Source organism: Taudactylus pleione, unplaced genomic scaffold (assembly GCF_031769625.1).
Source record: "Taudactylus pleione unplaced genomic scaffold, aTauple2 ptg000092l, whole genome shotgun sequence".
Lineage (NCBI taxonomy): Eukaryota > Metazoa > Chordata > Amphibia > Anura > Myobatrachidae > Taudactylus > Taudactylus pleione.
In genome coordinates, this window is record NW_028284494.1 from 17,064,524 (window position 1) to 17,136,612 (window position 72,089).

The 72,089-nt window shown below is 42.5% G+C and overlaps 1 protein-coding gene across 1 annotated transcript; it reads left to right on the top strand.

The window, feature by feature from the left end:
- The first annotated feature begins 16,354 nt into the window (after positions 1–16,354).
- Positions 16,355–28,054, top strand: LOC148527191 (C-C motif chemokine 27-like). The gene is made up of 3 exons (XM_088469499.1): positions 16,355–16,432; positions 24,411–24,537; positions 27,142–28,054. The coding sequence occupies exons 1-3, from the start codon at positions 16,366–16,368 to the stop codon at positions 27,305–27,307; spliced, it is 360 nt and encodes a 119-aa protein (XP_088325625.1). The 5' UTR covers positions 16,355–16,365; the 3' UTR covers positions 27,308–28,054.
- Positions 28,055–72,089: the final 44,035 nt, after the last annotated feature.

Genomic DNA, 72,089 nt, shown 5'->3' on the forward strand with positions numbered 1-72,089 from the left:
CCAAAGCACAAAAAGATATTATTCACCAAAAGCAGATAGTTACACACTGTCATCTAAATACAATTAGCGCAAAAGATTATACATAACACCAGGTCCCAGACGATCAATCCTGATGTCTGCGGTCATTCTATGGGTATGACTGAGGTCTACCCCATTTGTGCAATACTATATACTCTTACAAGAAAATGGCAACACAATAGAGACAGACAAACACTGTTTCATTGGTTCTTGCTCCTGAATGATCTTCTTATTGGACAATTCATATGGTATCATTAGGGGATGGCTTGATCTTGTAGCTGTTCCTTTATGTAGTCTTCCTTCCTAGAAACAAGTCTAAACTGGCTAGTTTACATTACATTACAGAGTACATTTCAATGCCTACCTCTCTATGATTCATATTTTGGGAACACACGATGCGTCTTCCTCGTTGTCAGAACCGGAAGCCTGCAAAGAAACAGAGCATCAGTTTGATACTAAACATCGAGTGTTTACATTGTTCTATACCTTAGATATCAAATACATGCATTTTGTATTCTAACTTATATCTTTAATATAAACCATATTGTGCAGGAACCTTTTATAAGTGTAAATATATGTATATGATTGTAGTTGCTAATGTGTGTCTGTATTTAAAACTAAGTGAATGCTCAACAATGTGTATATACCTCAGTAAGCTCACATGCCTCCAAGGGTACTTAAATAAGTATATATACAATTATCAATGTGTGTATATTTATGATTATATGTAAATATGTGTCTATGTTTGTGCGTTTATGTAATTCCGTGTATTTTGTGATGAATTAATATATTTTATCCATTTTTGACATATTTTAAAACTACAGTGCGAGGTGTAAATGGGAGTCCACTTCTTATTTCTAAACAGGGGGGAAGAGAGAGCCACGGCTGCTTGAAGGTGCCACATTCTAATTAACTAATTCAATGGTTTTCCTCTACCTATTCAGTCTAAATGCCAGTTCCTTTAGACCAGACTAGTATTGAACAAAGAGGCACCCAATTGCCAATGACTTGCAGGTTCTTGACAATAACCCTTCATTTTACATTTAGATTGCTTACTTTGAGCATACTGGTTTCTGTACATTTTTAATTAGTTTTGTTACAGGCAAATGGTATTAGTATGTAAAGTTTCTACAAACACCCACAGACACAAAGACCTGTTTTTCCAGGCTCTGATCAAACCCTATAGCGATACCAAATAATTGCGCTGACACAGAATCGTCAGATCAAAATTACAAGTGATCATATCCAATTATTTGGTTTCGACACGCCCCTCACCGCGTCATCAGCAGCGTCCGTAACCACACCATCAGCAGACCATACAGGGATGGCAGGGGAAAGTAACCATGGCAATGGCAATAACAAATGATGCAATCAGCATCGACGGCGCCGTCACTGTGTCAGGTGAACATATATTGCCATAGTAACAACATAACCCTAGCTATAGACACGAACTGTGTCAGCGGAGTGAAAAAATAGTTTTTATAGTGATCAATATAGTGTCTGTCTGGCGCCACTCATCCCTACAACCAACATAGAGAGGGAAATGGATAAACCAAACAAAACAATCATATAACAATAAAGAATAATCACAGTAACAGCACAAATAGATCCAAGATCCACAAGCATTTTGAAAATGAAAAATCACAGATAATAACAGCAATGAAAATTAAAAAAAAACAAAAATAAATATCAGAATAAAGAAGCAAACCAACATGCAATCAATAAAAAATTAGAATCACGGGGGCGTGGCTACGGAGAGCATGCTGTAACATGCATTTGGCTGAGCTCTCCAGACCACTATATCCTAACTATTTATCCTGATCGCTCCCCCGGGATTTAAAACCAGCGTGGGGCCAGCAGAAGGTGTGTTGAAGGCAGTGAGCGGTGTTTGTGGGGACAGGTCGGCTGACTTACCCGGCAAGAGGCTGCAGCAGTGAGACGGGGCCGGATCGCATGCAACGCTGGCGCCATCTTTTTCTGACTGAGCGGTGTCTGCACAGCGGCTCCTCAGAGTCGGGAGGGAACACATCCAGGCGGCCATCGGCAGAGTGGTGACACATCCTATGGCCTCCCAGCGTGGCAGATGGTGAGACTAACTCTCCTGACAGTGTGAGGGCTCAGTTCGGCTCTCCATACTGCAGGGCTGTGGGTGCCATAACCGCAGGGTGACTCATATGCGGCCCCAGTTCATAGTTCTGCACCCTGTCTCCTGGTGGCAGTTACTACCATTATAAACACAGTGCCTGTGTGTGCCTCATATATACAGGGCTGTATATATGGGTCCAAGCGCCCCTGGCAACGTAATGGACTGGCACCCTCATAATTTCGGAATTACACTATACAATAAATAAGTACTTATAATGTCTCCCCAGCAAGTCCCCTTCGGTCTACCCAGCCAGCCCACATGTTTCATCAGCCAGCACCTCCGTCTGTCTCTCCAGCCATCCCCATTCTGTCTCCCCAGCCATCCTACTTCTGTTTCCCCAGCTACCCCTTCTGTCTCCCCAGCTACCCCCCTTGGCCGGCGCCCCTGGCAAGTGCCATCCTGGCCAATGGGTAGATACGCCCCTGCATATATAGAATATTATAAAGCAGGATGAGGTGATACATATATTTATACCTGTATAATACAGTGCTCTGCCATATTCTACAATAAACAGCTCCTCCCATCTATATTCTCATGATGGGGAAGAATTCAGCTGCTGCAGCTAAACTGGAAAAGTTCTCCAGAGTACCTCCTGCCCAATCCACTTCTGCTACACAGGGAGACAAATCCTCTCCTACATCCCCTGCAGAAAAAGTAACCTCAGTTGAGCCATCTGATGCTGCGCTTCAACGTGTTCTTGAGGCGGTGATGGCTTGTGAGACTAGGTTGTCAGAGAAGATCGGGAAAGTACAGTCTGACCTCTCAATTATACACCATGACCTGCAGTGTGTGCGTGAGAGATAGTTGGTGAGGTGGAGACTCGCACTTCCAATTTGGAGGACAGAGTGTCACCTTTGAGCGTCCGCGTTGACTCTATGGATTCCCAGCTTGTCTCTATACAGAGGAAAATGTCCGACATGGAGGGACACCTAAGGCGTAATAATGTCCGTTTTGTGGGGTTGCCAGAGAAGGAGGAGGGAATCAATCCTGAAAAATTTCTGGAAAAATGGCTGTCTGACACATTCGGATCTACCTCTTTCTCATCTTATTTCACAATTGGGAGAGCTCATCGGGTGCCATCTAGACCCCTGCCACCTGGGGCGCTGCCACGTACTCTAATAGCGAAGTTCTTACACTTCCGTGACCAAGACTCTGTTCTTCAACTGGCCAGCACTAGCAGCCTCTTACAATGGAACGGGACTCGTGTCTCCGTATTTCCGTATTTTGCTGTGGAAGTACAAAAAGATAGGGCCCAATTTCTTCTGATTAAACGGCGGTTACGTGATCTTAATATTTCATACACCATGATATACCCATCCAAGCTTCGTGTCATTGCTGATGGTGAGACCAAATTCTTCACGACTCCAAGGGAAGCGGCACTGTGTCTGGACCGCCGCAGACCAGCCAGGGAAGCACTGGCTAATGATTGATATCCTGGTATCTTATTTTGAGTTTCACCAATTATATGTGGTTATAAGACTATTGTATAATGCACTCCCACTGCAGTGTCTATGGTTCATGCTATAACGATATTGATATGATGTTAACAAATCGTTATACTTACATAAGGGCCTGTTGCTGCTAACATTATATATCCACAGATTTATCCACAATTAGGTATTGTGTTTCCGTGATTGTATTATTCTGTCCCATATGGGTAAATTGATGGGTGTTTTCTTTCTTTTGTTCTCTGCTGGCTAGACGTTGGATGATATATACTATATTTTCTTTAAGATGTGTTTATATTCCCGAGGGAAAAACTCTGTGTTCGGAGGCCTCTATGTGTTTTGTTCTTTAGCCATTATATTTTTTGCTCCATCTATTGTTTGATAAGCAAGGTAATATACTCTGTATTGCCTAGTTTAGTTTTGTAGTGTAGGATAGGAGTGTTCAGGTACAAGGTATGCCTAGGTTGGGTCTGGTATACAGGGTGGGGGGTGTTATAGGGGATGGGCCCATGCTAGTTGTATGGGATAGTTTGTTTATTTTTTTTTTCATTTCAATAGTAGTGGTTTCTCTCTATTCTGTGTGGTGTCACATACTCATTCTTCATATGGTTTCATGGATGTTTAAATAGTTTTATAACTATTTGAAAGACAGCTTCACACATTATTAATGTTCTCACTTGGAACGTGAGTGGCTTGAACGATAAGGATAAGAGATCGCTTGTGCTCAGACAGGTAAAAAAATATGCTTCAGATATAATTTGTCTAACGGAGACTCATTTGACGGGTGGGAAATTGATGTCGTTAAAGAAGCCATGGATAGGATGGACATATCACTCCTCACATACTTCAGCATCATGAGGTGTGTCTATTCTAGTGCGGAAATCTGTCCAGTTCCTTCTGGAAAAGGTGCAGTGTGATGCATGGGGTAGATACGTGTTCTTAAAATGTTAAATTAATTCTATATCTTTATTATTATTGGCGGTATATATCCCACCACCGTACTCCCATGATGTTCTCAAAAAGGTCACCAAATTCTTGGCCATATTCCTGGGAACACCTGCTCTATGCGTGGGTGACTTTAATAACATATTAGACCCTCCGTTAGACAGACATAGAATGTCTGCTCCAGCTACACAAGGGAGGGGAACATGTTTCTCGAATATGGTTGGAGGAATGGGCGTAGTTGATGCCTGGAGGGTGAGGTATCCCTCTGCGAGACAATATTCCTGCTTCTCATACACACATTCAACATTTTCCAGGATTGATCTGGCTTTAGCTACACCAGATTTGTTGCCAAGAATCCAGAAGATAACATATGAGACCAGGGGGATTTCTGACCACTCCCCAATAACAATCAGTCTAGACTTAGAGGGTCAGAGGGGCTAACAATTTTGGAAATTTAATCAGTTTTGGCTGTCACGCATGGGCACTGGAGCGAAGTTGGAGGCGGAGTGGAAATAATTTTTTGAATTAAACAGTGGTACTGTATCTGTTGCAGTTTTATGGGACACCTTTAAGTAATTTCTCAGAGGCTCTCTTATTCGAAGAGTTGCTGGTTTGAAGTTTTCCTATAAAAAAGTTGCAATGGATTTGGAGGCTTCATGTAAATCCTTGGAGTTAGCCTATATTGCTGACGGTTCAGAATTAAATAAAAAAGCAGGGTGGGATGCCCAAAATTTGTGGAAGGATTGTTTGATGGACAAGGCCCCAATATAAGTTTCTTTTTAATTCACACTTGCAATATGCATCAGGTGATAGACCCGATTCTTATCTAGCTAACTTGGCCGAATTGAACAAAAGTCACCCAATACAGTGATAAAATTAGTTGGGTCAGATAATGTTGAATATGTGCGCACCCCAGATATTGTGGAGGAATTTGTTAAATATTACCGTGACTTTTACAAATCTAGGTTGGTCCATTCCCAACTGGAGGTGCGTGAATTTCTGTCTGCTGTATCACTCCCGAGGCAAGGGATTCTCTTGACTCCCTATTGACATTAGAGGAAGTAGAGGTGGCCCTAAAATCATTCCCAAATGGTAAAGCCCCTGGCTTAGATGGGGTCCCCCTGGAGTTATACAAAAAACATAAAAAAACATTTGTACCTCAACTATTGGAGCTATTTAATCAAATTTATGTAAACAATATGTTGCCAAATTCTATGTCTGAGGCACTGATAGTTGTCTTACCTAAATCAGGTAAAGATCTTACCAGGAGTGAATCATACAGACCTATATCTCTTCTCACTACAGATGTAAAAATGCTTGCAAAAATATTAGCCTCCAGGATTAACCGGGTCATAACCCAATTGATTCACCCTGATCAGACAGGCTTTATGCCCGGTAAGTCCACGGCAATAAATTTATGGCGGTTATTCAAACACTTACAGATAAAACATGGGGACCCACAAACCTCTATTATCGTGTCACTGGATGCTGCCAAGGCATTCGATTCGATTGAATGGGTATTTCTCTGGGAGACTATGGAATGTTTTGGTATTGGCCCGGATTTTATTAAGTGGATAAAGCTTTTATATACGGACCCTGTGGTGAGGATGTCGGTGAACGGATTTATTTCCACATCCTTTTCTCTGTATAGGGGAATAAGGCAGGGATGTCCGCTGTCACCCGTCCTGTTTGCTATGGCCATTGAGCCCTTGGCTTGCATGATTAGAACTCACGCTGACATACATGGGTTTCAGCTAAGATCAAGGGTAGATAAAATTGCGCTGTATGCGGATGACATACTACTTTTTGTCATGCACTTTGATACCTCTATGCCTAAGGCTCTAGAGGTTATTGATTTATTTGGAAAATATTCTGGTTTATTAATTCATTGGGATAAATCATGTATCCTTCCCTTCAGGGGGACCTGCCCTGACGTTCCTGTTATAAATCTTCCTTTAAAATGGGTGAATTCATTTAAATATTTAGGAATATGGATCTCTAATACCCCTCAACAATATTTGTCACTGAACTTACTGCCACAAATTGCTTATCTTAAGTCTCGTGTCCCAATATGGAGTAGACTGCCACTAACTTTAACGGGAAGAGTGAACCTTGTTAAAATGGTTCTCCAACCTAAAATCCTGTACATTCTTTATCACTCTTTGGTGTATATCCCTCAGAATTTTTTTAAACAGATTGATGGCCTTTTATCCTCTCTACTCTGGGCCAACAAAAGAGTCAGGATCAAATTAGATACTTTAACTAGGCCTCGTGATTCTGGTGGCCTGGCATTACCCTTTTTAAAATTGTATTATTTTACTGCACAATTGACACATGTATGGGAATGGATTAATAACAAAACTGATAATTCCTTGCCTTCCCTTGCCCTGGCTCACTACAAGACAGGCCTATCTCCACTGCGACTATTGCTGAGTTATAAAATACATATAGTTAATATGCCCTTAATTAGGCAGGCCATCACTATTTGGAGACTGGTTTCACACCTATTACAAGCGGAGGGCATAGATCCAGATACTCCTCTTGCTCATGCTAATTGTCTCAGGGAGCTCTCTGCTCTTCAGGTTGGTGAGGCCTGGGGCCAGTGGGGTATAGTGTCTATTGGGCAGATATTTCAGGCAGAAACGTTAAAGTCCTTTCACCAGTTGGGTCTAGAGTTTGACGTCCCCAACCATTTCTTCTTTAGATACCTCCAGCTTAGACATGCCATCAATGCCCAGTTCTCTGAAGTTCCTCTATTTCTACAGGAGTCTCCCATTAAAACTTTATTGCAATCTGCTGGTTCTGGCACTTAATATCTGGGATTTACTCTAACTAGTTGAACAAGCATCATAAGTCTGAGTTATTATCTTTAAAACTGCAATGGGAAAATGATATTGGAGTAATGGAGGAGGAAGATTGGACAGAAGCTCTTGTCAGCCCACGTTTTGCTACCTTGTCCATTAGATACCAGCAGATACAATACTTTATAATACACAGAGTATAATGACACCCGCCCGATTAATGAGAATAGGGGGCAGGACGGACACAAAATGTCCTAAATGTAACTCATCTGAGGGGAACTTTTGGCATTTAATATGGTCATGTCTTCTGGTGAATTCCTTTTGGCAGGGGGTACTCCGTGTTATTATCGCTACGGGTATACCTCAAGATATCCTTACCCCTACGACATGCATTTTGGCTGTGAGTAATGCAGACACAATCGATAAAGATGCCATACGATACACTACTAATCTCTGTACGCTTGCCAAAGTCTGTATAGCAAGGGAGTGGATGGCGACTTCCGGGCCAAACCTGGAAACATGGTTATCCTTGGTTGGGGTGGTTGCTGCACATGAAAAGTATGTTTATACCGCCAGAAACGCAGTGCAGAAATACTATGCTACCTGGGAAAGATGGCTCGATTCTCCACATAGTTGCTCAAGGATGGCTGTGCCTAACCTGTTCAATGCTTAGTTCCAAGGAGTTACGTTATCAAAATACACGAATATTGATGTGTGAAAAGGCATCGCCATATACTTATATGTCAATCTAATATACTTGCTGTTTGCAATTCATGTGAAGGAAGGAATATAATACATTTGTTATTTAAATGTTAGTTTTTTTATTGTATTATTTACAATGTTTCTAAAATGTACATTTAGTAAGCATTTAAAAATCAATAAAAAAATTATTGGATTAAAAAAAAAATTAGAATCACACTCGTCGTGTTCTATATTAACGGATAGTTAATTTCCACTTCATCATAGAAAAACACTGTATTCATTAAGGCCAGCTGGACTCAAGGTACCTAAGTTGTAAATATGTTCACTCTCCTTTTGCAGCAATTTTTGCCCCGATACCCCCCTCTTTTGAGGGGTCTGATTTGGTCAAAGGGCATGAATCAAAAAACATTAATGCAGTGTCCATATTTAACAAAATGCCTTGCTACTGGTGGTGTGCTTTTATCTACTAAGGTCAATGCCTTCTTTATCAAGGAGCGATGCATCGCTATGCGTTCTTTAAGCATGCATGTTGTTTTCCCGGCATATAGCTTGTGGCAGGGGCACATGATCAGATACACGATGAATCTGCTTTCACATGTCATCCAATGGCGAAGTCAAAATATGCAGCCATTAGCTGGATGTACAAAATTATCCCCGGTTACAAGGTACCGACAGTAAACACATCTGCCACACTGGAAGGAACCAGGTCTTAAAGTAAGCCAATTGTCTGTGATTGCCACAGGGCTTACGTCTGCATTAGTTATCTGGTCTCTAAGGTTGCTGCTGCGTTTATAGGCAAAAAGGGGTTTATTACAACAAGAGTCCTTTAGCACCAGATCCGTACTAATCACATGCCAGTGTTTTAATATTGATTCTCTCATTCTATGTGAGGAAATTGAGTATGTAGTTGGAAACACCATACGATCCAGTTTCGAATTGACCTTACTAGAATGAAGAAGGGTTTCCGTATATAGTCGTAGTAATCTTTGGATTGCTTCATCCACTTCCATATGACAATATCCTCGTTGAACAAAGTCCGCACCCATTTTTTTTTAAAGCCAATGGTAACTTGTTCCTATCAGAGGTAATTTGAGTCACCCTCAATAGCTGAGAAAACAGTAAGCCCCGTTTAAGAGGTCTAGGATGAACACTCTCTGCGAGCAACACCGAATTTAGATCCGTTGGCTTCTTGAAGATCTCGGTTTCAAAACAATCATCGTGGATGATATAGTCACATCCAAAAAACTGATTGCATGTGGGCTGCTACTGTAAGTGACCTTGATGGTGCTGGTCAAATTATTCAAAAAAGAAACAAATTCAAACAAGGATGTTTCATCACCAGCCCAAACAAAAAAAATATCATCAATAAAGCGTGAATAAAGTGCAATATACTGTGAAAATAATCTGTTGCTTAAAATGTGTGATAACTAATAAATGTGCATATATAAATTAGCATAACTTGGTGCCATGTTTGACCCCATAGCGGTGCCTTGTAACTGTTAATAAAACAAATTTTCAAATAAGAAATAATTTTTGTGCAAAATGATATCAATCAACAAAAGAAAAAATTTAGTCGGTGGTCCTACGTAACTATGGTTGTCAGAAAACATCTTCCTGATAGCTACTAAGCCTTCCTCATTATTAATGTTACTATATAAGCTGACAATGTCCATCGTCACCAATAAACAACCAGTGGGCGGGGTACCAAAACCTTTAAGTTTATGTAAAAAGTCTGTTGTGTCTTTTAAGATGCATGAGATATTATTACCACTGGCTGAAGAAAGAAGTCAACAATTTGAGAGAGCGTTTGGCATAACGACCCCCGGGAAGAAATAATCGGTCTGCCCGGGGGTCTGACCAAGGATTTGTGCACTTTCAGGAGGATATAGAATAAGGGAATAACTGGGTATTCCTGAGAAAGGAATTTAGCTGTCTGCTCGTCAATCCAGTTATTGGAAAGACCTATATTGATTATAGAATCAATTTCTTGTTTGAATGCAGAGGTGGGGTCAAACATCAATTTTTTGTAACATGAGGGATCAGACAACTGCCTATTGACCTCATCTAAATAATCACTTCTATCCATCACCACTGTTCCCCCGCCTTTGTCGGCGGGACAGATAATGATGGAAGTATTCTCCTTAAGGTTTTTAATGGCCTTGCCCTCATCCCTAGACATGTTATGAAAATACATCTTCTGCTTTTTCATAAAAGGAATGATATCTTGTCTTACCAACCTCATAAAGGTGTCAATAGATGGGTTGGTATAGGGGGGATCAAATGTACTAGGAACATGAAACTTACTTTTCTTATATTGATCATTGGGGTTTTTTGAAAAATAAACTTTCAATTTAAGTTTTCTGAAAAATTTATAAAGTTCAATCTCGCAATCGAATGGTCTCTGTGTGTTTGCACAAAAGAGAGGCCCTTTGAAAGGACTGTCATCTCAATAGGAGTCAAAGTTTGCTTAGAAATATTATAAGCTGTTATCTCATCCAGCCCATTTGTATCACTTCCTTTCCAAGGTCTATTCCTCTTTCTGCCCCTTCTACCCTCCCTTTTTTGATTCTGGTTCTGGCCAGTGTACCCACCTTCAAAAAATGTTGGCTCCTGGGCCCTGAATGGTCAGAGTCTGATGTCTGGGAGTCAATATCTGTGTATGACCTCTCAACTCTCCTTTTACCAGCCTGACCAGTGTTCCACTGGTGTTTACCACCCTGGAAGAAAACCCAGGGGTACACCCTTAGATCTTTGTAATCCTCCTTCACCTTTCTACACTTATTTTTCTTGAAGGTGAGTAAATCAGTTTTAAATGTTGTTATATTATTCTCTAACTTACCCAACCAATCACATGTATCATCCAATTTAAGTACATCAAGCCTTTTCTTTTCACAAATGTCAATCTCTTTCTCTATATTAGCAATATCAGTGTTAACCTGCTGAATGACCAGCACCATCAAATCAAGACTATATTGGTTGAGAATGTGACACCACTGTTTACAAAAGTCTTTATTATTCCGTCCAATCGTTGGTTGATTTTTTAATACGAAAGGCTCTGGGAATTATTTTTTCTTTATGATATTGAGATAAAGTAAGACAATGTAAATTCAGTTCAACTTGTCTTCTTTTCAATTTGATTTAATCCGAAAATATTTAATTAGGACTGTCAACATCAAAATTTAATGAGTCAGTGTTAGTAAATAGGAGTTTGGTGATATCTTTTTCAAGGAACCTCTTAGTGCCACCTAGATCACCCCCATCCAAATCCATGTTGTTTTAGTAAAGAATCTCCACAAATAACACCCCAAAAATATATATACTCTTCATGTCTGTACCCTATATTTATAGGGATCAGTCATTATTGTCCGCTATTTTTGAAGTTGGAAAATGGAAAATAACAGTGCTGTGAAACACCTGAAACTTGTGGTGGATTAAAAAGGTTTATATGATAACTATAAAATAGTGTATGGTTATGAATAAAGATGAATGAAATATGTATATACATGTATAGACATATAAAAAAATGATGGATGAAAAAATGTTAACCATTAAATATGAATATGTATATGTGTGAATGAAGAATGATAATACAGCTATGTCAGTCAAAATGAGACCTATTTATTAGTATAAAATGAATAATAAAAAAACAAGACAGACATCATTGGCCAATGATAATACATGGAAAATATACAATATAAGATATAAATGTAAAAAAATATATATATTAAAAATTAAAAATATAACAATTTAATATTTTAATATTTTATATAACAATATAACATAAAAAATACATATATATGTCTCCAACTTATGTCAATCAATGAGAAAAAGTTATGCATTTGAAAGCACCACAATGTTAGGAAAAAGCCTGGTATTGCCTGAATACCTGGGTCATGTAGTTTGGAGTTAACCCGATATGATCTATGCAGCTAGGCAAAAGCTTGAGACAGGCTCCATGCACTGCTAGCACAAAAATGGGGTCTGCTGTGCCGCACGGTATCTGGCACACTGATCAGTGCAGTGCTCAGTCCAAGTGTGTGAGTCTGGGCACTGTCTGTGGTAGCCTGCGGCAGTGTGGCTCCACCTGATGAGAGGCAGCACTCTACCTCACTCCATCCTGCACCAAGCCAGGTGACCGAGTGCAGTGAGTGGGTGAACCTGAGTGAGGCTGCTGTAGACAAGGCTGGATATAGGATAGTCTCACAGTGGTGACTGCTGAAGCATAGAACTCCCTGATGCGTTTCTTCCCATACGAGATTTTGTCAGAGGGGTGTGTGTTGTTTGTTCTTAATTTTATACTAATAAATAGGTCTAATTTTGACTGACATAGCTGTATTATCATTGTTTATTCACACATATACATATTCATATTTAATTGTTAAAAAATTTTATTTTTGATTATCATCCATTATTTTTTTTTATATTTCTATACAGGTATATACACTAATTTATTTAATTCATCTTTATTCATAACCATAAACTACTTTATAGTTATCATATAACCCTTATTAATCCACCACAAGTTTCAGGTGTTTCACAGCGCTGTTATCTTCCATTTTCTTGTTTTTTTCTATGGTTGGCTACCCATGACAGCAGCGTGAGACACCTAGTACCACACTGAGTGGTTGTAAAATTTGTGGTCGTTCTTTGCAGCGCCGGTGGCTTGAAAACATTTTTTATATTTTTTTTAAAGTTGGTCTACATTAATATTAATGTTGATATTATAATAATTAATTTCAGGGCTAGATATCACACCAATGCTGCTGTTATTAATATTGGATACATGAGATCTATAGTAGTAATGTCTCTCCATATAGGGTTAGTATTATTGTTACTAGGGAGGTCATATATGCATAAGGGAATACCCATCATGTGCATATTTATCATACTGCATATTTATCATAATACATTATTTTCATATATGTATTCACATATTTATTTAAATAAAAAATAACATTTCTTCCCCTACTAGAATATATTCATAGTAAGAATTAAAATACTAACATTATTATTAAAAGTATTACAATGATTAAAATATTAAACATGCTGTTGGTATGCTGACATAATGATGTATGTTATAGGTTGGTTCTTTGCTTCTGATCAATTATAATATAATATTTATAATATTATCTGTGTTTCCTCTCTCTTCCCTCTATTTGCATGTCATTAGAATGGTATACTTGCAGTGAGGATATACAAACAATAAATAATTGGGTACTTTTTAGATGGTGTCTCTGAGTTCCTCCTTCTAATTTTCAGGCTATTAATAAAATCATCAGTAATGAACTTGCTGTAAATAAATAAATTAAATTAAATAATTTAAAAGTTTTTTATATACTCTCTTTTACTTCACTATGAGTTAACTAAAAACATATGGAATTTAATCAAAATCCTCTCTCTAAAAATGATACGAGTTAGTATTTATTAATTATTTAAATAAAATATAATATGATTAATATGTATGTTATTTTGAATGTATATTTATTATTTAGACAACTGATGGCTAAATCTGATTAATTAACTGCCCAATCACTCTTGTTTCTGTGTTATTTAAATCGGATAATGGATAGAGGGGAGCATTCTAGCATGAAAAAGACTGCAGAGGTAGCCGAAACGCATTGCTGCTCCTACCTTAGGAATACCGGAGATTTGATCCCTGTTCAGCCGCCACCTTTGACTATCACCTGGCAACCGGGAAGTGACTGCTACAAAGCCCTTCACCTGTTACAGTTTTCATACTGCCGGGTTATTGTGGAGACGGGAGATGACCACGACTAGTACGCTGACCGCCAGTCCTACCTGCTATATTGTCTCACACCACTATAACCACCTAGAGACGAGTGCCGCACATCCGCTATTTCAGTTCACTACATCAGGCCGTCTCCCTCTGCAGCGCCCAGGACATTTACAGGTACAACATTTCTTACGGGCTGCCAGTGACTGTAAACTTACCACTCCTTGTGCACTGCTATGCACGTACATGGGACCACTCACAACAGATACTGAGGGGTCGTCATATTGTGTGGTTGGCCATATAGCCTGTTTCACCGCTAAACTAGAGGTTTTTTTCCTACTGTGATGGGCTACTCTCCAATTCAGGATAACAATCTAAAGGAGAGCTGGTGTGTATTTATGCGGTTAAGGAGAGAATTGCCAGGGAAATATCACTGAGGATATTGCAACTATATCAGCTATGTGGATACAATTATATTGCAATCTGGAATGATTTTTGTTAAACAGCTACATTAAGCCAAGGTTGAGCTGTTTTTTTTACGGGACTCAATATTCCTATCTACAATACATATAGAGAGTCTGATCAACTCTCTTTTTTATTGTCTACATTATTATCCTTATACATTCGTATTTACACTTGGCTAGCTATTTATGTGTATTTATGATTTAATGTATGCTTATATATTTTTAATATCCTATGCATGTATGATTTATGATATCTGTGTTCATTATTAAATCGTTTCATGTTCATAATATATTTTGTGTTTACTAATATACCCAACTTAAGTGTTAGAGTGCAGTAAATTCTCTCTTCAATTTCAATTACCTTTGAACATCCTGATGAGAGAGCCAATTCGTGCGTATACACCTTACCAATCTAACTTGGGCTCCGCAATTTTCATCATTCAAAACCATCTGCTGATAATGGTGTGATTCTGTACACACACAGCAGAAGCATCGGACAACATGGTCGGCAGTGTTATGTACACTCTTCACTTTATTTCCGATATTGTACCATCGAATCTGATGGAAATGATACTGCACATAAAATCTAATCTTCAGATGTGATCTGTTTTCTTCAGAGAAAACATGATGGAAGGTGTGTACACACTCTCAAGATATCACATGGACAGGTCAGAAATGGAAAGAACAGCCCAACGATTGTATAGGTGTGGTGTACCCAGCTGTACCCAGTATTATACGTTGCAGATAATATCTTAAGTTACATCATCGTTGCCGACTATCTGGTTGCCTCCAGGGGGTGTGCAGGGGCATGGCACGGCAAAGGGGGTGGTGCAGGTGCGTGACAGCGTGATTGCGTTATGGTGGCCACACCCCCACTTTTCAATGCCAAGATTACTAGCACTGTAAAGCGGGGGCGTGGATTTGAATACATGATTTAGCAACGAATTGCGTCATTGGCCGTCTGGACCCAGCGACACAGAGGGGGGTCGGTTAATATTTAACCGGGCCCAGGCCTGTTGGAGGGGCGTGGCGGGGGGCCCAAGTCCTGCATCCCGCCCCCCACATCCCCTCCCCTTCCCACTGCTACTTAGTTAGGGAAGGGAGAGAGAGAGCTGACTGCTGCCCCTCTCCCCAGCCCAACACACACGCTGCTGTCACGCTGTGTGCTGGCAGGCTAGGGAGAGTGGCTGCTGCAGAAGCAGTCAGCTCTCTCTCACTATCTGCGTTTTATGCAGGGGGGAGCGATTGCGCCCCCACCTCCGGACAACTTCACCCCAAGTGCATATTATTATTTTTTTATCTTTTGTAAGAAGGGGGTCTCGCCACACCTCCCCAGGTTGGCCACGCCCAATCCCTCTACCTGGGCCCGGCAAAGCTGTCGTCATCACCAGTGGCAGCTCCAGAGGCGGGGCTGCAGCGCAGTCCAAAATTCAAATAGGGGAGCCACACCAACTGCCCTTTCAAATGCTGCCAAACAGCACCAGCCAGGACTCACTGGAAGTTGGTGTAGCTCCCCTATTTGAATCTTGGACTGTGCTGAAGCCCCATCTCTGGAGCCACCAGTGGTCATCACATCATTGGCCGTCCTGACCCCTGCACCGCAGAATGTGGGCGGTGCATACTGCAGCCTCCAGGAGACTTGAATGCTCATCCAGGTGGCCGGGAACAGCGTCCAAGATTGGGGAGCCTCCCGGCTGTTCCGGTAGAGTAGACAAGTACAAGTTACATGCCACTCTAAATACACAGGCTAGGCTATTATTAATAACCCATACTTTTAGGTTTAACCTTTAGAGCTCATATTGTCACTAAGCATCTGGACGGTGTGCTTGCATTGCAACATATACAATTACTATGTATGGTATTGTGGCCAAAGAAAGTGCCATGTCAAGTCAAGTTATTCCACATGCTTTTTGTGCAATGCTTCTTTCTTTTTGCATATAAGGAATGTGTACATAAGTCACATGAGTTACAATAAGATAAATCACAAGTAAAAAGGTTCTGTGGGTGTTACCGCAAGTTTGGAATGAAGACACTGGGTGGGGACATAACTATGCCTTTATAACACCTCAGGATAGGTAGAAGCAAGCACAGTGCTCTCACTCTTTCAATGAACCTAAGAATGACTTCTCTGCAACTGGCAGCCGTGCTCCTGTGCGTCCTGCATGTCTCTGAAGGTAGGCTCCCACTGTCCCTATCATTAATCTGACAATGTACAGAATTCCAAAGCTTAATTGAGCTTCAATGGGACACAATCACAAATGCTCCAGTCCAAGTGCTTAGACTGTCTGTATCTCTGTGTACTGCTGATAGCGGCAACATTAGGCTGTTCTGGGAAGACGTGGGACATCTAACAAGCACGTTGCACTCTTTTGCTTCTCCTAATTTATCTATGAACAGGTATTTATATAGCGCACACATATTCCATAGCACCTTCCAGAGAATAGCTGGCCATTCACATCTGTCTAATAAAGTCTCATTTTGTTTATATCTGTGTATGGCTGAGTCACGATGGACTGAGCCAATGACCAAAATAAATTCATAGAAATAAATTATTTAACATTACTGACAGAGAAGTTGAACTGAGGTTTTTATATGTCAGTAAAAAAAAAAAAAGAATTGCGCAAAATATAACCTAACACTGCAACACAAACGTGTGTTTTTGGGGGGCATTATGTGAGGTTTGTGGAATTTTTATGCCCACCTATAGATAATTATATATCCATTTTTAGAGTTACTGTGACATAACATAACGATATGGCAGTAAAACAATGTATTGTTAGTAAATTCTCACAGCATTGTGCTGTTTGGCATTTCTGCTGCTGAGTGACACGTGTGAATATACAGAGAAACACCCGGACGTCTGATGGTCAGAGCGCAGTTTATATATATATATATATATATAATATATATATATATATATATATATATATATATATATATATATATAAGTAATAATTTAAATATGTAAATCAACTTTCTCCCATGTGTATAAATTTAGAGAATAGTATATATAACAAGAGTAGGGGGCAATGTGCCATTGTCCCAGAAGACGAACATACGGTATGTTCTGACATGTCTAGAACATACTGCTTGCACCTGCTAATCCGGCCCATAGGGAGAAGGAAGACCATCATTAGTTACATATGAGTTAATAGTTCATTATGTTGTGATGATAAAATCTCTACCAGATAAGTAGCACACACACAAGAAGCATTGTCACAAACATTGTTATTACTCATAAAAGTAAATATAATTTAACGTTACAGAAAAGTTTTGTAATTGTAATGATAGATCAAAGCCGTAACTAGACTTTCTGGTGCCCTGGGCCAGAAAGAGCATTGGCGCCATGACAAATCTGATTTGTCCCATATGAAAGTCTAGTTGTACCACTGTTATCCAGTTGTCACTGCTAAACAGTGTGAATCCAAAGGCTGCAGTACTGACACAATACTTATGCAGTATAACTAACTAGCTCTAGCTGTAGGAGAGTACTGGTGAAGCTGCAGCAGGATCTGTCCACCAGAACAGCCGGGCACAAGCCTGGAGCCGACAGTGTAGCAGTGTAGAGGGATCGGTATGATATGCATCCGGCGGTTCAAATCCCGACGCCGGAAGACCGGCACCAGTGAAGATCCCATCAGCAGCTAAGGTAAGTATAAACTAACCCCACCCCTAGCCCTAACCCTCCCTTAGGGGTTCCTAACCCTAACCTCCCCCCAAGTGCCTAACCCTAACCCCCCTCTAAGTGCCCCCTTCCCTGCAGCCTAAACCTAAGTCTCCCGGGGGGGTGCCTAACCCTAAGTCCCCCCCGGGAGCCCCTAACCTAACCCTCCGCCCCCCGTGGCTTGCCGTGCCCGGCGCCCGGCTTACCTTAGATCAGGATGCCGGGCATCGGGCTCCCGGCGTAGGTAAAATGACAGGTGTTGGGATTTCGACGCCTGTCATTAGACCCTTGCCAGGATTAGACAGTCGGGATGCCGACGGTCGGCATTTAAACCGTCAGCATCCCGACTGCATACCAGTGTAGATCACCAACTGAAGATATAGAAAGAGTGCTACTTGCGGGGAGATCCATATATATGTACCCTGAATTCACTGGCAAAGGTACTCAAGCTGTGATGTTAACACCTGACTGCAAAATGAGAGGTGATAGGTTTGAGTCCTGGGTATGACAGTATTTTGAAATGTGTGTGTAAAATAAAAGAAGATGTTACTGAAGGTGCTTGGGGAGGTGGCCAGATTGAGAGGGGTTGGCCAGAGAGGAGATAGGGGTGGCCAGGAGATGCTGGGGATAAAAAAAAAAGAAGCAAACTACAAGTGAGTATGATTATAAACAGAAAATTGAAAATCGACAGGCCCTGCAGTGTCCTGTGCGGTGGCACATGTCACACCACCCGGCGACAGATAATGGATCAACAATATCACATTGTGTTCTGTAGTGGAGAAGTGAAGTCGGAAAGGGCATCTTCATTGACAGAAACTCTATTACAACTAGGCTCCCGTATGCTTGGAACAGACAACGTAAAGTCATCTCCAAGTGCCACTGAAGCCGGTCCAATCGGCCGGCTAGCAGCGCAGTCCAGGTCATTGTGACCCGGAGTTCGCTGTTCTCACAGCAGGGTTTTCATGGGCTACGCCCGTGTTAAACCCTGCTATTTACCTGGGTTGGATTGACTCGACCCGGCGATCCAACCCTCTCCCCTTTTACACCAGGGAGCTGCCCAAGTTAACCCTGCAATAACCCGGGTTTTAGCTCCGGTGTAAAAGGGGTATTAGAAAGCCCAATGAACTTTGTAAAAAAGCTAATAGGAGCATAAACAGCTGCTAGATTGAAGATATTACAAATAATTTATTTAAAATACAGTTATCCACTGCAAATAAAATAACATTACAAACGGTTAACACAGGTCAACCCGGAGTAATTCATACCTATATTAAAGAAAAACTAAGGGGTATATTTGCATAAGGTCTAGTTCATTCGATTTTTATCAATTAAAATTGATTAAAATCTATCAACAAAGATGTTGAGCAGAGCCGTAACTAGACTTTTTGGTGTCCTGTGCCAGAAAGAGCATTGGTGCCCCCCTCATTTTTCAAAGGGACATAATGCACCCTAAAAAGGGGAATGGCCTCACGGGGAAGGGCCAGGGAATTGATAGTAGAGGCCAGGAGATGCTGGGGATGAAATAAGAGGAAACTACAATTGAGAATGATAATAAACAGAAATTTGACAGGCCCAAACAGCACCCCCTGACCTGTGGTGCCCTGTGCGATGGCACCGGCCGCACTACCCTAGCTACGGCCCTGATGTTGAGTTTCTGGGGCTAAATCACACATTCTACTAAAAATTACAAAATTCTAATAAAAACTTGTCTGTTAGTAAATTAATAATTTAGGCCCTCATTCAGAGCCGTACGCTCTGAGCAGAGCGCACGCTCTGAATGAGGGCCGGGCTCCATGAAAATGGAGCGTCCTCCTGGACGCTCGTATAGCTGTGGGTCACCACCCACAGGCTATACGAGCGTGCATTTTGATGGCCGCGATGGTCATGACCATCGCGACCATCGAAATTGCGAGCCGGAGCCTGCGGTTGAGGTTTTCAACCGCAAGTTCCGGAGTGATTTTGGCTCTATCAGAGCCAAAATCACTCCCATTGACATCACTAGTGGGAACGCCCCCGTCAGGGAGGCACGCCCCCGGAACGCCTACCAAAGGGGGCGTGCTGTCAATCAACATTCACAGCACGCCCCCTTTGATCGGACACAACGAGCGAAGGACTTTCCTTCGCTCGTCGCGTCTGGCGCATGCGCACGACGGAGCTCCCTCCGTCGTGCGCATGCTCAGTCCATAACATCGACCCACTTGCGAGCGGACAGCCGCTCGCGAGTGGGTCTGAATCAGGCCCTTAGTCCCAGAAACACAATATCGATGTTCGATTTTTAATAAATTAACATCGACTAAAATCGATCTTTAGTAAATATACCCCTAACTGTGGCCACAAATCCAAATATAATAACAGGCTGCTGCTTCTTTTGGTATGTTGTGCTATTGTGCATCTTGCAAAGGTCCCTGCTGGTGAGCGAAACATTGACTATTTTTATTAGTACCACTTTTATATCAAAGCTCTGGGTCTGACCCGGGTTGCTGGAACAGAATTCCAATCCGGATCAGACACGGAACATATCCCTTTCACACTGCGGCGCTGACCCAGGATAATCCCGAGTCGGCGCCGTTCACACCGGAGCCGGGTCTGCAGTGCCCGGCGTTGCAGTGGGAACGCTTGGAGATGATGTCATCTCCAAGCTGCTGCACACCCACAACCGCCCTAGTTATGGTCCTGATTATGCATTCTGACAGTACTTTATTACCCTAACCACACCCTAACCCTAACAGTCATAAGGAACATAATATAGACATGCATGATGTCATCTCTAGGCGCCACTGAAGCTGGCCAGTCGGGCGTAGTACGGCACGATCCAGGTCATCGTGATCCGGATCGCGCCATTTACACTGCAGGGTGCTATGGGAAGAACCTGTGGCCAAGCCTGTAAAATGCCTGAGTTGGATCTCCGTGTCGCTGGGTGGAGCCATTTACACAGACAAAAATCCCGGGTTGATGTGCATCTTTAGGTCGATGTAAAAGGGGTACGTATAAGTAACCCTGAAAACCCTGGTGAGTGCCCCTCATTATACTTCTCTATATGCTGGACTTCCTAGGAGCCCTCCTTTGTGGGTTGACACCCCAGTAGCTGCTAAGGAATATTTAGATGTGAGTGCGACCTTAACAGTACATGTATATGTGTGTATATATATATATATATATATATATATATATATGCTGAAAAAGAAGATACGTGCGCCTAATAGTGTAGTAATTAATAATTATTAATAATTTATTAAGTGCTCAAACAGTTGATAATGTGCGTGCCAAAAATAAAATTGTATCAAGCTATTCTGATAGTCAGGAAACCCTCCTATGACCAGGATCCGCGTGGCAACAATGTAATCAGGATGATAATCCAAGGGTGATGTTGCTTGAATCAACCTTAAAAAAGGGGCTTAATACAAGCCCATGAACGTAATATAGTGTAGTACTGTTATGCAAATAGATTAAAAGTGTATATAATATATATATATATATATATATATATATATATATACACTGCTCAAAAAAATAAAGGGAAGACTAAAATAACACATCCTAGATCTGAATGAATTAAATATTCTTATTAAATACTTTGTTCTTTACATAGTTGAATGTGCTGACACCAAAATCACACAAAAATTATGATTGGAAATCAAATTTATTAACCCATGGAGGTCTGGTTTTGGAGCCACACTCAAAATTAAAGTGGAAAAACACACTACAGGCTGCTCCAACTTTGATGTAATGTCCTTAAAACAAGTCAAACTGAGGATTAGTAGTGTGTGTGGCCTCCACGTGCCTGTATGACCTCCCTACAATGCCTGGGCATGCGGTGAGGTGGCAGATGGACTCCTGAGGGATCTCCTCCCAGACTTGGACTAAAGCATCTGCCAACTCCTGGACAGTCTGTGGTGCAACGTGGCGTTGGTGCATGGAGCGAGACATGACGTCCCAGATGTGCTCAATTGGATTCAGGTCTGGGGAACGGGCAGGCCAGTCCATAGCATCAATGCCTTCGTCTTGCAGGAACTGCTGACACACTCGAGCCACATGAGGGGGCCCAGGGCCAACCGCACCAGCATATGGTCTCACAAGGGGTCTGAGGATCTCATCTCGGTACCTAATGGCAGTCAGACTACCTCTAGCGAGCACATGGAGGGCTGTGCGGCCCCCCAAAGAAATGCCACCCCACACCATTACTGACCCACTGCCAAACCGGTCATGCTGGAGGATGTTGCAGGCAGCAGAACATTCTCCTTGACGTCTCCAGACTCTGTCACGTCTGTCACATGTGCTCACTGTGAACCGGCTTTCATCTGTGAAGAGCACAGGGCGCCAGTGGCGAATTTGCCAACCTTGGTGTTCTCTGGCAAATGCCAAACGTCCTGCACGGTGTTGGGCTGTAAGCACAACCCCCACCTGTGGACGTGGGGCCCTCATACCACCCTCATGGAGTCTGTTTCTGACTGTTTGAGCAGACACATGCACATTTGTGGCCTGCTGGAGGTCATTTTGCAGGGCTCTGGCAGTGCTCCTCCTGTTCCTCCTTGCACAAAGGCGGAGGTAGCGGTCCTGCTGCTGGGTTGTTGCCCTCCTACGGCCTCCTCCACGTCTCCTGATGTACTGGCCTGTCTCTTGGTAGCGCCTCCATGCTCTTGACACTATGCTGACAGACACAGCAAACCTTCTTGCCACAGCTCCTATTGATGTGCCATCCTCGATGAGTTGCACTACCTGAGCCACTTGTGTGGGTTGTAGACTCCGTCTCATGCTACCACTAGAGTGAAAGCACCGCTAGCATTCAAAAGTGACCAAAACATCAGCCAAAAAGCATAGGAACTGAGAAGTGGTCTGTGGTCACCACCTGCAGAACCATTCCTTTATTGGGGGTGTCTTGCTAATTGCCTATAATTTCCACCTGTTGTCTATTCCATTTGCACAACAGCATGTGAAATTGATTGTCAATCAATGTTGCTTCCTAAGTGGACAGTTTGATTTCACAGAAGTGTGAATGACTTGGAGTTACATTGTGTTGTTTAAGTGTTCCCTGTATTTTTTTGAGCAGTGTATATATATATATATATCTGCGTACCGGCTAATGCAAAGTGTAGTGCATATAGAAAGTGTCACTCCTCCGTGTTTCTGGTATTTAAACAGACCTCCAGCTTCATAAACCAGAACAGGCCTTGGACCATAAAATGGAGAAAAAATTATCCGTAAACAAATTTATTCACAATCCAGACAGGAGACATACACAAACATAAATTAGTGACAAAAAAGATTGTTAAAATATTGCTTATCTTGTGTGAAGTCTAAGCAGAATAACGTCCACTTTTTTAAAAGGTGCAGGAGAACCAGTCTCAACGCGTTTTGTCCCTTTAGGACTTCGTCAGGGGTAATGCCCAGGTCCTGGAGTGCCACTTTATATATCCTCTAATAGGGGTGTAGCAGATTCTAAAACCAAATTAGTTAGAAACGCTGTCCGCACATGTGCAATGCACGGCGGCCATCTAGGTGACGTCATCAAGCCGCGTCACTGATATATAAGGTCTATCTATAGCTTAGATAGACTCGCACACACCGGTCAATATAGCGGGCATGCAGCAAGTCAAACACAGCGCCCAGTGCATCATTATCACTTCCTTTAGTATCCGGAGTTAATACTAATGCGGTAACTCCGTGAACCGTTCCGGATATAGTGCCATCTTGGTAGAGGCCACTGACTTATTATGCCTGTAGCCATCTTAAGTGAGGCAGGTAGAAATGCAGCTATGTGATACACATAGTGGCGGCCATCTTGTGTGGGGCACATAGTAAATATCAATAGTAGCGGCCATCTTTTTGGTGTCAGGGCCATACGACTGCAGCTTACTGCAATATATACATACATACACACACATGTATGGTTAAGGTCGCACTCGCATCTAAATATTCATGTATATATAGTCTCATAGAACGCTTCTTCCGTGTCACCTCATACCCCACCTCCCCATCTAGCCGCAATCCATGGCGCATACTATTTTAATAAAAGCAGCAAGTAAAACCAAATCCAACTTATTTCAGCATATTTAGAAAATAAAAATAAGAATTAAAATGCAAAAGTAAAAACAATGAGATCATACTTGAGCAGAGTGACGTGCGTACACCCTTGGCGCTTCAGGCCTATGTGATCTTTAAATACATGCATGTCTGCTAGAAGAATGGGGAAAATTAGGTGGCTACTTCATCAAGTGCCCTCATCACCTACCTACATTGGCTGCAGCAGTTCTGTTGGCCGATATTCAGCCTTTCAGTCCTGTAGGAACTAGTGACTCAGGAGGCCAAAAAGACCTGATGTCACTAGTTCCCATTGAATCGATAGGCTGCATTCTAATGAATATTGGCTTAACCGACAAGATGGCTGCTGCCGCCACTGTTTGTAGGTGCCGGGTGCACATTAAGAAATGTGTGATGATGAGGATGATAATTATGACGAATATAATTTCAGCTCATTATTTTTTCAACAGCTTATTCCATTTCCTCCGCTAAGTGTTGCACTGAGCTGGGAGAAACCATTTCAAAGACACTTTTAAAGACAGTGAAACGCTATGAAGTTCAGGAACGTGACGGCGTATGTCATCTCCAAGCTTTTGTGTAAGTATAAGCAGCATGAGATCATTGTAAAGTGTGTAGCATACCATGTTGGCAAATGTAAGCATGTGAAAGTCAACATGGCCTGAATGTCGACATTCAGGATGTCGACATGGTGACAATGGCAATATTATAGTACTCTGGGAGAGTGACTGCAGCCCCCCCCAATCCCAGTGGCTGCTGTACAAAAACAGAGAGCATCACAGTGACCATCAGATAATACAGAGAGCATTGCAGTGATCGCCAGATAATACAGAGAGCATTGCAGTGATCGCCAAATAATACAGAGAGTGTTGCAGTGATCGCCTGATAATACAGAGAGCATTGCAGTGACCATCAGATTATACAGAGAGCATTACAGTGACCACCAGATAATACAGAGAGCATTGCAGTGATCGCCAGATAATACAGAGAGCATTGCAGTGATCGCCAGATAATACAGAGAGCATTGCAGTGATCACCAAATAATACAGAGAGTGTTGCAGTGATCGCCAGATAATACAGAGCGCATTGCAGTGATCGCCAGATAATACAGAGAGTGTTGAAGTGATCACCTGATAATACAGAGAGCATTGCAGTGATCGCCAGATAATACAGAGAGCATTGCAGTGATTGCCAGATAATACAGAGAGCACTGCAGTGATCACCTGATAATACAGAGAGCATTGCAGTGTTCGCCAGATAATACAGAGAGCATTGCAGTGATCGCCAGATAATACAGAGAGAGTTGCAGTGATCGCCAAATAATACAGAGAGTGTTGCAGTGATCGCCTGATAATAGTGTTGCAATGATCGCAGGATAATACAGAGAGCATTGCAGTGGTCGCCAGATAATGCAGAGAGCATTGCAGTGATTGGCAGATAATACAGAGAGCACTGCAGTGATCGTCTGATAATACAGAGAGTGTTGCAGTGATCGCCAGGTAATGCAGAGTATTGCAGTGATTGCCAGATAATACAGAGAGCAGTCAGTGATCACCAGATAATACAGAGAGCGTTGCATTGATCGCCAGATAATACAGAGAGCATTGCAGTGATTGCAAGATAATACATAGAGCATTGCAGTGATCGCCAGATAATACAGAGAGTGTTGCAGTGATCGCCAGATAATACAGAGAGTGTTGCAGTGACCCACCAGATAATACAGAGAGTGTTGCAGTGATCGCCTGATAATAGAGAGTTGCAATGATCATCAGATAATACAGAGTATTGCAGTGATTGACGGATAATACAGAGAGCAGTCAGTGATCACCATTTAATACAGAGAGCGTTGCATTGATCACCAGATAATACAGAGAGCGTTGCAGCGATTGCCAGATAATACAGAGAGCGTTGCAGTGATCGCCAGATAATACAGAGAGTGTTGCACTGATCACCAGATAATACAGAGAGCGTTGCAGTAATTGCCAGATAATACAGAGAGCATTGCCGTGATCGGCAGATAATACAGAGAGCACTGCAGAGATAGTCTAATAATACAAAGAGTGTTGCAGTAATCGCCAGGTAATACAGAGAGTATTGCAGTAATTGTCAGATAGTACAGAGAGCATTGCAGTGATCGCCAGATAATACAGAGAGCATTGCAGTGATCACCAAATAATACAGAGAGCGTTGCAGTGATTGCCAGATAATACAGAGAGCATTGCAGTGATCACCAGATAATGCATAGAACACAGCTAAAAAACACACAGAACCCAACAAGGAGCCTGCGCCCCTCCCCCACTCTCACCCTGTGCTGCCACACACGCACAACCGCCCTAGTTATGGTTCTGATTATGCATGCTGACTGTACTTTTTTACCCTAACTGCACCCTTACCCTAGCAGTACATAATATAGACGTGCATAATGTCAACATTATTAACCTATCAACATTCTGAACCTGTCAATATTACGAATATCAACATAACTAAATACATTTTTAGACAGACCTATTTTCTTATATTATTAATTAACATTAAATGTGTTTATTTCAAGAGCCATATTTACGATACGATGGGCTATATTTATTGTTACTGGTGATAAATATCATTCATTATTGCTGCAGATCACAGCGATACTTATTATATCACCAGTATTTATCAATATTCACCTGTCTGGCCAGGTACAGTAGTGTCTTCTCCTTGGCGGTATTCTCTTCTGTTTTTCCGGCAGCCTAATCCTGACAGGGAAGGGTTAAGGTGTAATGTGCACGGTAGCTGTTTGCGCACATACGCATAGCTCTTCTTACCGCGTCGTTACAGAGTGCATTTCCGACAATGTGGATGCTCATTGGTATCGCAGCTTAATAAATATAGTTAAGCCGCCGTACTCATAAGGTCTATGGGGATGGTGGTTACTGACGGTAAGTGGGTTAAGGCCAAACAATTTCTCTGCAGTTAACCCTTTGATAAATGGCCCAAACCAGTCAGAAGCCTTTCACCTTTTTCAATGATTTATGAATTGAACCATATGAGATAAGATATGTCACACAAGAGCATTGTCTGTTATGTACATATATTTAGCTATTACAGACATATAGTATATGTATAGGATTATTTTCTTATTATCTTTGTTTGATTTTATTACTATGATTTTTTTATGACTTGTGTTTGATTTGTATTTTACAGGTTGTACACAAAAGATAGTGCTCTGTGTGTAAATTCTAAAAATAAGCGCGTGTATGCATGGGTCAAAAGATACTTCAAGAAAGAAAATGGCAAAAGACAGGCTGAGAAAAACGGGACTGGCCAAAGAAAAATAAATCAGAGAAAGAACAAGAAAAAGAGAAACTAAATTCTTTAAAAAAAAGGAAAAATATGGAATGATTTAGAAACGTTTTCAGCTTCAGAATTGACTGATTTACCGCTAGCATCGGGGCTTAGCGGAGGAATTTATCTGTATTGGGAAAGGACATTATAATTTACAACTCGTATGTTTGTATTTTTCCCTGCAACATTTTCATGCCAACTCTAGCAAAGGTTCACTTGGGAGATGTACTAAATGCTTCATTTGCTAAAGTTTAGTAATACTGCTTTCAGACCAAAGCCCTGGGTCCAACCCAGCTCTTTAATTATGGCTGCTCACACCCCTTCACCCGGGAATAACCTGGGTCTACCCCGTTCACACTGATCCCGTATCAGCCCTGCAAAACATTGTATGTCATAAAAAATGGACCCACATTATGGTCAAATGACCCGGGCCGTGCCTTTCACACCGCAACCGAGACGGATGATTTGGGGTATAGTCCTGATCTCGACCTGGGTCAAGATCCCAAGACACACAACCCAGGTTGACCTTTTCACACCAAGCTAGGACCCAGGTTGCCCCGGCAATATCCTGGGTCAGAGGCTTGGTCTGCAAGGGGTATAAGACTGTTATTCTAAAAACACTTGTGTGCTAGAAAAAGAAAAATATGCATGTGCTGTACTAAACAATACCACACAAATGTCTTGGTGGCTTATATGGAAACTAAAATAAAAAGTAGAAATGAATATATATATATATATATATATATATATATATATATATATACTGTGTATAACAATTAACATAAGACAAAATAAATCATACATTCAAGGAGAGCTAAAAACACAACATAGATTGTGGCAGAGAATAGATAATGCATTTTAGTGGTGTCCAATAACCCAGTAACCATAGAACATAGGAAGGATTGTACTATTCATTACATGGGGTTTGCCTGTGAGATAGATGGTTGTAAAGTTACAGCCAAAGTCCAGCTACACATTGTATAATAAATATATATAGATAAGATAAAGGCAGCTTATTTGCAAGCCCCACACCTTAAAGCCCCAGTAAACCTAAAATTTAAATGGTCACAAAATAATCATGAATTTAAAAACCATTTTCGAGTTTTGCCATGACTTCTCACCAAGCCTATGTTAAAGCATACTCTACTTTCAGCATGTTGACAAGGCATATGAGTAATTTCCTGCACATCTTCACAGCGTTACAAAGACTGATTTGCAATCTATCCCTGCTCCTCGCACATAGACATCTTATTCATACACTAGAGGTGGCGGCAATGATCAGAGGACAGCACCAGTACGTGTACCATCGCATTAGCCTATTCCTAGTTTTGCTGGAGGGGGTTACAGCCTGTGCTAAACTTCATAAATAGCACAAAGCTCTTATTACTGCAGAAATATGTTTTCGGAGGGCTTTTTGGGGTTTAATAAATAGACCCCCTTTGTTACATATACAAATTTCTGTAGTTACTGAATGTGCCTTTTGCCATAAATTCTGGGTTATCAGACGACAGTATTTGCCTCTTTTTTTTTTTTTTTAAAGGTTTGACTGTGATAATATATTAGGGGTAGGTTTGACAATCTACTCCCTACTGTGTATGATACAGATATCTTAGGCTCGCACAGGCAGAACACATCTCTGGCACACACAGCCGGACTGGCCACCTGGCACTTCTGGCAAATGACAGAAGGGCCGATGGCTGGATGAGCCGGTCTGGTCACCAGAATACCCGGCCCAGCAGCTCCGCCTCCAGATGCTCTCCCCACCTGGTATGTGGTAACGGGGGCGTGCTGTGAGTCAACGCCCTTGTGACTCACTTCATGCCCCATGAGCATGCCTCTTTTTCCGTGGTGCCAGGTATCACCCGTAGTCCGTCCCTGCTGGCACATATCAGGTGTCCATGTCTCTGAATATTTCGTAACAACCTAAAATACAAATATAATGCACAAATAATGCTACAGTATGTATAAAGCTTTGTAAATGTCTTTATAAATGGTGCTGATGTCTTCAGTTCAATGTTCATTTGGAAAACATGTATTTTAATAAGGATTTTTATTACAGAACTCTTTAGTGACTGCTGATACCCTTAGAATTTACAACAGGTGAAACATTACTCCATATATAATCTGTTGAAGCATTTACATTTCATTGTGGTTATGGATGGTCAGCTTTCTATTTTAAAATTTCAGCATTGTATTCTGGTTGATTCTAACAGCTGTTTTGTATATTTTGTACATTTTATTCTTTTAACATTAAAATTTACTTTTAACTACTACACTTTCAGTACTTTTCTGGTTTCTATATCAAGAGCAGGATTTTGCTGTGAGTGCCAGTCTCTGATCACCGTATTGCCCCGTTCCCCTCAGTAAAACATGATTTTCTACAAACCTGCTAACTAGTTCTAGAAATAGGAAACCATTTAAAAATTAATACATTAAGCATATGAAGACTTGTCCAGAGCACTCCTGATGAAGTTGGAAAACGAAACGCATTGGGTGCTGACCATGAGGTGACTAGTACCAGACGGGTGGAGGTGAAATCTGAGGATGAGGGAATCGTTATTATTCAGGTATCGTGGGATCAGGGTCTGGTGAAATACTTGTATTTGGGAATTTAGATGTATATGTTTGCTACTATTAAAGTTGTGTTTTAATACATGATCTTACAATTGTACACCCCTCATACTTATATATGCTACAGACTATGTACAAGAAACAATATGAGATGTGCAAGATATATATTAGCAATATATATCTATATATATATATATATATTATATATATATGAGCAATAAGACAATGGTCCATTATAATTAGATTCAAGTATGCAAAAGTAAATAGAAAAGTACATTTTTCTTCTTTAACAGTGACACTCCCTTTTCAGTCTTTTAGTTGTTTAACTGGTTGTCAGATTGTAGTTTTGTGAATACTAGAATAAGAAAGTCCAAATAAAGTCTAAACATCAAATCTTAAGATAAGTCTTACTGGCAGTCCATAGTAATCAGTCCAACAAGGGTACAGGAACAAGAAACTATACACCCAGGGGCGTATCTATAATGGGTGCAGGGTGTGCGGGGAACATGGGCCCCTGGGTCCAGGGGGAATCCGCACCACACACCCTACACCCATAATATTACTTACCTCTCCGGAGTCCCATGTCGGCGCGGGGGTCCGGCACTGTAAAACTACTGGAAAATGGCCACTGTAAAATGACTGGAAAATGACGGCGGCCATTTTCCCGTCATTTCAGCATGTGCAGTACAGGGAAAATGGTCGCCGTGGCCATTTTCCCGGTGACCTGTGCATACACTATAGACTCTAGGCACACTCTAGTGCCCAGAGTCTATAACTCCGGCGCTGGCCGCGCACAGCTCCCGGACGCCGGGCGAGAGGAGGGGGCCAGTGTCGAAGACTGAACATGGGTCCCCTCCTCTCTAGAAATGCCCCTGCATACACCAGTCAGAGAACAGCTGCCCTCTGATAAGCCTGATTTTATTCTTTGTTATTTGTGTGTATTAATTCTGTGTTGTACTGTTTGTCCCTATAATATTTTATTAAATTAGTATTTTTTGTGATAACACACTGGGAAAATCATTTTTACCTCCATGAAATCCATTGTTTCGTGGAGAGTCTACTCCTAGAATACTCAAGAGTAAATGATAAAAGAAACACAGATACTGTAAGCTCATCACACGACTTCTGGTTTGTAGTCTACCTATTGCTTGTTGATCTTTATTGGTTCAATGAATATCGGCGCTATGTAATGGGAAGTCTATCCATCTGAACAACTCCTGAGACTCTCCCAAAAATTCCCATACTTCACATCACCACTGCAACAGATAAGATGCCTGATTATCACTCTTCTTTTCTCTTCTCTCTTCTCTCTCGTCTGCTCCTCAGCTACTCAACCTCTCATTGACTATGACGTAATGTCCTGGGCCAAAATGTATTTTTAATAAAGTAAGTTTTATTTTAAGGCCCGTATTCAATTAGATGCGAAATGCCAAGGTCCGCGAAAAAGTATCGCCGATTGTGACTTTTTACCAGGCGGAAACTTATCTCTGTACATGATTCCATCTGTTTTTCGCGTACGCGGAAACGCAATGCAATGTAATAGGCGACAAAGATTTGCCTCTGAATAGCAGGAGAAAAGAAGTGCCAACATTTTTATTTCGTTATTTAGGGGTGCAAAGGTGGGGAAACCGCTCAGAACCCTTGAAACAGGCAACCAAAGGATAACTGATTCAAAACATCCCTAAATAGAAGTAAGGAACACCACTAAAAAGTAGTTTGAATTTGGGGGTGAAAAAGTACAAAGTGGGGGTACAAACATAAAAAGTAGTGAAATAGACTTTTTGGGGGTCTGCAAGTATGGGTGAGGTGTTCTTTTTATTGCAGGTGTTTGCTTAAGGTGCGTTTTAAGTTTTTTTATAACTTCACTTTAGCGACTTATAAATATGCTAGCACCCATTTTCAAGTACCCCAAATTTGACACAACTACTTATTTTCTCCAAAAAACACTACATAATGCTATTCTTCACCACTTGTGCAAAGACGCTAAGTAGAGGCAATTGTACCAACTTAAGTTCCCCAAACAGTTTAGTTAGGGCTAATCGGCCACTACTACATTGATCCCCAATGTTTCTGCATATTTTGGGGGGGTTCAGGCTGATTTCCCTGATTCTGACACTTTTCACCTGTTATGACTTCGTATGTCTCCATTTTCTCTTTTGGAATTGAATAGGGCGATTCGCAGGTACGTGCACGATAAGTTTCTGCGGCCAAAATACACGATGTTGGCGAAAAGTCCGGCAGGCGAAACTTTATCGCATACGCAAAACTAATTGAATACGGGTATAAATTCCCTTTTGAGTTACCTCTTTTGGAAATAATATATAAATAAAATAGTTTTTCTATAGCTCTACCCCCAGTAGCTCCACCCACAGTTCCTGAACCTATTCTTCCACAAAAATAGCCCTGGTGTCTACTGCGCTAACTATATTCTCATGGGTATTGGTTCAGCACACACAGAATTGCTGCCGACTCCACTATCTGTTGACAGCTTCTGAGTTATTCTTTCTGTCACTGTACTTTAACCAGCATTAATAAACATTTATTACTTGCCATTAGAATGTTTTTGCTGTGTTCTACACCGTTTTTTATATTGTACTAAGAACATGGAATTTATGTGGCTGGAACACTCTGCACCTGTTGACACTAAGGAGGGAGATCTATAAAATTTTCTAATAAAGGTTTGATAATGTACATCTCCCCCTGCGCCTAGAGACCCTATTTATCAATCTTTACTATATGCCCATATTTCCCAGATAGTGACGTTTACGTATCGCTTCCTATTTTCTACAAGCAGAATGGAACTGAAAGCCCAGATGTAAGTTTTCACTTCTAATTATTTAAAAAATTATGAAGTCCTTAAAAATAAGTATAAAAAACACATAAGCAGCATCTATATAATAATCTGACCTGTCTCATACACAGTGGGAGCCGTGGCGAACGCTGTCCATCCAATAGCTTTACTGCTAGGGAGACAGGACAGACCTAGGCCCATATTCAATTTGAGCCGAGCTGCGATCCTTTTTGCCTCCCAGACTTTCCGCCTACTTTTCCTGTTTTGCAGGCGGAAAAGTATCGTGCGCGTGCCCGCGTATAACCGTATTCAATTTGAAAGTAGGCGAAAACGGGACCCGGCGAAACTTAAACAAGTGGAAAGTACTGTCAGATTTGGGGAAATCAGCCTGACGCCCCCCAAAAGATGCTCTGACATGGGGGTTCCCTTTGGTACCCCCTGATTTGGCTTGCTGAAGGTATTTGGTGTTTTTAAACGGCTCAATAGGTGCTAAATAGCATTTTTGTAGTAGTGAAGAATAGTATTCTTGAGTTTTTTTTCCAGAAAATAACTTATCCCAGCAAATTTGGGGTACTTGAAAATGGGGGTCAGCATATTTTAAAGTTGCTAAAGTGAAGTTGAAAAAATATGAAAAATCCATCTGCCGCAAGCCCCTGCAATGAAAAAAACACCTGGGCCATACTTGGGGACCCCCCCAGAGTCAAGTTCACTAGTTTTTATCTTTGTCCCCCCCCCAATTTTTTTTCGTTTGCCCCCAAATTGAAAGTGATTTTTTGGGGTGTCCTTAAGTGTTTTTTTAAAAATTTTTGACACAGTTTACATTTGGTGACTGTCTGAAGGCTGCAGAGGGGTTCCCGCAATGTTGCACCCCAAAACCCCAATTCTGCACTTTTTTCCGCCTGCTATTCATAGGCGAATCTCTTTCGCCTATTACATTGCATTGACTTTCCGCCTAGGTGGAAAGTCTTCCAAATTGAATACGGAGTAAAATCAAAATAGTCGAAAATTACGTCATCGGCGAAAAGTTTTCGGCAAAAACACGCAGAAACGGCTTTTCGCTCCACATTGAATAAATGCCCTAGTCGGAGAGTAGGAGGACCCACTGCGCCACTGGGAACAAAAGTAAAGATGTGGGCGGGATTTTTTTGTTAATAATAACAATTCTTTACACAGTAGAATCCGTACCGCCATACTTGATAATAGGCCCTCAGGGTATACTACTAATCATTGGTGTAGTTTCACCATAATAAGTGCTTTTCAGCTTTGGGTAGATAGCCCTCTTCATACTCCACTACACGTTTTATTAGATAGAGCTAGCAGGACCTGCTGACTTTGGTTCTGTAACTAAGTGGGGGCGATTTACAATAGGCAAAACGTGATGCCCTAGTACAGGCATAGGCAGCGTTTTTCTCTTTGGGTGCCAGAAATCTGGAGTGCCAACACCATTACACACCATGTGAACAGAAACAAAAGTAATAGATGAGTACTAAAAATGTTACCAGCTTCCCTTATTGAGGGCAGCAGTATTTATAGATGGAGGAATGCATGTCAGTCCACCAGAGAGCTGACCTAACCCGGACCAGACATTATTGGAGCGCAAGACGTAACAGCAGTTATATAGGAGTAGTATATTATATAACAGTCGCACACACACACACAGTCTCATAAAGGAATGGGAGACAGCTCATCGTGTCATCGGCTGTGAGGTTCCCTGTACTGAGGACAGCAAGAGGCCGGAGCCCAGCCTTCAGCGTCCCTGTCCTTCCTTTTTTTAAAGTTATATGGTGCTGAGGCTAAAACTTTCCACTGCATCATATTAAGTTTTTGGATCTCATGTGGTAGCAAGATAGTTTCCTGCAAGTAAACCACATCCAACTTCAGTTTTGTAATGTATAGCAAGACTTTTTATACGTTTGTGAGGGGAGTTTACACCTCCCACATTCCAGGATCCAATTTTTAAATTAGACATCTAATTCGATAAAGAAGGTACCAAACAGTAAAATTGAACATCATAATAAGTAGCAAAATCGGCGGATGTCTCCATGAATTACCCATGCAGTTAGAGCAGAGGACAGGGGAGGGGAAGACATGGTCAGGAGGGTCAAAGGGAAATATCATAAAACAAAAATATGTACAGAATCAAAGAAATTTAGAATTAGAATCAAATTTAGATATCGTTATACAGTAAGTAATTAAGTAAGTCAATACTTCTGGAATATAACCTATTTAGCTATCAAATTCTTCTCAAAACAAATAGGCACATACTCCAGGACTACACCGATCCAATAGTATATAAACATACAATTGTAATAGTGTCACAATTGAAATAAGAAAAGACTATTATTTGAGGTAGCAAGGTCTCCTCAATACAACCATAAACGTTGAACACAAAAATACGGCAATAAACACCGGGTATCAGCAGATATAGCATATCACTTGACAACATGACAATATGTATCATGCATTTTAGGGCACATTAGAAGTAGCACAATGTGCAGCTGCAACCTCTTCTTCCTCTAGGAACGCTTTTGCATCTTCCATGATCGTAAAATCTACAAATGAGGATCCATTATAGATCCGTAATTGAGCAGGACAGAGCAATGGCACAAAAACAGACAAATCTCAGCTGCACAACTCCAAATTATTGATAATATATAAATGCAATAAAATTTGAGGGAAAGGAGACGCCCTCAGTCTGGATTAGCACCCCTACCTTATTGGTTTAAAAGCATGGAGTCTGGTAATAGATATACACACTGGTATTAGGCACAATTCTAGGTAAGTCCTACAAGTTATATACTGTAGTGCAACTTTGGTTCATTTTTGGGGCATGGGTCCCCCTGGATTGCTTTGGTTGATCTGTTTCAGGGTACCGCATTATAACACATTTTTCTTTAATAACACATTTTAACCCTTCACTGTTTGTTTATTATATATGTACTTCACTTTTTTATTTTCATTCTTTATATGCAGCTGTGGCTGCTCTTAACTATTTCTTTTACACTGCACTTTTCTTACTATGGCGGTGCCCTGGGGCAGCTTAGCTGGGCCAGTTTGGGGGTGTCCTGCTCTCTGGATTTGAATCCTAGTATGTTAGGGACCTACCCTAAAGAGGTTACCTGGATATGGTGGGTAGGCCCATAACCTTGGCCAAGATTATGCTAAAAACCTCTATTTATTGCAACATTTTATTGCATTTATATATTATCAATAATTTGGAGTTGTGCACCTGAGATTTGTCTGTTTTTGTGCCTGCAATTAGTCTCATCATGTAACACCTCCCATTATATATATATTCAGGGTGTGCAGTCCTGGAATCTTTCCCATATACAGGATAGAGCAATGCAAGTTTTCTTCCTCGTTCAATTAACTGCGTGCAGATAAGGGAGAAGTTCTTCCTCGCCTTCTTTAGCTCCACAGAATAATCTTGGAATAAAAATTATTTATAATTATCCAATGTAAGCGTGCGGTGTCTGCGAGAAGCACTCCAGAAAGTCTCCTTATGTAAATAGCTCATACATCTGAACAACACCACTCGGGGTCTGGCATTTACTTGCGTACGCTGCAGTTAAATTCTGTGTGCGCGCTAGCTGGGACGGGCGGGCGGCATTTATAATTTGGCTTCGCCCTTCTTATTTCCATAGACTGGGTATTGGTTGATGTCGGAGACACCTGATAGTGCTGACTCTGACACTGTTGCCAAAAATACCCTTAAATTAGTCTCTTGGAACGTGGAAGGGCTGAATACCCCAATTAAGTGAAAGAAGATATTAAAACATTTAAAGAAATTCCGCCCTGATGTGGTGTTCTTGCAAGAGACACATTGGAGGCAGATGATCCTAACACATTAAAAGACACCTGGATTAGTGAATACAAATGTGCATCTTTTGTCACGAAATCTCACGGTGTACTTATTTTATTTGGCAAATCTTTACATTATGAGATTAAAGATGAGTGGATAGACTCCGAGGGAAGATTTATATTCTTAAAAGTAGATATTGAACACAAAATGTTTACTGCCCCTACAGGCCCAAATGCCACCTTTTTTTCAGATATATTTGTTCATTTACAGGGTTGGACAGAGGGCTCTTTAATTCTTGGGGGGACCTAAATGCCCTTCTTGATCCCTCCTTAGATATCTCAGGTGGTCCCAGACAAACGGGACACTCTCGTAATGCCCCACCCACATTATCTATAATGATTGAGTCACTACAATTATTAGACCCATGGCGATTTTTACACCACCTTTCTAGAGAATTTTCCTTTTTCTCACACCCACACAAATCTTTCTCTAGACTAGAGTACTGGCTCATATCAGACTCTTTGTTACACAGGGTCAAGGATTCAAAGATTGACGAAATCCTCTTCTCTGACCATGCTCCCATTAGTCTCAAAATCTATTTAACTACACCACACTATAGTTCTTTCAACTGGAGGTTTCCTGACTACCTAGCCTGCTCTGACGATTTTAAAAATCATCTACTTCAATCCTTTCATATTTACACACAAGATAACCAAGCTCACACTGAGAACATTAACCTATTTTGGCAAGCTTCAAAGCCAGTGTTGAGAGGTCATTTGTTGTCCTATGTGGCTTCAAAAATAAGCAATTCCAACAGAAACTTTCCCAGGCTACTCGTGAAGTAACAACGGCATACTCAAATTTATTGACTAATCCCTCAGAGGCTCATAGATTGCTGTATAAAGACGATAAATCTGAACAAGCACAACTTCGTTTATCATACCAGAAAAACATTTTTTTCAGATAGGGTAATCGCCCAGGGAAGTTGTTAGCTGGTTTGGCAAGGTCCTCTAATTTTTATAAACGCATATCTTCCCTCCAGACATCTCAAGGTGTAACCATAGCTGACCCAGAGCACATTAACAAATCATTTTTGGGATTTTTTGAATCTTTGTATACTGCTCCTCCTGATGACCCTATTCAAGGTTTAACATTTCTGGAACAAGCAGAACTCACAACACTTTCTACGGCAGATAGAGAATTAATCATATCTCCAATTACGGAAATGGAAATACACACAATTATTAAGTCCCTACCCACCGGGAAACACCAGGTCCTGATGGCCTTTCGGCCTCTTATTATAAAATCCTTTCTTCTCAGATTCAACCCTATCTCTCTACGCTATTCAACTCTATTCTCACAGGCAATCCTGCTCCCCCAGATTTTAACACTGCCAGAGTAATATTGATCCCCAAACCAAACAAAGACTCTACGCTCATTTCCTCATACAGGCCAATTTCCCTGTTAAACCAAGATTTCAAAATCTTGACAAAAATGATGGCTTCTCGCCTCCAGTTGATATTACCTAAACTAATACACCCAGCACAACCAGGTTTCCTTAAAAACAGACACTCTGTTCATAATGTCCGCACCTTGCTGGCGGCCATGCTTCACACACATAACTCACTAGAACAAGAAAATATAGTTGTCAGCTGTGACGCTGATAAGGCATTTGACAGAGTCTCCTGGTCCCATTTAACCAGAATTATCCAACTTCAGGAATTTGGCCCTGAATTCCTACACGTATTTCACACAATATACCAGACACCAAGGGCTTTCCTGACCATAAACGCTCAGAATACTAGTTACTTTAACTTATCCCGGGGCACAAGACAGGATGCCCACTCTCCCCACTATTATTTAACTTGGCGCTCGACCACCTATTTCGGCACTTTTTAAAGGAGGATAGATGGCAGGGTATCAAATTGAATCATTTAGAAATTACATTTTCAGCATTTGCCGATGATATACTGCTTTACTTCAGGAATCCATGGGCCACTATTCCTCATCTATTAAAGATATTAGAAATTTTCAATTTGGTATCTGGATTTAAAATTATTTATACTAAGACAGGAGCCTTAGCTTTTTTTCCATCTGCAAAACTGAGATGGGGTGCCTCCTTTCCATTCCATTGGGCCACCGCCAACTGTCTTACTTACTTAGGCATAAAAGTTCCTAACCACCCTACTAAGCTATATACTTCAAACTACTTGCCTCTCTTTACTAGAACTTATTCTGATTTTATAAAATGGGCCCATCTCCCTCTGACATACACAGGCTGATGTTATTTATACAAAATGATCTGTTTCCCGAGGTTTTTATATGTACTATAAATGCTCCCTATAATTCCACCCAAATCTGCTATTGATCAACTTAATAAAACATTATCTAAATTTATTTGGGCAGGGAAGCGTCCAAGAATTTCTCTATTTAAGCTGCAACAATCAAAAGATATCGGAGGCCTTAACGTAGCTTGCATGCGCACTTATGCGCTGGCAGCTAATTACAGAATTGCTCTAGACTGGATAGGAAGTTATAATACATATACAACACTAGGTCTGGAACAAACCTTTTCACCACATTGGGATTTAGTATCAGTTCTACACACCCCCCCCACAGGCCATCCCAGAACATGTTAAAAACAATATGTTATTGTCAACTACCTGTTTGGTGTGTAGAGTGCGATTCGTCTAAAACTAAAGGCATCAAGATATTCCTCTATTTTTTTGTCCTTAAGGGGTAATCCTAAATTTACCCCGTATAAATCTTCTCCGATTTTTAGGACATGGTATAATGGGGGTCTTCGTTATGCTTACCAATTTTTACATGATGAGACCTTGACTCTCCTCACCCACTCCCAGATACAGGAGAAATATCCTTCACTAACTATCCCACTATTTCGAATTCTACAAGCTAATAGTTATATTTCAACTATTCTTTCATCCCTAACTGACATAGGCAGGGATTGATGGTTGGATGGGATGGTGCGACGTAAAACGAGGACTTCCTTTTCCACTTCTCTTATCTACACTCACTCCCGACCATTGCTTAATTTAGAGTCTGGTAATGTGGGACTGTTGAAATGGCAGTCAGATTTCCCTGAACTTACAATAAATAAGAGTTTAGAGGCCAACACCAAACTAGACAAACAATTAGTTTCTATTTCATACACTGAAATGCATCAAAAAATTCTACATAGATCCTATTTTACGCCCAAGTTAACATTTCTTATTGGAGATGCTCTCAATTCTAACTGCTACAAATGCGGATCACCAGAGGCGGATATTGTACATTGTTTGTGGACTTGTCCACAGTTGCAGACAATATGGGAATCACTTCAAACCTATATCACTAGCGAATTAAAAATCCAGTTCAATATTGACAAAACTTGGGCTTTTTGGGGAATCTACCCCAGTGCTCACTCGACTATTTTGACAAAAGGTAACCGCATATTGCTTAATAAGCTAGCTGCAACCACAAAGAAAACCATACTTTCCCAGTGGATTACCCCTGAACCAATCCCTATCTCACTAATGTATCCTAGGCTCTCAGTCCTATTTTCAATGGATTGGACAAACACCACTTTACAAAAAGAAATCAGCAGGGAAATCCTTCGACACCTGGCTTCCTTACATACACACCCTATCAGCTACATTAAGAGAGGCCCTAAGGAAATGTTTTGCTCTCACATCCTGGTATAATATGGAAATACTAAACTCTGGGAACTCTTTTTGAACTTCAAAACAGTTTTTTAAATTATTTTTGTGTAATTTGTTTAACAATGATTTGGCACATTTTTGGATGAATATATGTATTATATGTCTACATTTGTCTTGAATGTTTTCCATACCACTATGTGAAAATTTGATATAAGATTTGTTCTTCTTTCTACTCTGTTGTAACATGCTTGTCAAATTGAAACACTTTGGTTGTGTACTATGGGGGTCATTCAGACCCACTCGCGAGCGGCAGTACGCTCGCAAGTGGGTCGATGTTCCCCACTGCGCATGTGCACGACGGAGGGAGCTCCGTCGTGCGCATGCGCGAGACCCAGCGAGCGAAGGACTTTCCTTCGCTCGGAGTGTCTCACCAAAGGGGGCGTGCTGTCGATGGTGACTGACAGCACGCCCCCTTTGGTGGGCGTGCCGGGGGCATGCCTGCCAGATGGAGGCGTTCCCATGGGAACGCCTACCGTCTGGGGCCGGCCCCACTGACATCACTAGTGATGTCAGTGGGAGTGATTTTGGCTCTGATAGAGCCAAAATCACTCCAGGGCTTGCGGTTGAGAAACCCGACCACAGGGTTTCACTCGCAAGTCCGATGGTCGCGATGGTCAATTTTTTCAGTTGTGAAACATCAGCAAATAATTCCCCCACTCTACAGTATGTTCAGTGTGCTGCAACTGCTTTGTAAGTTGTGAAATCTGTCTAGCAGTCTGTACCTTCAGTAAGGGGCCCATAGCCTCTCGTATAGCTGTTATCATGTCTCCGTATGTGACTGGTGTGTCGGAGGCCGGGAGTACCTTATCTGGTATGGATGTGGTAAATGTAGCACTAACAGGGTCTTCCATACCTGCAACTCTCAGTTCACAATCTGCGGAGGTACGATCAGGGGATGAGGAGGGTGTGTTGCTGCAGTCCCCAGCGTCCGACGCCATCTTGGATTCCACCCTCAGCTTTGCCTGTTATTTTTGCGGGGCATGAGAGGCAGGAAATATCTCTCCATATACCACACTGTGGTCCTGGGCGGCTGCGCTGCACTCCTGGTGATTTACGGAGGCCAGGGGGGGCCATGAAATAGTGTGAGTGGATCGGCGGTAGCGGGGCTGACCTTTGCTGCTGCTCACATTTCCCGGAGCCGGAACCGGAAGTCAAATGGATTATCTTAAATAACCTCCCTTTCCCAAATTTCCTGCAATACAGTAAACTCCCAACCAACTAACCATTACAGCACCATACTTATATACGTCACACAGGAACTACTGAGGGCACCCCCTGTAGCTTATACAGCCCTTAGTTATCCTTTTCTGTGTTGAGTGATTAATGTCAAAGGTATTACAATTGTTTAGCAATTTGGGAAGCAGAAATGAAAGGTCTAGTAACATAAAACTGGTCTTTTCATACATTTCAGAACATGGCTATAACTCACCTTTTTAAGTTTACTGGTTAGATTAGTTTGTTAATTAGAATGTGAAATAAGAATGTGGTGAAACAAGATAACATTGGATCCATGTATAAAAACAAAAAGTGTCCATAGAGCACTATTTATAATAATAATAATCATAGTTATTATTATTTTATTTATATAGAGCTTTTCTCCCATAGGACTCAAAGTCGCTTTACAGATATCAGAAAACATGGTACATTGTACAAGGATTTGGTGTCGCAAAAGAATAGAAAACCACACCGAGATAATTAAAATCAACCGAAACCTAGAGAGCACAATAAGCATATTGCAGGGTTGGTGCAGACATTTTGGGAAATAACTTCCATGGGTTATATATTCCATGCACAAAAGGTACCAGATGAGCCATCTTGGGCGCACTATGTAGGATTACCCTGGGTGGAATAGGTTAAGCCTAGAAGAGATGACACAAAATGGGTGGTTGCAGTATCTTAACGCTAGGAGTAGGGTACCACCATAATCGTCAGGTCCATGTATTTTTTATCCCATCTACGAGTGTACCAGGTGAGGCAGCCATGTTGGGCGCACTATGAAGGTTAAAAAAAACAAAACAAAACAGCGCTGTATGTGCATGAAAGGTAATTACCAAATGGACAGTAAGGTTGTAATAATGTTCAAATTTAATCCAATAACCCTAAAAACACATGAAAAATAAGCATGCATATAATCTAGTAAAATACGAAAATAAATAAATAAAAAAGCCACATATTAGTGTGTATAGATCACATCTATTAAATCATTGGTGGATCCTCCTTCCACAAGAGCACAGTCATATAGGCTAATAAAGTCAGTATGGACTTAGATATCCCTTTAGGCAAAATAATTTACCGGAATCCAATAGGGGTATGTATTTCCACAGTCCCTGGCAACATGCAGTGGCCAAATGAATATGATAGTGAGGCTGCCGTCCTCCTCCAGAAAAGTAATGTATCGCCCAAGTCAATAAGGATTTCTTAGAGTCCAAAAGGTAATAGTAGCCAATGGTGGAATAGAGTACATCCAGGTGCAATGTCAATCTCAACGCGTTTCACTGGTTAAAAGTTCATCCAGCTTCCTCAGGAGCATATTTCAGAATGATCCAGATGGATATATATATATGGTTCTCAATTGAAAATTATTTGTGGCACATGTGTGGCTCAATTAATCAATTAAATCAATATAATCAGTGTATATTCGTAAACGACCAACTGTCCATTAAAGTAATACAATGTATAAAGGAATAATAGGGAATCCCACATGTCACATAATGTATAACCCCAAAATCATAGGTATAATTACCTTAATGTGCTCCATTCATAGCCAAACATCTGCGCCATTTGACACAAGGTCACGTGACCAAACCTCCGCGTCATGCGACACAAGGTCACATGACACGAAAGTTGGATCAAGTAAGGAGATATTTCTAATATCAAAAAGATGAAAAAAGCCTCCCAATACCTCATAAAATTGCAATCACAAGGGAAGGAATCATATGCTTAATAATATAAACCTGTGAGGGCGTTTCACATCAGGATATTCATAAAATTCATATTAAAACACATTCAACACTGTGTCCGATGTGGACACCAAGAACTACAGATCCCATGAATCTCAGTGCAGCACTACGATTCACGTGTCCGATCACGTGACTGAGGGCGTCAGTGTGATATATTATCGCAGATGTATTATGTCCGCTAATTTGGACTTCAATTCCCATGGGACCTTGCGTTTTGTCACCTGATCGTCTCCCGATCATATGATTGGGACTTCTAAAAACTGCATAGATCTTCACATAAAAGGTATATAGGAGACCAACTTCTGTATACCTAAGAAACGCACCAATTTGCATAAACAACATGTATATAAGTGTGGGTGTGTATAGACACATAAGACACGCACACACATACGCATGTGGATGATGAAATGTCAAAAAAGAATAAATAAAAAGGAAGGATATAAATAATAGTATAAGTAACAGTACTGATCCATTGATGAATTGGATCAGTAGATGATGGAGAACAGAATACCCAACTAGCAACCTTCGAGTTCTAAAAGCAGGGGTAAGTATACATCTATATAAGATGTAAACATTACATTAAAAATACATAAAAAAAATGGCTGGTGAGGTGTACTATGATGCTGCCTGGTAATTATGCACGTCTCTAAAACAGCGTTGAAACACTCAGGCACACCTGTGTTCGCGCCTCCCCCATTTTTACTGGACTGCCCCTGTTACCACCCATAAACGGCCTCTCCTGTCACTCACTCTGCTGGGCTGGCTTTGCTGTACGAGCGAGGGATCTGCAAACGCACTGTGTAGTTTGCGCACACGCACTGCGATGCATATGCATGCGCAGATTAGCAACCATCGGCAATAGCGAGCGAACTGCGGATAGCGTCCGGGTCTGAATCAGGCCCAATGTCTTTTAATACGTTATCTTGTCGTAGCAATTGATAATTCCAAGAAATAATACTTTTAATTTTCCTAAAACTATTGTTATACTTGCATACAAAAGCTGTTTCTCTAATCTCTGTTTTTTTAGGACATCTCTGTTTCCTAGATCCCTGTTTATTTAAAAGGGAACATCTGTCCATATTTAACACTTCTTTATAGGTCTCTGATAACAATTAATCTGGATAGCCACGTTCCAAGAAAGCATCAATCATTTCTCCTGCTTGGTTTGTGAAAGCATCTATATTACTGCAGTTGCAACAAAGGTGCATCAATTTCCCCTTAGGTATGTTGGTCTTCCACGGGGCAAAGTGCGCACTTTGGTAATGCAGATATGAATTAGCTTTGACTGATTTAGAAAAATTCAAGGTACAAATCCTATTATCCTGGATCTCCAAAGAGACGTCTAAGAAATCTATCTGAGTCTGATTATATGTGAACATGAAAGATAGATTGTGTGAATTCATGTTTAAAGAATCAACAAAAGAGGTGGCTGTGTTGAGATCCCCATCCCAAATAAAAAATAAATCATCAATGTAATGGCCATAGAGGACCAGGTTCGCATCCCAGCTGCTCCCCAAAACATGGGTCTCCTCAAAGTGACCCATGTAGAGGTTGGCATAGCTGGGCGTTAACCTGGTCCCCATGGCCATACCCATAACCTGTAGATAATATGTGTCCAAAAATAAAAAATAATTATGTGACAAAATAAAGGTGATACAATCCAAAAGAAATATGCCCGTGGTCATCAGAAAGATCTCCATCTTGTTTAATTCGTTGTCTAATAACATCATCCCTTGGAGTATGGAATATGTGTATAAAGAGCAGTCACGTCTCTACCACTTCATGTGTTCAATTTTATTCAAACAGTGTGTTGTGTCCTTAAGATGTGATTTAAGTGTACACACCCGTGATTGTAAAAAAGAATCAATGTAAAAAGCCAAATTTTACGTGATTGAATTAATACCCAACACAATAGGATGACCAGGAGGTGAAGTGAGGGACTTGTGAATCTTGGATAAAAAGTAAAAAGTGGGTGTGACTGGAAATGAGGGTAACAGAAAATTATGTGTCTTTAGAGATCACTCCTAGAGTCTTTGCTGAAATCAACGAATCTTTAAGCTCAAGTAAAAAACCATTGGTAGGATCTTTGGGGAGGACAGAATAAAATACGTCATCCTGCAGTTGTCTACGGGCTTCCTCTATGTATTTAGTACAATCCATGACTACCAGGCCCCCACCCATATTGGCTTCCTTGATGATAATGGATGTGTCCTGAGTCAACCTCCTAATAGCTCTTTTGTCCTCCCTAGATAAATTAGAAATATATTTCAAACTACTTTGTTTAGAAATACAAAGAGTTTTTAAATCCTCAAGTGTAATTTTATAAAACATGTCTATATGATTGCTTCTGGCACTCATAGGAAAAAATTCCGATCTTTTTTTATAGGGATCTTTTGATCTAGTACTGTCAAAGACCTTAACTAGGTCATTCGTGGGAATACATTCAATTCCATCTACCACATTCCCCTCTTCCCACAACTCCTCCAACATTGATAAAGATTCCTTTTCACTCTTGTGTAATATAACGGGTATGGATGACTCATTAGTCTGAGTAAGCTGTTTTTTAGCAAAATGTCTCTTACGGCAGAGTGTACGTATATAGCGGTTCAGATCAACATATATGTCAAAAATACTGGGTTCGCTCATAGGGGAAAATTTAAGGCTTTTAATGAGTAAAGATAATTGAGAATAATCTAATTCTATAGAAGAGATATTAAAAATATTCCTATATTTGGTCGTCTCAGATAAAGGTATTTGTTGTCCTCATGTTAGTCTTTTTATGTTTTCCCTTAGTGATCTTCCCTCCTCTCCTACCTCTGGGCTTGAATCACTTCTCCTTTTTGGAAACCCTGAAAGGTTTAGATCCGAGTGTCGACTCATCTCTTTGTTGTGTTTGGGTCTGGCTACTAAAAAAGTAATGTCTCCTAAATAATCTCTTTTGGTAGTAGTTGTTCTCATCGGTTCAATGTAGTGAGAATCGAATCGAACATGATGATGTGAATGACTCATGTTACTCCTCAGTGGGGTTTTAAATTTAGGGGAATCTCTATTTCTCATAAGTGGACTAAACCTATTATTATGGGCAAATTGGCCAAAATCTGAACTGTTTTTTTCTATTGAAACCAAGTTGGGCTCTAATCTGTTAGTGTCCTGCCCAAATCTGTTCTCCACTCTTTGATTTTCTCTTTGTTTGTGTCGATATGTTCTGACTGAGTCATTTTCATAATCGGCCAGATCCCTTTTAAACTTATTTTGTTTAGTCTCAATTAATTGTTTCTCATAACTGATTATTCTGTTATTCAATCTTTTATCTTTCTCATCATAACCCTCACAGGAACCAAATTGATCCATAGATTTTTTCAATTCATTAATTTCACTTTCAATCTATTGTACTCTAGCTGTTCTATATCTCACAATCAAATTCATTAGAGCTAACGAACAGTCATCAAGTAATTTATCCCATTCCATTTGAAAAATCATATCATCATGAAAAATAGAGGGTTTGAGAAGTCTGAGTCCCACTATGAAGGTTACAATGTGGGAGATGAGCCGTACAAGGACCCAAGGCACATATATATTTATCTATCAGCATGACTAATACAAAAAGTATGAATGAATGAATCCATCCATAGTCTAAAATCACTGAAGAGTGAAGACTAATTATAAGAGGAGTTGGGATAGATTATGTATGGACATCTTATTAGACCTTTTCTTTATTAATAATCTAAGAATAGTTTTTTTTCCATAGTACCAGTTTATCACCTGTTCAAATGAAAAAGCAGAGAAATACATTAATGAGCTGTTTTAAATGTCTATTGTACAACTTGGCTTTGTACATTTATCCTTAAATTCCATATTCAGATCAGACTAAGGATTTTATATTATTTTACATCAAGTATTTTTTTTTTTTAGTTGAGTTAAAATTAGTCCCAAAAACATAAAAACAAACACCAGAAACTAAAAAAAAATAAAAGCACAAATACAAAGTGAACATACATTCCTTGTCTATAGTGTTAGCAGAGTCTAAATAGTAAAGACTGAGAAGCCCAGCTAGACCCTCACCAGGAGGGGCACGACCAATGCACTATACATCCTTAAGAATATAAGCTCTCGCGAGCAGGGCCCTCTTCCCTCACGTGCTTCTTCTTGCCTTACTTTTACTTTCATTTACAATGGCACCTAAAACTTGGTTACTGACACCCTGCTGCTTATTTAGGTGTTATGCAGCATTGTTTATAAATCATGTACTTATCCTGCATTGTCTGTACTGTTAATAACTGTTGTTTTGTGTGCTAATTTGTTTCCGTACTTTGTAAGGCGCTGCGGAACCCTTGTGGCGCCATATAAATAAATGATAATAATACATTAAACTATATACATATATACCATTACATTGCCCTCCCCTTTTGTCCCACTGGGCCCAACGCTGGACATCTTATGCACACACTAATGATGCATACATACGGTCAGACTTGCTAGATGAACGATGAATGATGAACGAATTGAACGATGAATGATTCTACCAACGATTTCATGAACGATTAACGATTTCTGAAGCATTTAAATTAATTAAATCGTCCAAATCTGACTGCAAACACAGTCGATGTCAGATATCGTTATCTGACATGCGGGCACGCGCATCGTTGGTTGATGCATGCCCTACATGTCAAAGATATGAACGAATGAATGATTTTTACAATCCTTATCATTCATATCTGATAGGAAATCTGAACGTGTGTATGCACTATGCAGCATCTATCACAAACATCTTTTTATAAGATTATAACAAGAGTTACTTAGTATGTAAAAAAAAAACAAGCGTAGCAACATGAAGAAGAGCACTGGGCACCCATACATACACACAATAATGGCATAAAGAGATCTGTTCAATACACATTAAAAAAATACTTAACTTCAACTCATGCGGACAAAGCAGTACGTGTTGTTAACCAGGTCTATCCAACTATGAAAATTTGGGGCTCTTGTAGCCATCCAGGTTCTAGCTATTCAGTCTTAAGCCAAAGTGAGCAAAACATACTGTCTACTTGACTTGTCCAGAGCCTGAAGGAGTACAGAGACGCCAGTTCCACGAAAGCAAAAATCTTTATACTATTGGCCACCCAAGGACTTCCAAAATCAGCTTGTAGTTGATGAAATAGCTAAAATTGGTCTGAGGTATACCACTGCCCAATTATAGCTACCCTACATTTAATCCATAGTTTCTCACTCACCCCACACACTTCATAAAATGTAACAAATGTATCATTACACAACACTGTTCTGTGTCTACACCTCCCCCTAAAGCATCATGTGCATTGCATTCCATTCATGGACAGCTTGTCTGGATGAAGAGTTAAAAAATATATAGAAACAATGCGTGCCTTTAAGAAAGGACGGGACACATGAAACGCGTGGAGCTGTGTTATAATTCTATGAATTATATAGATGGATATATACAGTAAATAATAATAAAATAACATTCTGATAAAAAAAATACTTGTATTAGAAGGATATTTTAGTCAATTGCATTAAAGAATAAGACACCACATACATAAATGGTAACCATCGTCACTGGAGCTGCGATCCCAGAATGGGTATTTCAATATCACACAAAATGCTCCTTGCTGCCACTATGCATTCCAATAGGATTATAACACAGCTGGGGCTATAATGGAGGATGGTGCAGGGCTACCAGCCAGCTGAGTAAGCACAAATAATCTATGGTATGGGCTGAGATCACAATAAAAGCCACTATACCTTCTGGCCAGTGCCGGCTTTAGGGGTGTTCGACCAGTGCGGTCAACAGGGGCGCCACCAATAGAGGGCTCTCCCCTCCCCAACATCCCCCGAAGTTGTCTGCGGGTGGGTAAATCGGGAGGTTGGGGAACCCGGAGTCTGAACGGATGCTGCACGCATGCGTGCGGCATCCATTTAGTGACGGGAGAGGGATGGGGGGAGCCCAGCTATTGAGGTCCCCCACCAGCCTGATGTTGTTTGGAGGTGTGCCATGCAGGCACGCCTCCAAGTAACGTCACATAGGAGGCGTGGCCTATGGTATTTAAGCCACGCCCCCATTTTCGGTATGTAGGGGCGCACTCGAGAGAGCCGGCACAGGGTGCTCCGACCCCTGGAGCCGGCCCTGCTTCTAGCACATGTAGTATGTGTGCGTTGTAGGCATGGTTCACATTCATCACAGATTTAGAAGAAGGAGCTGAGGAAGCCTATTACCTCTCCTGCCTGTGAGGCCCCGACTGCAAGCAAGGCAGCCCATCCACATGGACTGTAGCTAAGGAGATCTGTATCTCTAAGCTTGGTTTGTAATCGTCATGTTATGTGTAAGCAGATGGAATAAAATTGGATCTTGCTCCCCACCATAGAGGAACTTTTCTTACTGTTCCCAGTGATACATGTTCAGTGTATTTGCTGAAGTCAGTACACACCTAGTGGACAAAGGACATTCCTATACCGATAGATAAGACGCCTGGATGAGAAGCATACACAGGTCAGAGACAGAGGGCAATTCCTCAGAAATCCAAGATAGCAATAAATCTCACTTTGTCCTGTCTGCTGTCATCTGTTACACAACAAGGGCTGATGGATGGTCCTCACTAACATGAAACAGCTCCTTAATGTTTTTATGGGGGGGGGTTTGTAGCCTTCGGGGAAGACAAAAGGCCAAAGCTACAGTAGTCTCATCTTCTATTACAAATGTACATTTATTAACACTCATTTTACTTGGAAGATAAGTGAATTTAGATAATACAAATACTGTACATCTATTTAATATAAACTGTTGTATGTAACTAACAGGCCAACTTAATGTCCAGTTCATTTCATATCAAACCAACAAAACAATACAACAAATCATATTGTAGAAAGTTCTATCTATAGTTTATCACTCTAAGGCCGGGTACACATCAGGCGATATATTGGATGATATATCGTTCCGACACGGCTCGGAATGATATATCGTCCACATCGCCCAGTGTGTACCCTAAATCGCGTCGTCACATCTGATGAGCTGCATGTCAGATAAGACAACATCGCTGATGACAGCATGCTGGCGAATGGGAGATGTAAAGGTGAAGGCAGAATCAACCTAGCTTTAACTGGCCATAAAATGATTGTTATTGAATCTGGCCCTAAGTGTTATTTATCATCATAGGGATTTCATTTAACTATTTTTTTATTTTTTTTAATTAATATAACTTTTATTGGACTGTACTTGATATATCTATCTAGTTATATTATATCGGGAGTATTCAACATGCGGCTCTCCAGCTGCTGTGGAACTACACATCCCAGTATTCCCTACTACAGTTTTAACATGCATTAATAGCGAAATTGTGGCAGGGCATGCTGGGATGTATAGTTCCACAGCAGTTGGAGGCCCGTATGTTGAATACCCCTGTATTATATATGTATTTTTTTTTTACTTTTTTGCATAGTCTTTTTTTTTTGGGGTCCAATATTTACATTTGAAATGATCTGCATGGCAACAATCACATAACGTCTGTAATGTCTGGTTGTACTTATAGGACATACAGTATATAAATAGAAAAAAAAATAGATATCAAATTTGCAGCTGCCAAGTGTTAATTCCTACATAAATCTGTAAACCCAAAAATAAACTAGAAATTTTTACTGCATAAAGATATTAATATTTCAGAACCTTGTATTTAACATATAAAATATGCATGGCCCTAATCACATACTTGCCTACCCTCTTGATTCAGCCGGGAGCCTCACGAAAATCGGGTGCCGCTCCCGGACCCCGGGAAGGCAGGCAAGCCTCCCGGCGGCCGACCCCCCCGCTGTAACACTAGAAACCCCCGTAGCGGGGGAGGCCAGTGATGCGATTTGCACCGAATCGCATCATAATGGCCCCGTCCCCTGCTTCACAATGCGGTTAATATCGGCATTGTGAAGAGGGGGCAGAGCCACGATGACACAATCGCACAGTCACGCCCCATGCTCCGCCCTCAATGCTGCATCACATCACCACACCCCCTTTTTTGCCAGGACACGCCCTCCGCCATGGAAGACAGACAGCTCCCTCCCGGAAGGAGGGAGCTGAAAGTCGGCAGGTATGCCTAACCAAGGTCCTAGAAAGACAATCAGGAGGCTGGCAATAGCTATTAGCTTCTAGGTGTTGGGAAGAATTACTATAGGGAGTGCAGCTACATACACACAATTGCGCACACTTCAATTTTGGGACTCATCTGCACAAGTGAAAATCTCACCATTAAGAAAGAACATTCTGAGACTCGCTGAATAATGAGGACACTGGGCCCTGGCCAGTCTGTAATTAATTTACATCTTGTTTTACCCTCTATCTGATTTTACTAGTATCTATCAAGTGCTTCCTACATTTCAGCACTCTCAAGTAATTAAACTACTATTGTATTTCATAATCCTCCTTATTTATTTAAACATTAGTATTTTTCACAAAAAAAGAAAGTGTTTATGTTTCATACTGTTTCCTGCCACTACCCGCTGGGCACCAGGGGATACATTCAAAATCCCGTCACATGGGTCAGAATGCCGGTGCCAGAATCCCGACACCTGTCAGAAACCCGGTGGGGGCATCCCGGATGGGAGAGTTAGGTGTAGGGAGAGGGTTAGGATGCCGACCGACAGGTGTCAAGATGGCTGCCTCATCTGGTACCCTTCTTGGGTGGAATCTATAACCAGTGACTGTAAGCTATACAGAGTGTGTGAATTGGCCGTTCACTACCTTACGACAGTAGAAACCTATCACATTTTTTCCGTGTCTTTTCTATTTTACTTTGAATATTTATCATTGCCATACAAAACTATTTAGTCCTTGCTCATAAATTTATGCTTCCCCTCTTGTATCTATATAACACATGGTGCTCTCTAATACCACTTCTGTATCTCTCTAGCACATACTGCTAGTACCCTTCCTGGGGATGACCATATCAACATTCATATTGTCGATCTTAGAATGTTGACATTATTTGAGATGCCGATCGGCACCATGTCGACATCCTCAGAATGTTGACATGTTCACAATGACACCATTTGAAATGCCTACAGTCTTAGAATGCCAATGATTAAGGTTAGACGTCGCCAGAAGGGTTATGGTCAGGCTGTGGGGGGAGATTAGGGCTAGGCTGCAGGGAGGTTAGGTTAGGCACTAGGAGGAGGGTTAGGGATTTCGGTTAGGGACAGAATACTTATCGGAAAGCCAATCCTCTGACGCCTATGCCGGTACTGCACGTCAAATGACCGTCAGGCCCTGGAAGAAGACGCTGTAGCCGCAGCAGCAGCCAGGACAGGTAAGCCACAAATGATGTTCGGTCGTCATTATATTATGTTATTATTATTATTAATAATAATAATAATAATAATAATAATAATAATTTTATTTATATAGCACTTTTCTCTCGTAGGACTCAAAGTTGCTTTACAGACATCAGAAGACATGGTACATTGTATAAGGATTTGGTTTTACAGAGAATAGAAAACCACACAAAGATAATTAAAAACAACCGAGTTGGTGCAGATATTTCGGGAAGTAACTTCCACGAGTTATATATTCCATGCACAAAAGGTACCAATGAGGCAGCCATCTTGGGCGCACTACGTAGGATTACCCTGGGTGGAATAGGTCACGCCTAGAAGACATGACACAAAATGGGTGGTTGCAGCATCTTAACGCTAGGAGTAGGGTCCCACCATAATCATCAGGTCCATGTATTTTTCATCGCATCCACGAGTGTACCAGGTGAGGCAGCCATGTTGGGCGCACTACCAAGGTTACACTGTGGGAAGTAAGCCGTACAAGGACCCAAGGCATATATGGGAAACATGACACGTGTGTGGCAGTATGATATACCCTGTATGAACAGCCATCTGGGGTGCACTATGTAGGTCACATCTGGCAGGGTGTGCAAGTAGCAGAAGTATAACGTCCAGACGGAGAGCAGAAAAAAAAATGAATGAGAATAAAAAGGTATAAAAGGTGGTATTAAAAGAATGGTGACAGCATTATAAGTTAAAAACCATGTTAAAGTTAATAAAAAATTCAAAATGATGGAGTAAACTGCAACAATCCACATGACCCAGCCTACACCTAGCGTCTCCCTCGCTCGAGTGTGCGGTCTTGTTGCATCCAGCATTTTGTTGTGTACGATTTGGCTGCAGCATGAAACTGCTCCCAAACCCAGCCTAGTGTCAGAGGAGTTTAATAGAAGGTGCAGTAGTAACATTCCCGAGCTGCAGTGTTAGAGAAATTGTTTAATTTTGGGTACTAAAGTATTCCAAAGTTCAATGCATGTCGACATAAATGTCGACCTAACATACCACACCCAATTCCTGTACCTGTATAACACATGGCATTGATATTTTCAGGGCTAATCCCCCCAATCCCCTATAATTCTTCCACCTAATGGCACTCAGTGGTCGATTCAGACCCAGATGCTAAGCTGCGCTCTCTCACAGCCAAAAGGGGCGGTATGCAAATTCCAAGATCGCACTGTCTGGTGTAAGGACGCCCTCTATGTCTTAGAGAGCGACGGCGGAGCGAACGCATGCCGGTCTAAAGACGCCCACTTTTGTTTCTTAACACGTCATCTCCAAAAAGTGTATGATTAATCAGAACCATCAAAAGCCATCGGAGCTGCACACAGCCTTTGAGGTCGACCCTACCCCACCGCAAGCACTGGGATCACTGCAGGCTGAAATACAACCAGGTGATGTGTACAATGACGCCTCCATGCTAATTATGCACAACAATAAAACACTGTTTGGGCGCCCAGACACGCCTGCGTTCACAGCACCACTCCCCCGTTCACAAGCACGTTCCCCTTCCACCCACAAACGGCGCTGTCACTCAAAGTAGCGTCCAGTCTGTGTACTACGAGCGCACAATTCCCGAGCACAGTGAGTGACTCGTGCATGCACATATTGACGCATACGCATGCGCAGACAGGTGACTATCAGCCATAGCGTGCGTTCGCGGCTTAGCGTCCGGGTCTGAATCAGGCCCTCAGTCCTTAAAAGTCTCAGCACAAATAAGAAATGAACTGAGGGCCTGATTCAGATACCTGTGCGTTCGTAACCGGGTCGATGGTGGCCCAGAGCGCATGCGCACGACGGAGCCGGCTCCGTCGTGCGCATGCGCGAGACCCGGATAGCGACGGGCAATCCGTCGCTCCGGGTCTCGCACCAAAGGGGGCGTGCTGTCGATGTTGAGTGACAGCTCGCCCCCTTTGGTGGGCGGGCCGGATGGGGTGGCTGCCCAAACAGAGGCGTTCCCATGACAACGCCTTCCGATTGGGGCCAGCCCCACTGACATCACAAGTGATGTCAGGGGAGAGATTCCGGCTCTGTTAGACCCTACCAGAAGGGTCTCGTCACAAGCCCGATGGTCATGACCCCATCATCATCGCCGCTCGCTATAGCTGTGGGTGGTCACCCACAGCTATGCGAACGGCCAGCAGGCCGTTCTAAAAAAAAAAAAAAACCCGGCCCTGATTCAGAGCGAGCGCTCCCTTTAGTACTGTAGTAATCTCTTTCTCCAAAATCTGACCACTCCCTAATTGTTGCCCCTGGAACCAGCCCTTCCTGATATCTTCTTCTCTTCTGATTTTCTATTTTTTTAACACTTACGCTAAAACTTGCAGCGCTACTTACAGTCTTTTTATCTCATCTGTGTGTTTTCTACTTTTTAGAGAGCCCACATCATCATCTTCTTCTTATTATTATTATTATTATTATTATTATTATTATTATTATCCTTTATTTATATGGCGCCACAAGTGTTCCGCAGCGACTTACAGAGTACATAAACTAATAAGTGAACTAGAAATGAGTAACTTGCAGTACATTACAGTGCCGGAACACATGGTTTATATACACTGCAGCAATAGCAATTAAAACACTCACAATAGTCAGCAGGGAGTTAGCAATCAAGTGTTATGGTGCATACACATGGTCAGATATGTCAGATATGTCAGATGAACGATTGAATGGTTTCAACGATTTTAGTCTGTATTAAAATGAATGGAATCGTCCAAATCTGACTCAAACACATCAGATGTCAGATATTGACAAGCGGGAAAGTGCATCGTTCATCGTTGCAGGCTCACATGTCAAATTTTCTTTCAGCTATGAACGATTGAACAATTTTTAAAATCGTTATCGTTCACATCTGACAGCAAATCTGACAGTGTGTATGCACCATTAGGTGCCCTTGTGGGGAGTAAGGAGTAGAAGAAAGTGTGAAGGAGAAGCACATGAGGGAAGAGGTCCCTGCTTGTGAGATCTTACTTTCTAAAGGGGAGGGGCAGACAGACAGGCGTGACACAGATGGGGTAGACAGGGATGAAGGAGCATGTAGCAGTGGGTTAGGATGAGAGCTGGAAGGCTTTGATGAAGTAGTGGTTCTAATCAGTTGGTAGGAGAGACAGCATGCATTTGTTGAGCGAAGTGGATGGGTGGGAGTGTGAAGGGAGAGTAGGTCAGAGATGTAAGTGGGAGAGGATTCGGTGAGGGCTTTGTAGGCGAGTGTAAGAAGCAGGGGCGGATTGGGACACCGGGTAAGTTCCCGCTGGGACGGTCCCATTTCCCCCTCTGCTGGGCCGGCTTAACTAGCCTGAGAGGCCGGCAGTGGCGGGCAGGGTGCCATGTGCCCCCCGGGCCACAGCGTCATGCGGGCCGCGGCCAGTCTGTGTCACTGTGACACAGACTGCACCACGTGTGTAGCGCTGACCGGACGGAGTTCGGTCGGCGCTACACAGCACAAACACACAGCCGCCGGAGCCGGCAGCTGTGTGTTTGCTTTAGCAGCTGATGAGAGTCAGACAGACTCTCATCGGCTGCTGCTCCCACTGCAAGAGCCGGACATCTTCCGGCTCCCGCAGTGGGTAATGCGAGTGACGCGTCACTCCCATGACGCGTCACTCCCATAATGCAAAGCGGCGGACGGAGGAGCTGATCTCGGCGGCGGGACCAGGAGCAGGAGCGGGTGTCAGATAAGTGTTTTTTTTTTTTATATTATGTGTGTCTACTGCGGGGGGGTCTAGCACTATAAGGAGGAGACCACTACCCCAGTACACTACAGCACTACAAAGGGGGGGACTACTACTACTGGGGGCGCTACAAGGGGGGGGACTACTACTACTGGGGGCACTACAAGGGGGGGACTACTACTACTGGGGGCACTACAAGGGGGGGACTACTACTACTGGGGGCACTACAAGGGGGGGACTACTACTCCTGGGGGCACAACAAGGGGGGGACTACTACTACTGGGGGCACTACAAGGGGGGGACTACTACTACTGGGGGCATTACAAGGGGGGGACTACTACTACTGGGGGCACTACAAGGGGGTACTACTACTGGGGGGGACTACTACTAGGGGCACTACAAGGGGAGGGGACTACTACTAGGGTCATTGCATAGGGGGGAGGGGACTACTACTAGGGGCACTACATAGGGGGGAGGGGACTACCACTGGGGGCACTGCATCGAGGGACCACTTGCGGGGGCTCTATATAAAGGGCAATAGTGGGGGTACTGCATAGGGGGAAGACTACAACCATCCGCGCATGCAGGGGGGGTTTCTGAGTACCTAGAAACCCCCCCTGGCCGCCGCTCCATCGCCGCGCAGCTAAACAGCATTTTTATATTTTTTTTATTAAAAGGAGCTGCCGGAGCTGCAGGAGCAACTGTGCCTGCGGCTGGAGCTGGGCTGGCTGACTGTAGGGGGAGCTGTTGCGGTGCTTTCTCCTTGACCTGGAGCCAAGGTGAAGTTATGTGGGGTGTGCCCAGTGGGAGAGGAACCGCCGGCAGGGGTTTACTGTCATCATGGGGGGGGGAGGTTGCCAGTATGGGTGTTTAATAACTGACGCTGTACTACTTTGCCTGTGCTTATGTTCTTTTGTGAAAGATGTGTGTGTGTATGTATGTGTGTCAGTGTCTGCGTTGGTGTGTGTGTCTGTGTGTAGTTTTTGTGATTGTCTGTCTAGGTTAGAGTGTGTGTGTGTGTGTCTGTTTGCGTGTCTGTGTATGTATGTATGTATGTATGTATGTATATATATATATACAGTCAGGTCCATAAATATTGGGACATTGACAGAATTTTCATATTTTGGCCTCTATTCACCACCACAATGGTTTTGGAATGAAACAAACAAGATGTGCTTTAACTGCAGACTTTCAGATTTAATTTGAGGGTAATTACATCCAAATCAGGTGAACGGTGTAGGAATTACAATGGTTTCAATATGTGCCTCCCACTTTTTAAGGGGCCAAAAGTAATGGGACTATCAACTCAAAAGCTATTTCATGGACAGGTGTAGGCTATTCCCTCGTTATTTCATTATCAATTAAGAAGGTAAAAGGTCTGGAGTTGATCCTAGGTGTGACATTTGCATTTGGAATCAGTTGATGTCGACTCTCAATATGAGATCCAAAGAGCTGTCACTATCAGTGAAGCAAGCCATCATTAGGCTGAAAAATCAAAACGAACCCATCAAAGAGATAGCAAAAACATTAGGTGTGGCCAAATCAACTGTTTGGAACATTCTTAAAAAGAAAGAACGCACCGGAGAGCTCAGCAACACCAAAAGACCCGGAAGACCACGGAAAACAACTGTGGTGGATGACAAAAGAATTATTTCCCTGATGAAGAAAAACCCCTTCACAACAGTTGGCCAAATCAAGAACACTCTCCAGGAGGTAGGTGTATATGTGTCAAAGTCAACAATCAAGAGAAGACTTCACAAGAGTGAATATAGAGGGTTCACCACAAGATGCAAACCATTGGTGAGCCACAAAAACAGGAAGACCAGATTAGAGTTTGCCAAACAAAATCTAAAAAAGCCATTACAGTTCTGGAACAACATCCTATGGACAGATGAGACAAAGATCAACTTGTACCAGAGTGATGGGAAGAGAAGAGTACAGAGAAGGAAAGGAACTGCTCATGATCCAAAACATACCACCTCATCAGTGAAGCATGATGGTGGTAGAGTCATGGCATGGGCATGTATGGCTGCCAAAGGAACTGGTTCCCTTGTATTTATTGATGATATGACTGCTGATAAAAGCAGCAGAATGAATTCTGAAGTGTTTCGGGCAATATTATATGCTCATATTCAGTCAAATGCTTCAGAACTCATTGGACGGCGCTTCACAGTGCAGATGGACAATGACCCGAAGCATACTGCAAAAGCAACCAAAGAGTTTTTTAAGGCTAAAAAGTGGAATGTTATGCAATGGCCAAGTCAATCCCCTGATCTGAATCTGATTGAGCATGCATTTCACTTGATGAAGACAAAACTGAAGGGAAAATGCCCCAAGAACAAGCAGGAACTGAAGACATTTGCAGTAGAGGCCTAGCAGAGCATCACCAGGGATGAAACCCAGCGTCTGGTGTTGTCTATGCGTTCCAGACTTCAGGTTGTAATTGCCTGCAAAGGATTTGCAACAAAGTATTAAAAAGTGAAAGTTATGGTGCATACACACGATCAGATTTTTTCTTCAGATATGGACGATAACGATTTAAAAATCGTTCAGTCGTTCATATCTGATGGAAAATCGTTCATATCTGACATGCCTGAACGATGGACGATCAACGATGCGCGTTCCCGTTTGTCAGATAACGATATCTGTCATCTGATGGGTTTGCAGTCAGACTTGGACGATTCCATTCATTTTAATGCAGTCAAAAATCGTTCAATCATTCAAATCGTTCAAATCGTTCAAAACTTTGGTCAAATCGTCCAAATCGTTTAAATCGTTTAATCGTTCAGTCGTTCATCTGACAAATCTGACAAGTCTGACAAATCTGACCGTGTGTACGCTCCATAAGATTTAGGATTGTTTAGTTTGTCCCATTACTTTTGGCCCCTTACAAAGTGGGAGGCACATATAGAAACCGTTGTAATTCCTACACCGTTCACCCGATTTGGATGTAATTACCCTCAAATTAAATCTGAAAGTCTGCAGTTAAATCACATCTTATTTGTTTTCCTTTCAAAGCCATTGTGGTGGTGAATAGAAGCCAAAATATGAAAATTCTGTCAATGTCCCAATATTTCTGGACCTGACTGTATATACTGTGTGTGTGTGTGTATATATATATATATATATATATATATATATATATATATATATACTGTGTGTGTGTATGTATGTATATATATATATATACTGTGTGTGTGTGTGTGTGTATGTATGTGTGTGTGTATATATATATATATATATATACACACACACACTTCTGCTGGCACTCTGAACAATGCTGTTAAAACTTGATCCTGTGCCAGAATCCAATATCATACACCTCCAAAAAACAAACGGCACTAAGACACTGGTGTAAAGAACAATAGATTTTATTGTAAAAAGATCAACAGTTTGTATGGTCCTGACGACAAGCTATTGTTCTTTACCCCAGTGTCCTAGTGTCGTTTGTTTTTTGGAGGTATATACAGTATTTGGAAACCCCCCTTTCGAATTCCTGCGTTTGCCACTGACAACTGGGGCCACTATTTAAGGGGCACTGCATAAGGGTTACCACTACTGGGGGCACTATATAAGGGGCTTACTACTGGGGGCACAAGGGGCACTGCATAGGGGGGATCACTACTGGGGGCACTACTCGAGGCCTGCATAAGGGTGTCCTCTCCTGTGGCACAGGGTGGCACTGTATATGGGCACTACGACAGGGGGCTGCCCCTAATCTTTATTTTTACCTTACATTAATCCCGTATGGACCTGCTTCCTCCCTAGAACACTTGAGGGGGGGGGGCACCGTAGCACGCACGTTCTTTCGGGCACCCTGGCTACACGCTACTCCTCTGCCAGGGCCGCCTGCATGCACTTGCCTCCCAGGCTAAAAGTTGCCAGCCAGCCCCTGGAGGCCGGCCCACCCTGCATACCGGTACGGGCTGATTCATGCTTCAGCCCAGCCGATTGGAGCACTTCCGGGATTTGTGTGTCACATGTGGCCGCAAACTGGAAGTTGTCATCGGCTCATGGATAGCAGACACTTCCGGGTGCCGTTAGCCAGGAGCAGCAGCATAGCATCGGCGCTACTGCTCTCTTGTTTAAGTATTAGCCACTGCCAGTGTGCGGGGGGGAGACGGAGTGTTAAACACTAATCACCCTCCCCTCGCCCCATGACGTACACTCACCCACCTGGCCCTAGACATAGTGCCCCCCCCAGGGACAGTCGCAAACTATAACCTCTAAACCTCCCCCTCTGTCCCAAGGACATACCCTGCATGCCTTAGCACACTGGCCCCTGGGACATAGCCTGCTCTACACCACCTCAGCCCCCCACCCCATCACCGGGGACATACACTACACAGACTCACCACCCCACTAACATCCCCACCCTACCTCCTGGCACCCTATAAGGAGTGTCCCCCAGCCCCAAGGACATGTACTGTACACCCTACCCCACCGGCCCCAGGGACATACACTGCCCGCTCTATACCCCCGGCCCACCCTGCCTCTCAGCCCCGAGGACATACATTACCTGCACTACCCCTCCTAAAGTCCTCAGATTCATACACTCCCCAACTTACCTACTGATCCCCTAGACACAGTACCCCCACCCAGGGACATACACTATACACCCTACCACAACTATGAACCCCCTCCCCGGTCCCAGGGACATACACTTCATGCCCCAGCCCACCGACCCCAGGGACACACACTGCCCACCCTACCCTCCTTGGCCCCAGGGACATACACTACCCGCCCTACCCTCTCCTATGCCAGGGACATACACTGCCTGCTCAAGCTCTGCCAGCCCAGCCTCGGGGACATACACCACCTGCCCTACCCTCACCTCTGCCCCAGTTACATAAATGAACCACCCTACTCCGTGGCCCCGAAACATAGTTTTCCCCCCGACCCGTGGACATACACTAACCCAAGTCCCCCTGTCTCTGGAACATACATTACCCCCACCCCAAGGGACATACACTAGCTGCCCCCCCCAGTCCATAGCACATAAATCACCCGCACCCCCGGATGCGCTTTGCAAGGCAGTTGGGTCCGGCCAATTCTTCCTGCAGTACTATTGCCAGCCTGGGTACCTCAGTGATCTCAACAAACTATAGCTGCCGGGAACTAAACAGTCGAATACACATCGCTTTTGGGGACGGAGCCAAGTATGTCAGCCAGCAGAAAGGACGGTCCTCTGTGAGGGACTGGGGACTGTATGTGTTTTTTTTCTCCTGTGGGGGCCAATGTGTTTTATTATTTTCCGTGGGGGCCAATGTGCTTTATTATTTTCCGTAGGGGCCAATGTGTGTGTTTTTTTCCTGTGGGGGCCAATGTATTTTCACTTTTTTTATGCAGAGGCCAATATATTTTAGTTTTTTATTGTGGGGTCCAATGTGTTTTAGTTTTTCCTGTGGGGGCCATTTTTTTATTTCTTCTGTTGGGACCCAACGTGTTTTGGGCAATGTATTTAGGCCAGTGTGTTTTATTTTTTTCCTGTGGGGGCCAATGTGTTTTATTTTTTTCTAGTGCTATGTTTTTCATCCGCACTTGCATCTGAGTTGCACCGTGCATGCATTCTCAATGGTGTTCATACAGAGTTGCAGTACAGATTCAGATGCACTCACCAAGAAGTGTGTCAGAAATGTTGAGTTGGGTGGTCAAAGGGGGTTGGCTAATCAGACTCAGATGTGGGTGTGTCACTGAAAGTGGTTACGTACAGAGACGCTGAATTTCTCACATTGGAGGCCATACTGGGACGGATGATCGGCACCTAGCATAGGCTGGTGAAAGTTTCAAAGGTGCGACCGATAGTGGCATACAGAGCATGATTGCAGCGTATGTAGGCACTAATAGTAGACGTCTCGGTCCTTGCATATTAGGACACACGGATGTACACCAGGGAAGGTCATTGTAACGGCATTAGCATAATCTTGCAGATACAACTGCAGCAAAAAATGCAAGGAAGACCGCAACTATGTCCAACTGAGAATCAGGCCCTACAAGGAGGGATCCTGCCCCCTTGAGATATCCCGCCCCCTCAACAGACCCCACCCCCATTAGGGCTGCTTCCAAAAATTTCCAAGGCTGATTTTCCATCCCAATCCGCCCCTGATAAGAAGAACCTTGAAGTGGCATCTGAAGGGGAAGGGGAGCCAGTGTAGGACTTGAAGGAGAGGGGAAGCAGATGTAGAACGTTTGGAGAGGAAGATGAGCCGAGCAGCATCATTGAGGACCGGCTAGTAGAAGTTAGCAGCTCTTCCAGGTTTAGCAATAATATCATACTGTATTACCTTTTTTTATATGGTGCATTTTGATCTTTGTTACCTAGTTTAAATTTATGTTTGCTTTTTTTACCCTATTTATTGAGTGCCAAGATATTTATTAGTGTGTTTGCACTTTTTTCCTTAGTTGGCTACGTTTGTCATTTACATTTGTGCTTGAAGTATCATTCATACTGAAAACTGTGAATTTAGTACTGTGAGTTACAAAGATAGTTAAGCGATACAATTGTGTCTGTGTTTAATATATATGGTTGCATTTGTGGCATACTGTACCTATCGTAATTGAGTGTAAGAGAATAGGGCATAATTAATACTGTGTTTTGAGCTTTTTAAATTATATGAAGAATGAAGTTGATTGCGCAAAAAGGAGTTTTTGAGAGTCAAAAAGTGCAGCGGAGTCCAGATTTACTTCATACATTAATTTACTAGCACATTCTGAGGGGAAGGTGTATCAAGCCTTGGAGAGAGAAAAAGTTACGCAAAGCCACCAATCAGCTTCTGTCACTTACCTAGCATAGTCTATGAAATGACTGTTACATGCAGATTGGTTGGTTTGGACAACTACTACACTTTGGCACTGATGCAGACCCGCTCGCTGCCGCTGGCAGCTCGCAGGGTTTTTGGGCTTTTTTTTTTCTCCTGCCGCTCGCAAAGCTGTGGGAGACCACCCACAGCTTGTGCGAGCGGCCAGGAGAAATTGTGATAATCGTGACCATCGGCCTTGAGACGAGATCCTACGGTAGGGTCTAGGCTGCCCCAAGGCCGAGTAGACTTCCTGCTCTAATAGAGCAGGAAGTCCACTACTGACATCAGTAGTGATGTCAGTATGATCTCTCAACAAACGGCAGGCGTTCCTAAGGGAACGCCTGCGTTTGTCCAGCCACCCCACCTACCCGCCCACAAAACGGGGAGATCTGTCACTCACCATCGACAGCCGCCACATCTTGTTGCGAGCCCCGTAGCAACTGAACTTCAGTCGCTCAGCGGGGCTTGTGCACGTGCACGCTGGACGTGGCGCATGCGCAGTGCAGAAACATGGGGCCGATTGTGAGTGCGCAGCGCTCACGAGCGGCTCTGAATCGGGGCCTTTATCTCTCTCCAAGGCTTGTTACATCTCCCCTTGAAACACAACCCCTATGAACACATGCTGAGACACATCCACATAAACCCCTCCTACATATGATTAAAATACACACACATAAATATAAAATTATACCATGTGTGATACTGTTTTATATAATATATAAGACTTGTTACTGTACATCAATGGTAATGAGAAAACAAAATATTATAAATTAAGATAAATCTTTCATAACTTTTTTTTCTTGATATACATTATATAAGTATTATTGTTCCTGGGAATTTAGAGCAGGAAATGAATTGTATTGTTAAAACTGGTGCAAATGTTCAGTAATCAATAGTTGTTAAATGGTCATTAGCATATTTGCTTCAAAAAGGCCCCCATACATCAGAGATGGATTGCAGCAATCGTGCAATTTGCAATCGATTGTGTAGAAAAATCTGCAATGTATGGGCTTCACAGATCGCAGATTGCAACCAAAAAGTAATTGGAATTGTTTAATCAGATTGTCCAACATGTTGGATTTCACAGATCGATTGGAGCTGTAGATTGCTAGTGTATGGACATGATCAGCAGATTTGAAGACAGTTTCTAGCAAAATGATGGGCCTTTCAAAATTGCCAGATCTGTGTTTGCTGCAATCGATCTGCCAATCACTGAAAAAGATCTGTAGTGTATGGGCGCAGATTGCTCGATTGGGAAATCCTAAGATCGGGCAATAAATCTTCAAATTGTTCAATTGTGGTTTTCAGATTGCTGATGTATGGGGGCATTTAGACCCTCAGTGCTGTCAGACCAAAATAGCACATCCTTTAACAGCTGGCATAAATCATTATAATGTTAACCAGGGTAGACAATAAAACAAAGTTATTCCAATGAATGCCATGAAATACGACCAGGGACCAATTAATACTAGTTACCTGATCATTACACAAAGAGTAAAAAGTAAAACTGTGTGCTTGTAAAATGGAAGCATGTGGGGCAAAGCTATTCATTGAGTGCTGGCAATGTTTTTTTATTTTACAAAATACCTTTTATCTTCCTAGTTCCATTGGGTGCTCTACAGCAATGTATTTATATAATCAGGCAGAGGTCTTTCTTGGTTGACCTGATATAGGGCCTGATTCAGAGCCGCTCGTAAGCGGCCGCTCGTTCGTTCTGACCGATGTTCGCACATCTGCGTATGCGTACGGATTGTAATACGCATGCGCGAACCAGTCAGTGCGGCCAAAAATCGTTTGTTCGCTATATAGCGAATGCCTGCTACTTTGAGTGACAGGAGGAGGCGTATGTGGGTGGTAACAGGGGAAGGTGCTTGAAAACGGGGAGTGGAATTCAGAACGCAGGCGTGCTTAAAGGTCAAAGCGGGCGTTTTATGGGTGTGCATAATTAATACAGCAGCGTCATTGACCACGTCACTTGGTTTTTTTATAGTCAGAACTGCTCGCAATATAGTGGTAGAAAAAACCAACCACAAGAATAGCGAGCAGTTCATACGCTGTTCGATGTACTCGATTAATCAAATAAATAGCGGACATGACGTATGGTGCGAGCGGCAAGGGGGCGTATTTTTCAAAATTTCGACCACAAGTTTTGCTCGCTCATTCAGACATAGAGGCGTGAACAGACCGCAAAGAGCGAACGGTTCATTTGAATAGCCACCCCTTTTTTTTGAACGAACGACCGCAAATAGTGAGCGGCTCTGAATCAGGCCCATACAGCACAAAGTTGCTCTCTGGGCACAACTGTATACAATGCACAGGGTAATAAATGTTCTATCTCAGGGCAAAACAAATATCAACTCTACCTGATGACACAGGTTTGAAACTCAATGTCAGACAGAAGTTAGAGTGATAATAAAGCAAGATACTTAGTACAAGTTGCAGATGGAAGTGGACAAGCTAATAAATTGGTAATTTGAAGGAAGAAATTCCAAGAGTCTCTTTTGCTACAAGCAATCACTAATAAAGTCATTTATTGTTTCACACACTGCCTGTGCGCCTTGCATCATTCCCATTGCCTCAAGCGCACTGTATTGTTTTGTTATAATAATCTATCCTCCTGTCTTTTCCTGTTTTGATAACATTAGAAATATTTTATGATGTACCCTATAAAACTGACACGGGGAAAACAAACTTCTCTATGCAAATATACACTATTTGCATAGCTACTTTTAACAATAGTTTATAGAAGGAAGTGTTTGTATCCAGCCTAATTAAAATATGATAACATCACGCCTTTAACAAACTTCTTTAACTGTGATTCTTTTGTTCTACATTTACAAGATTCATTTTGTGTCTTTCATTTAATTGACATGTGTGTAATGTACAAATGAATCAGGTATCTTCATGTTAGGGAAACCAATTAAAACACGCTGCTGTGTGCTGGGCTGCAGTGGTTTCAGGGAGGCAGTCTCCTTTGGCTGTATGGGGGGGAGCGATCACACTGATCGTGCCCCCTTTGCCACCTGTATTTGCTTCTGGCTGAGGGGCACAAGGAGCAGCAAATACTATTTTTTTATATAGATTTTTTTAAAGGAGGCGTGGCCATACCTTCGTACATTAGACCATGCCTCCCACAACCCCTCCTAGTTTTACCCGAGGCTGGCAAAGCTCGCTACGGCCCTGTGTCTAGTCACTGTCATATACGTATATATAAGCTCAAGTAATAATCATCTAGATCTTTAAAAACTAAGAGAACAGGAGGGAAGGAGTCAGGGCAGGAACTAGGAATGTGCGAGTGGTACCATCACTAGCGCCGTAGCTAGACGGCAGTGCGCCCAGTGCAGCGCTGCCGCCCCTCTCACTCCCTCTCCGCCCCCCCCTGAGAGCTTACCCTACCTTCCGACAGCAGGAGGGCGGGCGGGATCTTCCGCCGATTTTTCAATGTCCGGCGCGCACCACTGCCGGAAGTCTCTATCTGCAGACCTCCGGCACAGAAAAGTGTGTGGCCGGTGCCGCTGCAGGATGGCGCCCGGTGCACATGACCCCTCAGCCCCCCCCTAGTTGCGGCCCTGCCATCACTATGGGTGCAGGGCTCTGTGGTTGGCACCGTTGCTGCCCCACACCAAGCCACAAAACAGTGAGCACCCCACGACATCTGCATTTGGCACCCTGTAGCCTGTACCACATTCTGCAGCCTGTACAATCACCCGGAGCATCCTAGGGACATTCCGGGCATTGCTGTACTTCCTGGTGCAAATGGCCCATGTCAGCATGACATCATTATGTCACGTCTGGAGAGTGGGGCCGGTGCAGGGCACAAAAAATCCTGCACTGGGTGGACGTGTGAAAAGTGGGGGAAAAGTCATGAGTTGCTCCTGTGTGGAAAACCCAAACCAGACCTGAATATTCCTTCAATCATTAAAATAAAAAAAATAAAAACGGGTGAGCGTACATTTTATTTTTTAAAATTTGTTGTAACAACCCAGGGTTTCACTTCTACAGGTGTGCTGTAAAAGAGCAGAACAGGACTACAGAACTACGGGCCTGATTGTAAGCTGTGCGCTGTTTGCCTAGATGCTGCGTCTTTGGACACAGAAGTGTTGCAAAAATATGGTAATGCCACAGGAGGCATCTGAAGGTAAAAGTTGCCCACTGCTAGTATTACCGATCTGAGTGCTGCACCTGAACACGCAGCACTGGAACATCATTGGGCAGCCATTTGCTATCTGAGTAAGCCTAAGCTTACTTAGAATGGCTGCCGGCCATATAAATGACCATGATCCGCAAAACCACTGACCATTATACCAAAAGTGTATAAATATGAAATAATAAAATACTCCCTAAACTCTGTTTCACGACTTTGTCTTTGATCCATCTACATCCAATCACAAATTTTTCTGACTTTGTCATCCAAAGCGAAAGAAGCCGATGAGCTGCTTGCTATGAGCATCCGCCATTGAGTGGCAGTAATGGTGTAGACTCGAGTGAGATCTGCCAATTTATTTCCTGCTTACGGATCTACAGAAATGAACATTGAACATCAATGTATAGCAAACTTAATTGGCCAGTGGGCCGATGTTCGATGCTTTGGTACTTTAGCAATATGGCAACAGAAATGTTTACTAGCCATGTTTTGAAAAGAATATACGAAAATAAAAATTTACGTTAATCTTTTGATATAATTGATTGTCAGAATCCAATGTTTTAATACAAAAACATCGACCTTTAATTGGTTTTGCTTTTTCTATACATTGTTGGCCATATATCGATGGCAACATCAATGTTGAGCCACCAATGTTCCATCCATACCCTGATGCTTCACTTACCTTACACAGTAAAATCGGTGGATAGGAAAAGCTGGACTCTGCGTCTGACTATATTGTAGTGCAGTTCCCAGTCACTGACAGGCTGGACCTGTAACAACTGGGAGCTGCAGAATCATGCAAACTGACACAGGGATGGACCCCAGCTCCTCCTTGAGTACCGTCTAGTCAACTGTGCAAGATAGGAGAAGTGGTCGGTAATAGAGTAGGATGGTGGGGGTGATTATGAACAACAGGACAGGAGCATAATAAAAGGTTGTGAAGGAAAGCAGGAGCTGGAGGGGATGATGGAGGTAGATAATGCAGAGAATGATTAATAAAGGTTTTGGGAAAAAGTAGAAGGATAATAAAGGGAGGTGATGAATAAGAGTGGGTAGAAATATGATGCTATGATGTACAACAGGACCACGGGGATAATGTATGAAGTCCTCATGCCAACACTCCATTGCTGCATGTATGCTTTGGTAGCATCAGGGAAGAGTGGAGAGATCTGAGAAGGTTCTATCTCCAGGCGCCAGCAGACCTTTCCACACCACTGAAATAACCTGAATTGACCAGGACTCCCATTAGCCACCATTACAGTGGAAGTGAAAGCCAGAACTGGGAATCGGTATGTAATGCCGGCTGTCGGGATGCCTCCTGTCAAAATACCGACAGCGGCATCCCGATGGTTGGTATCCCGACAGGGATTGGGTAAGTATACTTACCCTCCCCCCTTTTGCCCCTAACCCTCCCTTCTTGTAGCCTAACCCTTCCCACCCCGCATCCTAACCCTCCCCGTTAGTGCCTAAACCTAAGTCTCCCCGCTTTAACCCTCTTCCCTTAGTGCCTAACCTCCCCCAGGGTTGCCTAACCCTAACCCCACCAAAACTTAAAGCTAACCCCACTATGGTGCATAAACCGAACCCTCCCCCACCCCCCGCGGCTAACAGCTAAGATGCCCAGGACTTACCTGGTTTGGGCTGGCGTCTGTCTGTTTCGGCGTCGGGATTAAGATAGGCGTAATTTTATTTTACGCCTATCTTAAGTCCCGTGTCGGACTTCCAGCATCGGGATTCAGAATAGCGGCATGTGGTCCGCCGGTCTGCTAACTACATCCCCCAGAACTGGGCTCTATTGTGCAATGTCAACCCCAGTGTATGCTCAGAATAGTACAACCAGGAACTCCAGAGCAAATGAACATGCCATGCTGAGCCCCATAGGCTGCCCTGCTGGAAATCACTCCACTGCTGCTATTTACAGTTGTCTCTACACGGAGATGACAGATGTAATGTGCAGATAGGGCATCCCTTCACAGAAAGCTTACACATCACTTGGTTATGCCTTATGAGATGAATACAGGGACTTGGCCGATGATTTAACAGTTAATCTAAGATTTCAGATTACGCAGAGTACTCAGGGCATCAACATCTATGAGAGGAAATGGAGGCCGATGTGCTATGTCTGCCCTCCCCTGGAACGTGCGGGGAGAACAATGTATGTTACTCTAGGCAAACCTGAGGACAAACGTGGTAAAGGGAAGTATCTGGTGAATAGGGAAATCCCCAAAGTACTAGCCAAACAGAGCATGACACTATAATAGCCATACACTAAATCCCATCCTTTGGTGTTTCACTTGTTATGATTAAACTATTGTTCAACAGATAAATAATTATCATCTTAGTGCCAGTCAATCCAATTGAAATGAATGTGCTCGCTCCGATTGGTCAAAGCATGCATATTTATTTCAATTGGAGATGACCAGTTCTTAGCTGGTGATTCACAACGGTGACCCTTAAGGGCGATCTATGCGACCTAGATGCCAGGTGCTCGTTAGTTCCAACCCTCCCTTACATTGTTGTTATTCATTCTGTACTACAGCCATATTTTTTAGATACGTATATTTTAAACTACATGCTTTATTGAATCAATGCTAATAATTTATAAAGTATTTTGAGTTCATATTTATTTATCGATAATATAAAATAGCAAAAAAGAATATAAAATTGCACAATAACTAATAATCTTTGAGTATGTTATAATGGGTATTGCAGTGTCCAAAGTCCATATAGACTGTACCTTAAATGGCATGCTCATATGCACCTGACCGGCCTCAATAATAATGTATTAACTTATTTTCAAACAGTGGTCACAATGACCTGGATCTCAGAGAACAGGGATATCTCACAACTACTAGATGAGAGATCACACAAAGGGTGCATGACACAACTAGGGCTGGATTTAGTAATCAAATGGTTTGACTCAAATCTTTCATTGGCAAAGACAAAACTCGAGAAATAAGCTGATATTAGCTGATTGAGCAAAGTGCACTATGGCCCTGATTCAGAGCCGGACGCTCTGACCAGAGCGCTCGCTCTGAATCAGGGCCCTCCTCCATTAAAATGGAGCGTCCTCCTGGACGCTCGTATAGCTGTGGGTCACCACCCACAGCATATACGAGCGTCCAACAAGATGGTCGCGATGGTCTTGACCATCGCGACCATCGGACTTGCGAGTGAAACCCTGTGGTCGGGTTTCTCAACCACAAGCCCTGGAGTGATTTTGGCTCTGTCAGAGACCAAAATCACTCCCACTGACATCACTAGTGATGTCAGTGGGGCCGGCTTCAGACGGTAGGCGTTCCCATGGGAACGCCTCCGTCTGGCAGGCACGCCCCCCGGCACGCCCACCAAAGGGGGCGTGCTGTCAATCAACATCGACAGCACGCCCCCTTTGGTGCGAGACCCGGAGCGATGGAGAGTCCTTCGCTCGCCAGGTCTCGCGCATGCGCACGACGGAGCTCCCTCCGTCGTGCGCATGCGCAGTGGGGAACATCGACCCACTTGCGAGCGTACTGCCGCTCGCGAGTGGGTCTGAATGACCCCCTATATTAGGATAGAAAGAACTGTTTAAGGCAGTGTCACTATATGCTGTACACACCAATAGGACCGGCTGCAGAACTGTCTATGTGGATGTCTCTGGACTTTACGACACCAAAGGGCGTAACCAGAACTTTGTGGGCCCCATAGCAATATTTTAAAGGGGCACCTACCCAAATGCTTCTAGAGATACCTTTCTGCAGTGGTTGTTATGCCCCATACAGGGCCGGTTCTAGACATTGTGGAGCTCAGGGCGGGAGTTCCCAGTTGCGCCCCCCCAAAAAAATAAAAAATAAAAAAGCCTTTACAGTTGGCTTCTGGAAAGGGGGCATGGCTGATTGGGGAGGGGACATGTCCTTGTGCAACACCCCTATTTAACCCTTTATAATACACTGTGCCACACACATGCAGTGTCCTTTCTAACACATTAAGCCACACACATGTAATGCCCTTTATAATACATTATGCCACATGCAGTAATGCCCTTTATAATACATTATGCCCCACACATGTAATTCCCTTTCTAATACATTATGCTACAAGCAGTAATGCCCATTAATACATTATGCCACACACATGTAATTTTATAATACATTATGCCACATACAGTAATGCCCTTTATAGTACATTATGCCACACACATGTAATGCTCTTTCTAATACATTATTCCACACACATGTAATGCCCTTTATAAAAAAACACACACATATAGGCTACTACATGAAAAAACACACACATATAGGCTACCACATGAAAAACACACATATAGGCTACCCCATGAAAAACACACACATATAGGCTACCACATGAAAAACACACACATATAGGCTACCTCATGAAAAAATACACACATATCGGCTATCACATGAAAAACACACACATATAGGCTACTACATACAAAAAAAAAATTCAAACAATACCAATGCCCTTCGTACTTACTGTCAGCCTGTGTAGATGCATCCTTCTAATGATTTTAGATTACAAGCTCTGCAGCACAGATTTGCAACTGACAGGTAGTATTAAAAACCAACAAATACCCCCCCCTTCCCCCCGCGGAGGGGCAGTTACCTGGTGGTGAAGCACATCACTGCTTGTTCCATGCTCAGTCTGGAGGGCAGAGTGCGGCAGATGGGAGCGGACAGCCAGGGCCCTTTCCACCATGTGAGGCCAGAGGGGACAGAAGTCTCAGGCGGCATTCAGAGTGCGCCCGATGGAAGTGCCTCTACAGTAGAGGGCAGGGAAGCAGGGCCTCTCTAGCCACATGACAGCCGGGCAGGGTGGAGTGAAGGAGGTCTCAGCCGGCATCCGGACTCCAAAGTGTCAGTGCAGCTGATGTGAGTGGCGCGCAGAGCAGAGAACAAGGGCCCTTCCTGTCAGTGTCATGTGACACCCAGGAGGAGAGGAGGGAAGGTGGCGATTGGCTGCAATGTCACTGCCGTTGTGATTGGTTAGGGAGAGGCTGACAGCGCGTCCTGCTGCAGGAGC

Excerpts from the sequence above, each read along its gene's own strand:
- LOC148527191 (XM_088469499.1), top strand. The coding sequence starts at position 16,366 with ATGAACCTAAGAATGACTTCTCTGCAACTGGCAGCCGTGCTCCTGTGC. Across the intron at positions 16,433-24,410 it reads CGTCCTGCATGTCTCTGAAG|CTTATTCCATTTCCTCCGCT; the intron begins GTAGGCTCCCAC and ends TTTTTTCAACAG. Across the intron at positions 24,538-27,141 it reads TGTCATCTCCAAGCTTTTGT|GTTGTACACAAAAGATAGTG; the intron begins GTAAGTATAAGC and ends TGTATTTTACAG.